General features: G+C 36.3%; 5 protein-coding genes across 8 annotated transcripts; all 5 read right to left on the reverse strand.

Moving 5' to 3' along the window:
• Window positions 1-16,194: 16,194 nt before the first annotated feature.
• Window positions 16,195-23,661, reverse strand: LOC145073034 (protein CYTOSOLIC ABA RECEPTOR KINASE 4-like). Its single transcript, XM_079019580.1, has 4 exons — window positions 23,459-23,661; window positions 23,087-23,343; window positions 16,570-16,696; window positions 16,195-16,469 (listed from the first exon to the last, which is right to left on the reverse strand). The coding sequence occupies exons 1-4, from the start codon at window positions 23,565-23,567 to the stop codon at window positions 16,195-16,197; spliced, it is 768 nt and encodes a 255-aa protein (XP_078875706.1). The 5' UTR covers window positions 23,568-23,661.
• A 22,082-nt stretch (window positions 23,662-45,743) lies between these two features.
• On the reverse strand, window positions 45,744-48,222 carry LOC145074480 (E3 ubiquitin-protein ligase SINAT2-like). 4 transcript variants are annotated; one of them, XM_079020848.1, is made up of 4 exons: window positions 48,145-48,222; window positions 46,778-47,083; window positions 46,324-46,701; window positions 45,744-46,209 (listed from the first exon to the last, which is right to left on the reverse strand). In XM_079020848.1, the coding sequence occupies exons 2-4, from the start codon at window positions 46,973-46,975 to the stop codon at window positions 45,889-45,891; spliced, it is 897 nt and encodes a 298-aa protein (XP_078876974.1). In that variant the 5' UTR covers window positions 46,976-47,083; window positions 48,145-48,222; the 3' UTR covers window positions 45,744-45,888. The 4 variants fall into 4 exon arrangements, with proteins under 4 accessions (XP_078876974.1, XP_078876973.1, XP_078876975.1 ...); XM_079020847.1 differs by lacking the exon at window positions 48,145-48,222 and adding an exon at window positions 48,003-48,138; XM_079020849.1 differs by lacking the exon at window positions 48,145-48,222 and adding an exon at window positions 47,829-47,867.
• Window positions 48,223-48,404: 182 nt separating this feature from the next.
• On the reverse strand, window positions 48,405-50,715 carry LOC145075491 (uncharacterized). Its single transcript, XM_079021723.1, has 7 exons — window positions 49,756-50,715; window positions 49,627-49,678; window positions 49,428-49,535; window positions 49,096-49,345; window positions 48,663-49,026; window positions 48,521-48,579; window positions 48,405-48,471 (listed from the first exon to the last, which is right to left on the reverse strand). Exons 1-7 carry the CDS (start codon window positions 50,713-50,715, stop codon window positions 48,405-48,407), a joined length of 1,860 nt encoding a protein of 619 aa, XP_078877849.1.
• A 13,213-nt stretch (window positions 50,716-63,928) lies between these two features.
• Window positions 63,929-65,020, reverse strand: LOC145072475 (gamma-secretase subunit). Its single transcript, XM_079018899.1, has 2 exons — window positions 64,663-65,020; window positions 63,929-64,230 (listed from the first exon to the last, which is right to left on the reverse strand). The coding sequence occupies exons 1-2, from the start codon at window positions 64,964-64,966 to the stop codon at window positions 64,070-64,072; spliced, it is 465 nt and encodes a 154-aa protein (XP_078875025.1). The 5' UTR covers window positions 64,967-65,020; the 3' UTR covers window positions 63,929-64,069.
• A 597-nt stretch (window positions 65,021-65,617) lies between these two features.
• GONST1 (golgi nucleotide sugar transporter 1) lies at window positions 65,618-68,818 on the reverse strand. The gene is made up of 9 exons (XM_079018898.1): window positions 68,295-68,818; window positions 67,483-67,711; window positions 67,257-67,396; window positions 67,054-67,183; window positions 66,871-66,969; window positions 66,629-66,783; window positions 66,427-66,543; window positions 66,201-66,298; window positions 65,618-65,916 (listed from the first exon to the last, which is right to left on the reverse strand). Exons 2-9 carry the CDS (start codon window positions 67,696-67,698, stop codon window positions 65,858-65,860), a joined length of 1,014 nt encoding a protein of 337 aa, XP_078875024.1. The 5' UTR covers window positions 67,699-67,711; window positions 68,295-68,818; the 3' UTR covers window positions 65,618-65,857.
• Window positions 68,819-72,089: the final 3,271 nt, after the last annotated feature.

A 72,089-nucleotide genomic window follows, 5' to 3' on the forward strand; every position in this document is an offset into this window, starting at 1 on the left:
ATAATGAATATGTAATATGTGTACGAGACATGTTTATGTGTATTTGTATGTATATTGTGTATATTTATGTATGTAATGTGTGGAAAAAATGGAAAAAAAATGTTGCTATAATGAATATGTAATGTATAGGATGTACATGTATTTGTATGCAACTTGCAAAGTACAATGTTATAATTGAAAAAAAAAAGTTCGTACATGTATTTGTATGCAACTTGGAAAATACAATGCTATAATTGAAATGAAGTAAAATAAAAAGTTTGTGTATTTTTTTGCAACTTGGAAAGTACAATGTTATAATTGAAAAATAAATAAATAAGTGTGTGTTTGTATGCAACTTGGAAAGTACAATGCTGTAATTGAAAAATAATAATAATAATAAAAAGTTGGTGTGTTTTTATGCAACTTTGAAAATACAATGCTACAATGGAAAAAATGAAAAAAAGATACTTTGTACTTTAGAAACTATTTTTTTCTTTTATTTTTTCATTATAGCATTCTACTTTCCAAATTACATATAAATACACAAACTTTTAATTTTTTTTCATTTTTTTTCCATTATAGCGTTGTACATTCCAAATTACAGATAAATACACAAACTTTTATTTTTTCATTTTTGTTTCCATTATAGCATTGTACTTTCCAAATTACAAATACGCAAACTTTTATTTTTTTCATTTTTTCCATTATAACATTGTACTTTCCAAAAATATTGTAAAGTACAATGATATAATAGGATAAAATATGATACTATAAATAAAAATATAAATTCAAAAGTACAATGCTCAAATAGAAAAAACAATATAATATCTAAATTACACTGTTATTAAATAACAAAAATATTGTAAAGTACAATGTTATAATAGGATAAAATATGATATTATAAAGTACAATGCTTAAATATAATAAATAATATAATATTTAAAGTACAATGCTATAGTAGAAGTGACAAAATAAATTCTTCCAAATTCTATTTGTTTGCGTGTTTTCTTTGTAATCATCATGAGCCAAGAAATACCCACCGGAAATTGATTTAGAAATTAATTTTGGGTTGTCCCTGATTTAGGACTGCTTTTTTAATACTTTATCTCATTTATGTTGTGAACATGTATTACATGATTGTTTGTTTAAAAAAGATTCGGATGTCATTTTCTCTTTGCTCCTCAAACATACATACATACTTGTGAGCTAAAGGGAAATGCTATCAAATTTTTCTTAAATATACAATCATGTAATACACGTTCACATATGAGATAAGGTATTCAAAAAGTAGGTTTAGAAGCCTACCTTTGTGAATACTTTATCCATTTTTGATTATTTGTTCATGTGCTCCCATGTTGGGGATACTTTTTGAATCATCGACTTTATGAATACTCTACTAGATTTTTGTTTCCCGTAGAGTAAACCTTAAACACTAAACTATTTTTCAGTTGCATCATGTATATTGATAAAAGTTGGACGACTAATCAACATCATCAATCTCTCGAGTTCTAGCTAGGATTATTGACGATGTTATGTGGGAGTTGAGAGAAAATGATACCAACCTCGATGAAGGAACCTGGAATATATGGGCTAGCGATGTCGATGATGATTTTAAATAGTTGTTAGAGGCAATCGAAACCAAGTTATTTCCTGGTTGTATGTTTTCTTTCCTTGATTTTTTAGCAAAGCCGATGCATATCAAGGTCAACAACAAATGGAGTGATAGTTCATTTGTTCAACTCCTTGAGTTGTTGCATTCAACATTTCCACAAGACAACAAGGTTCCCCGTTCATATTATCTAGCCAAAAAGAAACTGCAGAAGATAAGTTTGGGGTACAAGTCAATACATGTGTGCAAAAACAATTGTTTTCTCTTATGGAAGGAACACGATTCATTGCAAATTTGTCATGTCGTAAAGAGATTCGATGGATTGATAAAAACACCAAGGGTAAGAAGGTGGCTCATAAGGTGTTACGGTACTTTCCAGTGACCCCTAGACTACGAGGTTTTTAATGCTCAAGGTACACTTTCAAAAATATGATATGGCATAGTACCGGGAGATCAAAAGATGATGTGATGCGTCATCCCGTTTATGGGGAGTCTTAACATAAATTTGATGTAGATTACCCTGACTTCTCGAGTGCACCTCGTAACATACGCGTAGGGCTGGCAGTTGGTGGCTTTAATCCATTTGGTAACATGTGTAATCCACATAGTACGTGGTCAGTCGTACTCACCACATACAATCTGCCACCATGGCTTTGTATGAAAGAGTCATCATTCATGTTGGCCTTGTTGATTCTCGGCCCTAAAACACCTGGAAAGGACATAGATGTTTTCCTTAGGCCGTTAGTAGAAGAGCATAAGTTTTTTTGGCACTCAAGCGTACGTATTAAATACGCAGCGACAAACACATTCTTCATGATGAAAGTTATGTTGTTATGGACAATAAACGACTTTCCAGCTCGTAGTAGTTTATCAGGTTGGAGTGGACAAGGGTATAGAGCATGCCCGACTTGCAATGAAGACAATCCCTCGTACCATGTAGTTAATAAAGTTGTTTATGTTGGTCATCGTCGGTTCTTAGATGTTAATGATCCATTAAGGGTGAGTTTGAGATTTAACAAGCAACCTGAGACTAGACTCGCTCTGAGACACTTTACTGATGAATTCATACAAGAACAATTAGGTTGTCTACTACTTCGTAAACTGGGTAAACATCCTAAGACTCTCAAGGAAAACACGGATTGGTAAGGATTCGAGTTGAACTGGTCAAAACGTAGCATAAGAGTATTGGTCTTCTCTGTAGCTGAAGCACAACATAGATGTGATGAATGTCGAGAAAAATGTGGGTGAGAGTCTTTTGGGTACTTCTATGATGAATGATAAGAGTAAAGACACATCAAATGCATGTGAGGACTTGAGAAATCTGAATATCCAGCGTAATTAATGGTTGCCAAAAAAGGGTAACAAGTTCACTAGACCACATGCAGGCTACTCATTCAAGAAACCTGACCGTAAAATCTTTTGTCAATTTATAAGATGTGATATCCCCATTTTCACGGCCAGAAAAGACCGATTTGTTATTGCTTTGTTTGAAAATAAGAGTAACATTTTTAAAGAAAAGTGTTGCAGAATTTGTTCCTAAAAGATAAATGTGATAAAGATTTATCAAATCATTTCCGAAGAAATGCATTTCATTATAATAAAACCTGGGGATGTCATGTTCGATACAGATCAAAAGCATAAACAGAAAAACATATGCCTTACAACATTTATTTATATCTACTGGCCTATAATCCATAATCCCTCGTCAAGTCATCCAACAATGCTCTTATGCCACTACCTGTAATACAAGAAACTGAGTGGGTCAGGCTTGGGAGCCTGGTGAGCACATAGGATTTTCAACCCACAATAATAAGTTTATTAATTTCATCACACCAAACAAACCCGATTACCCATTCCCGTTATCCTCACTTTATGTCCCTAAAGCATCTAATATAAGGTAGTTAGCCTAAGGATTTTCATCAGGGTGACAACACTGCTTCGGGGGTTCCTCAGCAGTTTATGTCAAATAAGGCAACCATGAGGGAGATGGACTACTGCTGGCGAACAATAAGTTCAAATAAACACCTACATGTTGCGAGCATGCTAGCGTTCCACTGGACTGTCTACAATAGTCCGTGGTCGTCATCTATACTCCGCTAGATGATTGGATCATCGTAAACATCGAGGCCACTCATCATTTTGTCACACATCATCTATTTCATCTACCCATGTTATACCCAATATTTTTGTAGATATAAAATACGTATACAGTTTAAATCATTTAAGACATGTATAAAAATGTTCATCCAGCATAGATATCAAGTAAACAGATAATATGCACACATAGCACGTAATTTATATAAAATATTTCATATCTATGTGTAAGATTAAAGTGGCTATGCACTCACTTATTAAGGTGGTGATTCCGAACTCAAACAGCGCTTCGCTTCAATTAATTTATCCTCCTTCGACGAAACCTAGTGTCATTACCACTATGGGGCTTTCTTCTACCACTAAGAAGTTGCGACGCCGAAAAGCTCTTTTTCTTGGAGCCATCGAGTGCTATGGGGCTTTCTTCTAGCGCTAAGGGAGTTCCCTAGGGCTTAGGGGGGTTTTGGGTGGTTTAGAGAGAGAGAGAGAGAAAAGGATGAAGGTGTGAAGAAATGAGGGTGGAAAGGGTTCTATTTACAGGCTGAAATATGGCTCAAATTGGTGCCACATGTCACCATCTGGTGGCAAGACCTGGGGAGAAAGCAATCGCCCAGATTCAGCCACGTCACCCCTTCCGCAGCAGCACCCTGCCGACTTCTAAAACTCGTAACTTTCGCATACGAGCTTTGTTTTCAACGTTCTTTATATCCACACGTAGGTATTGACAAGATATACAACTCTCCTTTTGACTCCATCGGCTAATTCTTGACTAATTTTGAATTTAACAGTATGGGAAGATTACACTGTTAAATGACCGTGTGAAATTCATAACTTCTATATATGGACTCCGTTTTTGTCTGTCTTTTTATCCTTGAGCTCCTATTAATGAGATCTTCAATTCTAATTTAGGTAGCATTGGCCAAAAATCGATCAATCTAAAATTCGAATTTCGAGTTGTGCACTACTATGCCAAATCTTAGAAAAATCATAACTTCCTCATACGCAGTCGGATTTGGGCGTTCTTTTTATACATGCTCTCGGTTTAACATATACTACAACTTTCATTTAAATCTCTAAGGCTAAAAATTAGTTTATCAAAAATTCACTTTTTACGTTATGCGGTGCCGTGCTAGTTTAGCCGTAAAACTTCGACGGGTCATAACTTCTTCCTTATAACTCGGATTTCGGCGTTCTTTATATTTCCGGAATCCTTGTCACGACCACTAACACTTTATTCATAGATATTGGATTTATCTACACTTTTATTTTTGACGCTTATTGTCATTCTTAATATATTATATCTTTATAAACAAGTATATAAGCACATAAAATCACATAATTCACATAATATTGAAGTAATTCATTTTTATTACTTCAAAATGAGTTACAATGGTTGACATTGACTATTACATCATAATACTAATGCGTAGCCCAGAAACACGGGCATTACAATTCTCTCCCCTTTAGTATGATTCTGTCCTGGAATCATGCATCAGCAAACAGATGTGGATAGCGACTCATCATGTCACTCTCTGTTTCCCATGTGAGGTTCGACACATTCGTATGTTTCCATCGCACAAACACTAAGCCGACCATCTTGCGTCACAACTTCTTAGTCTTACTGTCAACAATCGCCTCGGGCTCTTTGATTAACCTCTTATTATCATCCATAACCTCTTATTATCATCCATCCTTAACTCTGAAATTGGAATTATGTCGGGAAATTCTCCCGTGAACTTCCTCAAATAACACACATGGAAAGTGTTATGGATACCATCTAGTTCTAGTGGTAGTTCTAGCTTGTAAGCTTGGTTCCCAATCCTTTGAAGAACTTTGAACGGTCCAATAAACCTTGGACTCAACTTTCATCTTTTCCCAAATCTTATAAGTCCCTTCCACGGTGAGACTTTAAGCAAAACCGAATCTCCAACTTCAAATTTCGTCGGTCGTCTTTTCTTGTCAACATAGCTCTTTTGATGATCTTGAGCTGCTAACATCCTTTCTCTAATTACCCTTAGCTTTTCAGCAGTCTGATGGACTATATCGGGGCCCAGAAGCTGCTTTTCTCCAGCTTCAAGCCAACAAGACGGCATATGACACTTCTGCCCATACAAAGCTTGATAAGGTGTCATCTTAATTCTCAAATGGAAACTATTATTGTGGAAAACTCTACCAGAGGTAAGTGCTCATCCCAGTTACCTTGGAATTCCAGGGTACATGCTCTTAGCATATCTTCTAGCAATTGAATCGTTCTCTCGCTCTGACCATCAGTCTGTGGATGGTAAGCTATACTTAAGAATAACTTCATACCAATTTCCTCTTGTAGACTCTTCCAAAACCTTGATGTGAAACGACTATCACAATCAGATATAATCGTTAAAGGAACACCGTGAAGTCTTACTACCTCCTTCACGTAAGCATTTGCAAGCCTATCCATAGACCATCTCTCATTGACTGCTATGAAGTGTGCACTCTTAGTGAACTGATCCACGACTACCCAAATCATGTCGTGACCGTTCTTCGTTCTGGGCAATTTAGTCACAAAATCCATGGTGATGTCTTCCCATTTACCCATGGGTATGGGTAAAGGTTCTAAACTCCCATACGGTTTCTGATGTTGTGCCTTAACTCTCACACATGTTACATACTCTGCCACATACTTTGCAACACCGAGCTTCATCGTCGGCCACCAGTAGTAGGGTTTCAAATCCCTATAGATTTTTGTGCTGCCGGGATGAATCGAGTACATGGTCTTGTGAGCTTCTTCCATTAGAAGATCTCTTATTCCTCCCATCTTAGGTACCCAAATCCTATCTTGGAATACCTTTAATCCTTGACTGTTTTTACCGAACACTAACGTTGTGCTCAAACGTTCTTCCTTTCGGTCATTTTTCTCTAAAGCTTCCTCTTGAGCTTTCTTAATGCATTCCACAATCATCGAGACAACTTCAATTTTCAACGCTCTTGTCCTTTTCCTTTCAAGGTTTACCTTTCAACTTAGAGCATCAGCGACAACATTTGCTTTACCGAGGTGGTAAAGTATCTCATAGTCGTAATCCTTGAGTAACTCTAGCCAGCGTCGTTGTCTCATGGTCAATTCCTTCTTATTAAAGAGGTATTGTAGACTCTTATGATCAGTGAACAGTTTTCACTTCGTGCCATAAAGATAGTGCCTCCATATCTTTAGGGCGAATACTATCGCTGCCAACTCCAGATCATGAGTGGGGTAGTTCTTTTCATGCTCTTTCAATTGTCTCGATGTATATGCTATCACCTATTCTCTTTGGGTTAGAACATAACCTAACCCAACTCCAGACGCATCGCTATAAACTACGAAGTCTTCAACTCCGTCGGGCAAAGAAAGAATTGGTGCTTCACACAACTTCTTCTTTAGCTTCTCGAATGCTTCTCCTCGTTCTTTGAGTAAATCAGAATGTCATTTATGAACACTATCCTGGATTTATCGAGTAATGGTTTACAAACCCTGTTCATCAAATCTATGAATGTTGTTGGAGCATTGGTTAGTCCAAACAACATAACCAAGAATTCACAGTGTCCATATCTCGTTTTGAATGTAGTATTCTCAATAACTTGCTCTCTCACCTTCAGTTGATGATAACTCGACCTAAGATTGATCTTCGAGAAATAGCTCGAACCTTGCAGCTGATCGAATAGGTCATCAATCCTTGGCAATGGATATTTGTTCTTCACCGTTCCCTTGTTCAACTCTCTATAGTCTATACACATCCTCATGCTTCCGTCTTTTTTCACGAATAACATCGGATCTCCCCAGGGTGATGAACTAGGTCTAATGAAAATGTTTTCCAACAACTCCCAAAGTTGTGTCATAAGCTCCTTCATCTCCATTGGTGCTAGTCGGTATGGTGCTTTCGCTATTGGTGCCATTCCTGGTAACAAGTCTATCCAAAATTCTACTTGTCTATCAGGTGGTAGTACAGAAAGATCTTCGGGAAAGACTTTCGGATAGTCACACACCACTGGTATATTTTGCATCTCCTTTTTCTCCTTCTTAGCATCGATCAAAAATGCCATGTATGATGTTCACGTAGTTCAAAACAACTCTTCATCTGGAGCTAGACTTTTAACTGAATTCTCACAATACTTTCAAAACAATGTTGATGTAGCTCAAAACAATGTTGATTGTGATGATGAGGACGATACGGAAGTACCTCTGCCAACTGGTAGAATTTATAATATTTCCGAGGAAGAGACTGATTACGATGATGTCACACCCCCGAACCAGACGGCGGAAACGTCCGAGGGCTCGCGTGACTTAAATTGAATATCATCACAATGAATATACATGAATCATAACATAAGCATCACCATGCATTAATATATTACAACTGGAATTGCTCACATCAAGTACTAGGGCTGTTAATCGGGTCAACCCGATCGGGTTTCGGGTTAATCGGGTCGGGTTAGTCGGGTTTTCACTAAAAATAATTTAACCCGACACCCGACCCTATTAAGGTATGGGTTGGGCGGTTTCGGGTTAATTGGGTCGGGTTAGTCGGGTTAATACACTAAACACTTAATTTAAACATTATATATATGTTTTTTCAAGAGTGCAATCTGATATAAACTCAAACCATTTTTTTACTCTTTTCTTAACATCAAGAATGCATACTAATTGAAATAAATTAAAAATAAAAGATCATGGACCTCATGGTTATTACAACATATGAGAAAGCATGCATACCACAATAGCTAAAAGAGTTCTTCCATTATAAATATTAAATAGATGAACTTTCAATCTCTTGTTAACGATCAACACCATGTAGTTTATTCATGTTTATAGTTAGTTTAAAGTAGAAATAACTATCAAAAAATCTTTACTTTCTCAGCCGCTCTAGTACTTTTGAGATTTTATATCTTTTTGGACTTCAACTTCGCCAATGGAAGTTACTTGACCCTCGTATGCTTCTAGAGTCACAAAAATTTACATTTTCAAAGGGTTTGTAGTCTTTTGTACTATTCAAGTAGAGAGTGGTGGAATATGTAAATGTTGTGAATTCCTAACCGAGTTATTCGGGTTGACTCGAAACCCGATTTTTTTGTAAAAATCAACCCTAAACCCGACCGTAACTACAAATCGGTTTTATCAGGTTAACCCGAATAACCCGATTTGGAATTCTAACCCTATTGAACCGACCCTAACTACCTTATGCATAATGATTTCAACACATGTATAATTGAAAAACTTTGTAATACCCATACAAGTGCACAATGTTGAACTTCCCCGGAAAACTCGATGTTTTCCGATAACGCATGACATACTTGTTTACGAGTTTCTATACCGCTACAACGAATGATTATTGTTTACTCTTCCTTGATTACTAGGGGGTGTTGGATTAATTTCGGGTCGTGATTCGTTATAATCATGCATTGATAATGACGAGTTATAACTACCGACTACGAACGATCCTTAGAGGCGTCGCCCGTTATCACTCACTTAATCCAAACAACCTTGATTACTATCGATTAACAACCTAAATATGTTTACTTTGATTACTCATAAGCCTAGCAAACGAGGAGAAGAGGAGTACAAAGTCCTGCTACTTCCGTGAGTTCACTTTAGGTTGTCGGGGATGCGAAAGACTCGTTGGCCCATCTCGCATTTGATTACTTTGACCTTGCTGGCAATACGATTGGATCACTAGGGCCCAATAGCACTTGAGAGTCATTGAAGGTCCCTTTATATGGAATTGGGTCATAGAAGGCCCAATAACATATAATCATTATCCCTTGGGCCCAAAGATCATGTTAATGGACTTGCAAGGTCCAACAAGCATGATTTGAAACTTTGAAGCCCAAGTGTCAAATGTTTACTTGTCTTAGGTATCGCATATCTACTGGAGAGTTCAATTTAACGATTGTTGTTTTGTATCGACTCGAGACCGATCAATTTGTTTATAACGATATTTGGAGTTATACGTGTATTTGTCTTTCGATTTTTGTAAGCCGTAGATTAGTATTTTTGACTCAATATTCTATAAATAAAATAATTGGTTTAAAAATAGTGGTTTGACCTCTTTTTATAAAATAACAAATGTAGTCCTTAATATAAAAGAAAAGTCATTTTAGGCCCTTAAAACATTTTCTTGACACTTTTGCATCATAGATTTGTCAAAAACGTATTTTTAACTCAAAACTTATTTTTTTGACAGTTTCAGCCCCTTTCAGAATGGTATTTTCCAGTTGAAGCCCAACTTTTTGCTATTTTTACAATTTTAGCCCAAAATCTAAAAACTTTACATTTTTTATCCTTTTTGGAAATGAAAATCATTTTTAACCCTTGAAATAGTTTTGTTACACTTTTCATCCCCATTTTTGAAGAGTTTACCATTTCAACCCTTTTAAATGTTATATTTTCGCAATTTTTGGGCTTATTGGGCCATAAGGCCCAAAATTTAGCCCATTAAGCTACTATTTACATTTTTAGTCCTTTGAAGATCATAATGTTCATAAAAACAATTATTGTAACTGTTTTGACTCTTTTGACCATTAAGAAACCGTGATTTGGCAACTTTTAACCCAACTTTTGTATATTTGACAATTTAAGCCCAAAAATGAGTTTTGTGGTGAAATATGTTTATCACAATCTTATAAGTTATTATTCTTGACTTTTTTAGTGTAAAATAAATTAGATCATGTTTGATTTCCTTCTTATTTCTTAGATCTTGAGATATCTTCCCTTTTTGTTACATATTCATCACAAAAACACATAAAATCACACATACATGCATAAAATCATACATAGCATACACATACACATAGATCTACACATTTTCTTGTATTCTCCCCCATAAAACATATAAAAACCGAAAAGAGAGGGGTATGAAGCTCACCTTGAGTTGTGGGTTCGGTTTTTGAAGAGAGAAATGAAGAAGATTCGATCCTAGCAAGCCTTCTTGGAAGATCTCGAACTTAGAGGCTTCTAAGACGGTGATCATGAGTTTGAATAGATTAGGAAGAGGTTTTTAATGAAATGAAGTTTTTAGATCATAGATTAAACATCAACTTACCTTATATGATGAATTTTGTGGAAAATCCTCCTTGAAAAGCTCTTAAATCTCAAAAGTTTTGAAGGAGAAGTGAGAAGATGTTCTTGAAGACTTGGAGAGAGATTTAAGTGTTTTGTGTGAGTGTGTTTTCCCTTGCTCTCGGCCGAGGATAGATAAGAGAGAGAAGAGAGAGTGTTGAAGTGACCATGCATGGGAACATGAGAAGAGTGCATGGATACCCCATGTATAATTGTGAAGTGGCACCAAAAGTCAACTCCTCCCCTTTCTTTTGTAGTTGGGCTGAGAGAGAGTAGGAAGAATAGAATGTTTGGGCCTTTTGTGTTTAAACCTAGATTTTGGAGCCAAGTTAATGATTTTCGGCCCATTGGCCCTTTTAGGGTAATTCACGGCCCAAAATTCATCAAAGTATGAGCTTTATGGCCCATTAGGGCTATTTAGTTTTGTTATGGCCCAATAAGGTCCATTAGTGTATTTTATTTCATTTTAGGCCCAATATGGCCCAAAATGTTAAAATAAATGAAAGTGGGTCCAAATTAGAGCCCATATAAGAGTTCTAAGCCCAAAGTAGTCAAATTGGAAGCTTATTGGTCCATTAGGCCCAATAAGGAAATCCTAGTCCAAAATGGACTTAAATCGGGATTTTTAGGGTTTCCAATCCTTTGTTGACTATTTGATGTGCTTGTATAAAGTTTTTGATGGAAGTTTTGTTGTTATTGAATAAGCATCATACATGCTTTCACATTGTTGGTTCACATTTGTTATCATTGTTCAATGTTTACAAGGCATCAAAATTCCTAGTTGTGACAGATGATGACGATTCTGATTATGATACTGATGAAGAAGACATTGAAGTATATGATGGAGATTCTGATTAAAAAAATCAAATGTTTTTTTCTAATAGAAATTTTATTTAAAGTCTAACGTTTATTTATATTGTTTGTCTATATTGTATATCTTATCATTTTGAAGGGTAACTAACTTTTATTCATATTGTATTTCTATATTGTACATCTTGTAATTTTATAGGCTACAAATGAGGTTTACTTGGGCGATACTCTTTGCCATGATGGCTAATGTTATAGGCCTTGGACATGAAGGTGATGGAGTCGGGGATCCACCACCTCCAGTAGACTTTGATCGCGGTCAGCACGAACAAGATGATAGCTATTTTTATTAATTTATTATAAGTTATCATGACTAATATTTTTAATTGTATTTTTTCAACCGAGCTTCCAAAAAAAAGGAGGATGCTTATCAAAAAACATCGAGATAGGAAAGTGGATACGGGCAAACAAGGGAAAGACCGTGGATTTGGATTTCAATAGGGAGATCACATATTCCCCTATCAGGAAACCTGCTAATTGGTTTACACATGAATTTGGAAGGTATATGTGGAACAACATCCCTTTCAGCATATCTGGTTAGGAAAATGTTTTCCACGCTTTAAGGAATGCAACAGTCGTGCATCTAAATTTAACTTGGATAATATTCTAAGTTTAGTTGTGATTATTATTTAATTAACTAATTTTTTGTATTTGTAGAATAAGTTTGATTTGGATAAGGTTAACTTGAATCCGGAGCGTGCTCAATTGTTGCGGAGCATTGATTCGAGTCTTGCAAAAATTTAATTACCGAGGCCGAAAAAGTAAAGCTCATTCTTATTTTAAGCTAACCAGGGGCCTGCAGATGGAATTAAACAACCCCCAAAGGTATGTCACATGAAAATTGGGTAAAGGCAATCGGACATTTTCAAACATCCGAATTTTTAAGGCGTTCGGCGTCAAACAAAGAAGTTTGTGCAAAACAACAAGTTGTAAACGGAGGGGGGTCGAGATTATATAGCAATGCATGTTTCAAAGAAGTAAGTTACGATATATTTAACTGTTTATTTAAATTATAATTAATCTAATTTTTTAATGTTAAATATGATATCACTCGAATCGAAGCATTTCGTATGGCTAATTCCATTCGACAAGGGGTATTTTATAGTCCTACAGTCGAGCAACAATACGTAAATAGTTAATTTGTATTTTCATATAAGTGTTTACATCATCAAAGGTATTTAGTAATCTATTTTTTATGATGTTTATCATTTTTTGAAAATACATAATGTTTTACTCCAGGAGATCAATCAACAAACCCAAGCTTCTTCTGCAGCAAGCGGTCTAACACCAAGTGATATAAGAAAATGTTTTAAAAGAATATTGGGTATTTGACGCGAACATATACGAGGCATTAAGCGTAAACCTCCTACGGTTGTGTCTATGTATGATCAGGAACAACCGATGACACAAGAACCACCACAATCACAGGTAATTGTTAGTTTAAGTTGAAAAGTATAATATTATAATGGAAAAACGAAAAAAAAAAAAAAAAAAGTAGTATGCTATAATGATATGTTGGTAATTGTTTGTTTAGTATATAGTACAATGCTATAATGGAAAGTAGAATGCTATAATGATATGTTGGTTATGGTTTGATATGTTGATATTTTGTAGTTTAGTAATTTTGGAAAGTACAATGCTATAATGGAAAAATGAAAAAAAGGTACAATGTTATAATACATATGTAATATTTTGTATCATGTAGTTTGGTTATAGTTTGATATGTTGGTATTTTATAGTTTGGTAATTTTTTGGAAAGTACACTGCTATAATGGAAAAATGAAAAAAAAAAAAAAAGTATAATGCTATAATGCATATGCAATATTGTGTATTATGTAGTTTGGTTATAATTTGATATGTTGGTATTGTGTAGTTTAGTAATTTTTTGGAAAGTACATTGCTATTATGGAAAAATGAAAAAAAGTACAATGCTATAATGTATATATTGTGTATGATGTATGTTTAAGTGTATTTCGAAAGTAGAATGCTATAATGATATGTTGGTTATAGTTAGTTATGTTGGCATTTTTTTTATTTTGGTAATTTTGGGAAAGTACAATGCTATTATGATATGTTGGTAATATATATTGTTTTCTTTGTAGTTGGAAATGCTGCAAACGATACTAAAGGACTCAGCCTGTTCTGCAACATTGGAAGAGTGGTTTCGCTCATTGCCACCACCAAATAATAATGAAGGACATGATAGGAGTGATGAGGACGAGTAACTATTTTTTCAGGATTTTATGAATTGTTTTGTTTGGAATAATATTTTGGATACGTTGCACTTTGTTTGGAAGAATATTTTGAATTGGTTGTGTATGGATCAATATTTTGGATTGGCTATGTATGGATTAATATTTTGGGTTAATATTTTTGTAAAGTTGTAGCAACTTTTATACATGTTATATTGTCTTTTATAATTTTAATGTCAAATAAACAAAAAAAATGAAAATTATTTTAGCGGCGACGCGTTTAGCGGCAGCCCAAACCTATTAGTGGCGACGGCACATTAGCGGCGACAGGTGGCTATCAGCGGCGACATAATAGTATTAGCGGCGACCAGACACGCATTTGTGACGAAGCATTAGCGGCGACCTTTTTGCAGCAACATGTCACCGGTAATACCTTTTGCGACGACAATCCCTATCTTTCGTGGCGACACCTGTCGCCGCTAATACCTTCGTTTCTTGTAGTGATTATCACCCCTAATTTACTCTCACATAAATAAAGGAGTATGCATAAGAAGTTCTGCCATATATTTTTGTTTTTCAAGTAAAATGTGTGTTGGTTGCCATTACATTTGTTTTTCAATGCTTATTTCTATTCTACATCTTGATTACATTAATTAATTCATATACATCACATATACAGGCTCTCAAGCTGAGTAGCATTACTTCATGCATCAATTAGCACCCCCAAGGTTTCACATATGCCAGGCTGACTATAGTATCCATCAACATCGGATGCTGTCAACAAAGAAAAAAACAATATTTTTAATCCTAATTAAAGAATCTAGATAAACTCCTTTAGTACTTATAACTTACCAGTGTTAGTTTTTTTTTTTTTTTTTTTTGGACCATTGTCATACTTTGGTTTTGGTATAAATATGGGATTCAAATGAACACATCTGGTCCTTCATGCCTTGTTGCTATGCTAATTAGCCTGAGACTCTGTGCGTGCTGTTGATGTTCTAGCATTGACAAGAGGCCGCAAAGCCTTCACAACAATTGTCATATTTGGCCGGAAATCTGCCTCATATTGGATACAAAGTGCCGCCACTGCTGCCAACTGAGTACCAAGATAACCAAAATTAGTGTACTTACTATCTTCAGGATTCAGTATGAGGGGGGCATTCACGTCTTTTGCACAGACAGTTTACTATATTCATTCATGTCATCTGTAACAAACAAGCAATCCTATGTGTGACACTAATCACATTCCAATCATGATTCAGGTAACTGTAGAATGCATTATCTTCTATATGAGAAAGCATATATTAATATATACACTCACAGACTTAAAAGTTTTAATTTCAAGAAGGAGAATAATATGGGTTAGACCTTGGCAACAGCTTTGGGAGGGTAATCATCATTTAATTTTGGATCAACACATTGCTTTACTTTATCCTCACTCAATCTTGGAGTTGCCTGTTGCGATATTTAACCACATTATAAACAATATGAGCATGCGTGCATATAAATTCTTTGATGTATGGCAAGGAATTCCAAGAAAATATCAATGTACAATTTGGTTTAATAAAAATGTTTGGTTATTTGTTAAAGATACTTCAACAAAGACAAAAGTAAAGGAATCTCATAAATTATTAAGTTGGTAGATAAGTGATATCCTATATGAGAAAATTAAAAACACTTGTTCTTTAATGGCCAAACCATTATACTTTTTTTTGACATTTTAGAATAAATAAAAACAAACAAATATTTTTCTCGGTTGTCGGGTTTTGGAAAATGGCAAAATAGAGAAAAACACACATACTTTCACAATTTTATAATTTAGTCACTAAACTATTATCTTTTTTATAATTGTTATAATAATAGTTTAGCAACCAAACCGAAAAATGATGAAAATACATTGTGTTTGTATACTTTGCCTTAATGTCAAAACATGATACAAGGAAAATTGTTTTTTTCAGTGGTCAAAATAATATAAATGATGTATCGTTATAGAAAATAGCCAAATGGGTAAATCGATAATTAAAATGGTGAAAATAAAAAAGATTTTCCCTCTCACATAAAGGAAATTATAACATTTTTATGTGAAAGAGACGCTTAGAAGGATCACTAGCAACAAGACACACCCAAGTGACAAGACTTTGTTCTCCTTTGGGCAATGTATGATCCACCGGTTTCCTTCCGGTTAAAAGTTCTAAAAGAACAACCCCAAAACTATAAACATCACTCTTTTGACTTATTTGCCCGGTCATCGCATACCTACATCAAAACCATTGATAATATTAACAACCCAATGCCATCATCATCTCTTTGTTTGACAAAAAAAAAATGCTAAAATGTATATGAAAACCTTATTCTTTTAAAATGCATATGGAAAATGAAAGCAAGACTACTCACTCTGGAGCATGGTAGCCAAAAGTTCCCAAAACTCTTGTGGAGTGCAAGTGAGCTGCAGTGTCAGAAGGATTGCTCAAGTTGAAATCGGCTATTTTGGATAGAAAATCATCAAATACAAGAATATTGCTTGAGCGAATATCACGATGAATGATAGGAGGTTGAACTTTTTCATGCAAATACTCTAAACCTCTTGCTGCTCCATAAGCAATTTTAACTCTTTGGATCCAAGTGAGAGGGGGACCCGGTGCAGCCCCTTGTACACTCTTTCTACCTATCAACCCGGAAAAAAAAATGGATCGCGAAATTTGAAAATGGAAGTAAAAGGTGAAAAGGGTATATATGGAAAGTTTATTTTTGTTTTGTGTACGTACCATGTAATATATCATGCAAAGAACCCATGGTTGCATACTGATATACCAAGATTCGGTTGTTATCCTCCAAGCAATAACCAAGCAACTCGACAAAACATTCGTTTTTAAGTCTTGAAGCTATCGATAACTGTATACATCAGCAAATATATGAATATGAATCTCTCTTGTCTTCTTTTTTGTTTTCTTTTTACCAAGATTAATGTATGAGTCATATTCATACTATAGATACCATGGACCATATCACTACTCATTCGAAATATAGTTAGCACTTAGCATTAGAGCATATGGTAGCTTTTCCTAAAGCTTTTTCCTATTTGGAAAACAAATTCGAATGTTTTTAACCATTTATGCTTTTTTAGAGGTCCCTCCAACCACTTATAAAATTCTAAATGGTCATTGTACTTATGTATCGTGTGTAGTTTGCACATACATTTAATAACATTTCATCTAAATTCCTATTTATAGTAACATGTTAAATCTTTATAATATTTTGATTAATTAGTTAATCAATTTTAGTAAATACACAAAGTAAAAATGAATATAATTTTTAGAAAATTATATCATTGGATTTAATTAAAAACAATCAAAATGACACAAATATCAAATATTGAAAAACATTGCAAATATACTATTAGATCTATTTTTTTAAAATATACCGTATTTTAGTCTTTTTATTTATTTAAATGCTAATGTCAAGTGATATCTCTTTCTTAAAAGCGTGACATTTGCTTAAAGAAAACAACAAACTAGATAAAGATGCTTTAAAAAAAAAAGTTTATTATCACAGTAACCCAACAATATTACATATATTGGTTTAAATGGTCTCTTGTGATTTTTTTTTTTTTTTTGCATTTGAAGAGTACAAACTTTTGTTTTACCAATTTATTCGTACATTTACCCATTTTTGAAGGTTACACTGCCTTGTCATCTGTCAACTACGCAAGTAAGTCAATAATGACTCGGTAGTGAGTCGAGTCATCGTTGGCACGTAACCCAAGAGTTATTACACCCATTTAGTCAACTGCAACAACCTCTCTCTCTATCTCTCTCTCTCACACACACACACACATATTGATGCTTGCCTGGTTCCTCTCCGTTCGTCACCTCCATTTCATGAGGTGAGTTGTATTATGTCCATGCATTTCGATTATCAGCCCGAATATTCGTATCGATTTATTGGAAGAAAAACCCTCGAAACTCATAAAGCACATGTACTAGAGATTCTTTGAGTTGTACATAACTTGTTTTATTATATATAGTGATCAAAGATTAATTTCAAATATGGAGATATATGAAGCTTCCTTCTTCAAGATATTAACCAACGACTCCGATGACTACCCTTGTGAACCCATACATACATACATACATATATATATATATATATATATATATATATATATATATATATAAAACACCATTTTTGTTGTTTCTCATCACATAGATCTTTAGTTATTCATCATATTTTGCAACCATTGCCCCCTGCTTTTGCCGAGAAGTATTTGGAAAAGGACAACAACAAGAGAGCAACAATTGTTCTCAAGAACAAATCTGTTGTTGAATGGAGTATCAAATATGTAAATTTAAAGACATATACTACTTCATGGATAGATGGGTCAAGTTCATTAAAGAAAATCGTCTTCAAATATGTGACTTGCTTGTCTTTTCACTTCTCTCTCCTCCTCCAAATTCAATCGTTCAGGTCATTTTCTATGCACCAAATGGATGCTTCAAACATCCAGTTTGTTCTTTAGGTAATTTACGAACCCACAATTTGATTGACCCCTTTGGAAATCAAATCCATTTCCTTTAATACTTTTTCAATTTGTGAACACAGATTTGCCATTTAAAGTGATGAAAGAATAGAGCTCAAGAAACAAATCTCTTGTATTAATTAAATCTTTCAAATCAAACAAACCCTTTTACTATGTGACGATGAAACTTTCACACATTCGAGGTTAAGGTGAGTGGGAAGCAATGTAGATCTGTCCGGTACGAGAGGCATCAAGTTTTATAGTAATTCATTTGGAGGAAGTGACGAAAGCGGTGGTTCATCCTTTTCTAGTAGAGACGGTGACGGTGATGTATTCATCTTCTTTAATAGGGGTTCTCAACACAACTCCATTGGTCTGCATAATTCTATCTTCGATTTCGATTTCCCGTATCACCACGTCATCGTCAACTGCATTGTTACACAAAATCTTATCGTTTTCGTCAGAGCTTAAACCCATTAATCTTAGGAAAGTATATTTTCGTTGAAGAACACTTGTAGGAGCGTTGGTCCATATATCATATTGGAAATCATTTGGTTCCGAGTCGAATGAGCTAATCTTCCATGTACCCTCGAAGAGCTTTACAAAGGAATAACAAATTTAACTGGTTCGATAGCTTAAAATCCTAAACCAGATCTGGAATCTTTTTTCTTAAACATGGTGGACGATTCTGGTGGCAGATGATGGTGGATTGGTGGCGGTGTTGGAACAAAGGGTAAATGGAATAATAGAGGCAGTCACCAGTGGAAGGAAACGGGGGATCAGGGCTTTCCGGTGGTGTGGGGATGAGAGAGAGCAAGAGAGAGATCTTAATTGATAAGGGTCCTGTCTGATGAGTGGCATTTTTTAACTTTAAACCTGTAAATTAGGAAGGGGTTCACCAGGTGACCCCTTTAGTTTTTTTAGAAGGACTTTTTAAACCCTAAAAACATGAATTTGTACCCTTCAAAGGCCAAAAAAAAAGTCATGAGGGGCCATTTAAATTAATATACGAATGATTGTTGGTCTACAGTGATAATAACCCTTAAAAAATATCTAAGATAGATGATGATAAATCAATGAGTAAATTACACGAATGGTCCCTGTGGTTTAGGCTACTTTGTTCGTTTGGTCCTAACTTATCTTTTTAACTCGGATGGTCTCTATAGTATGTTTTTATTGCGCGTTTAGTCTCTACCAAACATAAAAAGACTATATTGCCCTTTATTATTTCTTTTTATTAAAAAATGTTTAACCACCCCTAAAGCTCACTTTATTTTCTATACGTTTCTCTTCCCTAAAATGAACGACCTCCCTCTTCTCTAAACTCAGTCCTAAATCGATCAAAAATCGTCGGCAATATTGTTGCATGAATCGAAATCTTTTACCGCCAACAACCATGTTGCAGGTATCGAAGATATAGTTCAACGATGATCAAGCCATATTCAAATGACTCTAATTCCTTGGATGACTCCGTCAGGTCATCATCGATCTCCATTGATTACCAATGGTGGTGGAAGCATGAAATCTGCTACCGCCAACAACCATGTTGCAGGTATCGAAGATATAGTTCAACGATGATCAAGCCATATTCAAATGACTCTAATTCCTTGGATAACTCCGCCATTTCATCATCAATCTCCATTGATTACCAATGGTGGTGGAAGCGTGAAATCTGCTGCCGACAACCATGTTATAGGTATCGAAGATATAGTTCAACGATGATCAAGCCATATTCAAATAACTCTAATTCCTTGGATGACTCTGCCAGGTCATCATCGATCTCCATTGATTACCAATGGTGGTGGAAGCATGGACACACCTAACCTTTATCTACGACCTCCAAAGATACAAGTGGGCAATTTTGAAAAAAGAGTTCATCTAGGTTTCCCCTTTATGACCCATGTATGCGTACAAAAGTGAATGAGAATGGTAATGGAAAGGAGTCTATTGTTGAGGATAGTGATAGAGATGTCAATGACTCCAACAAATCTCATTCTGTTTTCTCTCTTATCTAACGTCTGCCATCGTCCTTCACCATAACTAGTGATGAAGGCAACTTCACTAATCTGACCTCTGTAACATGCTATTGCACCCTCACCAAGGCTTTTGGTTTTGATCTTCAAATCGACCTTCTACACCTTTTGTAACCTCTGCATCTTTATTCACTAACAATGACACCGTCTCTACTACTCGAGCTTCAGTGATGAACCTGTCAGATCCATATTTATTTTCCTAGTTTTGACCACAAATCATATCAGAAATATATTCAAACCAAATGTGTGTTTTTTATTCTAGTTTGATTAGATTGAATGTCCGGCTTTAATGAACCGATTCTAGTTTAGATTTTAGTTTTAATTTCTATTTTGGATTTGATATCCAATTTTGATTTTAGATCTAATTTTTGGTTTGAATGGATTCGACGTGGTTTTTGTTTTCCGATGGCGTTTTACTCTAAAAAGAAAGAAACCCGGATGAAAGAGTAGTGAGGATAAATGGATTGTGTGTAATTTCTAGATTAATAATAAATTAAAAAAGAAATACACAAATAATAAAACTGATTAAAAATGAAAGTAATAAGGGCATAATAGTCTTTTTAGGTCAGATAGGGACCAAGTGTGCACCAAAAACAAACAGTAAGGACCTTCAGAGTTAAAAAAAAATAAGTTAGAAACCAAGCGTGCAAATTAGACTAAACTACAGGAACCATTCATGTAATTTACTCTAAATCAGTTAAGTTTTAAAAGAATTTTTTATGAAAATGTTAATCTAGTAGAGAAGGGTTTTAATAATAGCTAGGTTGTTAAATAAAGGTTAGTGAAACCTGATGTGACAAATTAATAAATCTTTCAAAGATTAATCATTGGAAATTGGAAGTGAAATTGGAATTGATATGACTGTTGGGTTAATTGGATATTAAAGCAAGGGCATTTTAGGAAAGTTCCATATTTAAGTTTTATTTTATTGTTTTAGAGTTTGATAAGGTTTCTATTTTATTGAGTTCATCTTTTAGATTTAGAGTTTGAATAGGATACTATCTTAATTAGTATAAATAGTTGTTTTTGTTTGTTTTGTTAATGCAATTCCAGTGCTTCTATTCGGTTTAACTTTGTTAGCAAGAAACTTGTTCTCTTTTTTTCTGTTTCATTTAGTTTTGTTTCTTCCAAACACAAGAAGGAATTTGTTTAGTTTATTACTTACACTTGGTATCAGAGCGGTTTCGTTGAAAGGGGTTTGATTCGATGTTAATTACAATCAACCCCGGTTTCTTTTAATCGGGCTTGTGAGAGACTAACCAGAGGCGCGAAATAAACGGACGGGAAGACGTCAAAGCAGGTTGTTTTGATTTAGTTCGTTTTGCGGGTGACGGAAGACGGTAAAGGTGGTCGTGACCTTGTCTTGTTGTCTGGTGGAAGAGTGCCCTCGGAACATGTTTGATTAAAGAAGTCGGGGTTAAGGAGAAAAGGATGTCGTTGGTTAAAGAAGGAGGTTCGATGACGTATCAAGTTCCGGTTTTGACTCCAACGAATTATTTGGTATGGGCAGTCAAAGTCAAGTCGATTATGGATGCACACGGCATATGGGAGACGGTCGAACCAAAGGCGTTAGGTGAACCATCGGATCAAAAGAAGTTAAAACAAGTTCTTGCCTTTTTGTTTCAAGCGATACCCGAAGACATGGTGTTGCAAATGGCAAGTTACACCGAACCAACGAAAGTGTGGGATGGGCTGAAAACACGGTATTTGGGAGTGGATCGGGTGAGAACGGCTCGACTTGCAACGTTAAAGAGAGAGCTTGGAAGTTTGTGCATGAAGGAGGGTGAAACGGTCAATGATTTTGTGACAAAATTATCCGATTTAGCTTCAAAAGCAAAGAGTCTTGGATATGAGCTTGAAGAAGGTGATTTGGTAAAAAGGTTAGTAGGTTTAATCCCTAAGTCGTTTCTTCAAATCGTAGCTTCAATAGAGCAATGTTTTGAGTTGGATTCAATGTTATTCGATGAAGCGGTTGGCAGATTGAAGGCATATGAGGAGCGTATAAGAGGAACCGAGAAAGTGGAGGACATTCAAGGTGGGTTATTGTTGGCTATTGAGGAAAAATCACATGTTTGTAAGTATTGTGGCAATGGACATTCAAATCGGGATGACTTTGGATGTGACCGGGGAAGAGGTCGGGGGTCCGGGAGAAATCGAGATGGTAATGAACGTGTCCTGGATAAAAGTCACATTAGATGTTACAAATGTGGTGAGCTTGGTCACTATAAAAACGAGTGTCCTAAATGGGAAAAAGAAGAAGTGGGTCTAATTGAAGAGGAATCGGCATTGTTTTGAACAACGAGTGGCTCGTATGACAAATCCGATTAAGGGGGTGATTGTTGGGTTAATCGGATATTAAAGCAAGGGCATTTTAGGAAAGTTCCATATTTAAGTTTTATTTTATTGTTTTAGAGTTTGATAAGGTTTCTATTTTATTGAGTTCATCTTTTAGATTTAGAGTTTGGTAGAATACTATCTTAATTAGTATAAATAGTTGTAGTCGTTTGTTTTGTTAATGCAATTTCAGTGCTTCTATTTAGTTTAACTTTGTTAACAATAAACTTATTCCTTTTTTTCTGTTTGATTTAGTTTTGTTTCTTCCAAACACAAGAAGGAGTTTGTTTAGTTTATTACTTACATGACATGACAGATTACATGGTCTGTGAAATCAGAGTCAAGCACTGATGATAAAACACATTGAAAAAAATGATATGACATGAAATGAAAGATTACCTGGTCTGTGAAATCAGAGTCAAGCTCTGATGATGAGCTGGCATCGAGCTTCTTTACTACTACTTCTTGGCCGTCGCTTAGCTTTCCATGGAAAACCTGACAGTAAGCACCTTCTCCAATCAAAGCCCTGGAACCAAAATTATCAGTCATTTTATTGAGCTCATCCAACGACAATGTTGGTGTTTCAATGGGTAGGATTTTCGGAGGAGCCCCACTTCTTCCTGCTCCACTAGCCCTTGGCTCTCCTCTTGTACTTCCTACAACAACCATCATAATTCATAATTATGCATAATCTTTTCACCTTTTCACGTTAAACCCTATAAAAAGGTACATATTTTGTTCCCATAATGTAATGTAAGAAAAGGAAATTACCTCCTCCTACTCTTCCAGAAGGGGGTCCTCGAGGTGGTGCTGCATTGTTATTACTTGCAGGTGAATCGTGAACGGTGTCCTCTTTGGCACCTCCACAGCAAGTGAACATTTAAACTGTGGGCATAATAATCCAACAATATGTATATGCTCTCTCTCTATATTTTCAGCCAACAAGATTCTCGTCTCTATGATTTTACACAAAAGAATTCCTGCATAATGGAGAAAGATTGTAAAATAGTTGCATGAAAATGGAAAAACCTAGTGACGATGGAAAATGACTAAAATTTATGCTCCCATAACCAATTAAGCAGAGAAACGCAATATACGTGAAACTCCGAAATGCATATAAAAAATTACCTCGTAATCATAAATCCATGTCAACAACCAAACAAATTAATGATATCCAAAGAAGCATAAATATTGAATCGGTGTTAAAGGGGGGAAGAAGAAGAAAAAACTAGGGGTTCGATTTGACGTAAAATGTTTGTGATTCTTTCTACCTGACGAGAAAGTAAGAAAATCAACCTGTTTCGAAGGAAATCGGTTTCTGCTCCCAGGGCTTCCATTAACCACACTTTGTACCATTTGCATAGATCTACGTATTTTACCCTCTTTTATCGTTTTTAATCCAATCATCCTCCTTGGAGATATATTTCTAAGGATTTGTGTTCCTTTTTGGACCTTTTGGTTATGAATCAAATACCAGTTTTAGATTATCTGCAAAATTATTGCTAAAAATTTACATGCTTATCCTTCTTTTATATATTATTACATTATATTTTGAGCAATATACAAAAATAAATGCTATACACCATACGTTAGTCTTAATAAATTGTACATTTATATTTTGAATAACTTTTTTACATTTTGTTGAAAAATAATCAAAAACTAAATCATATTAATTTCAACATAAAAAATAAATAATCAGATCACACATATCACACTCAACTTTCGCAGACACAAATCATAATCGAGCGTGGCCATGACTGAGGTCGAGCCCAAAACGAGCCAACACCGAGACCGAAACCAAGGTGGACACAAGAAAAGCTTAGTGTGCAGAGATGCCTCCAACAAGCGATAAATTTGTAATTTTACCATAAACTTTATTCACAATTACAATTTTAGTCCATTTTTTTAAAATTTCCCGTAAACATCCTTAAATTTAGTTTTTATTTAACTGTTGTTCCCGACTCAAAATAAAATGAGCTTTGTATATTTTCTAGAATTTATAACTAGTAATTAGCAAGGTTGTAAAAAACGTTCGACGTTAGCTAGTCGGTGGACTGGGGTTAAGGGATTAATCGAAAGATTAAGCGGGAACCACAAATTGCTAATTAGTTCAAGTTTCAAAAATTAAATATGACTAATATTAAAGTTCTTAACTAACACTAATATCATAGCAAAATAGGTTAATATGAATAATACAACACTAATCATTCATCAAATAATTTATATTGAGATAGAACTTTTTTCAGATTGATAAAATTTCATCGTTTGCTACTGTTTGTTCATTTTATAGGCAGAGATTAATCGCTAGGCACCTTCTAGTCAGTCGGGTACCACCTAGGATTAATCAGAAATTAATCGAGACCTAGTCGGGATTTTTACAACATTGGTAATTAGTAATAGTATATCATGAACCATTTGACTTGACCAAACAAAAAAAAAGTATTGTATTTGAATATCTTTGTGCCCCCAACCTATCTAAATCCCAGATCTGTCACTAGACTAATCCAAGGGAGCCAAAGGCCAAGGTCGATCCCAAGGGGATCCAAGGCTAAGGTCAAGACCGTGCCTAACTTAGAAGGAGTCACTATTGATCATTTTATGTTTTTTTTTTTTTTGAATTCTCGTTTCAGTATAAAAAGCTATGTTTAACATACGTTAACCAACACAAATTTCAATATTAAAGAGCCTCATTCTCCTTATGGAGAGCGGAGATCAAACAATACCAACTACCTCTAAGGTGTAACATCCCGATGATGAGGTATTTTCAGTTTTAACCTGATGTATGAAGAAATATTGCATTCTAACCCTTGTACATGAGAAAGATTGCATAAATGGTCCAAAGTGGCATTTTTGTGATTTTTGCCAAAGACTTAGTACGTTAGGCGTACGTTGTGTACGTTGGGCGTACTTGGGCAGACCTTTGTACGTTGGGCATACACCATGTACGTAGGGCGTACGTGAAGGATCGTCAAACCCAAATTTTTAGGGATTGGTCCATATATAAACATCATTAACTCCTCATTTCTCATTCACTCTTCAGTCTTCACTTTCCATTTCGTCCATCTAGAACCATAATCCTCCTTGAGAGTGTTCTTGAGATTTTGTGGGTACTTTTGGTGGTTTAAAAGGAAGGAGAAGAAGAGAGGACCACCTTAGAAGAATGAGGCACCTTAGATCCAGAATCTCATCACCGTTTGGAATCATTTTAAGTTAAAAAGATTTGAACTTGATGATGATTTGTTTAATATCTTATTAGCCTTGAAGTTGTGAACATTTTGGTCCCATTAGCTTGGCAGTATGAGTATGGGTTACTCTAAGTCATTTGAGCCATCCTTTTAGACATCTCAAAGTGTTGTGAAGCATAAAAATATGATCTTGAGAGTTGCATGTAACCCATTCATGTGTTAGATGGTCTTATTGGGTTAAGAACTTAGGGTTTTGGACATTTAGCACTTTATAGCCATGCAAAGTCATAAAGTTGGGAACTTTATGACTTAGGACATCATTTTTGGCTTGGATATGAGTTTTGGACATAAGGGATTAATGTAATAAGCTCTAAATGGAGTTTTGGGATTGGGCTGCATACGTTGGGCGCATATGGTGGTACGTTAAGCATACACGGTCAGCGCCCCATTTTTTGTCAACATCAAAGCACATTGGGTGTACTCTCTTGGTACACAGGATGTACTCCACCGGGAAGGAATATTGACTTTTGGACCTTGACCGTTGACTTTGACTTTGATCAGGGTTGACCAAGTTTGACATAAGGGTATTTTGGGTATTTTGAGCTATAGTTAAGCCTTGGTCTCTATCTGTTGAATGTGTGACTTGTAGACCTGGTATTCGGAGCAGTGTATTGTTCGGCTATTCGTCAGACTGAGAGGTGAGTTTTCCTCACTGTATCTATAACATCCCAAAAATTTCAGCAAATTTAAACTTTTCAAAACAACCTATTTATTAACAAAGTGTTTACAAAAACATTGATTCCCAAAATATGATCTAAAATCAGAGTCTCCCAAGATACAATCTATTGTAATACCAATGACGTGTACGGTCATGCCTTCGCCTTGCCACGAATCATCCGAAGAACCTGAAACCATAACAAAACTATAAGCACAAAGCATAATGAGTTCCCCCAAAATACCAACACACAGACAAATAGCATATATACAAAAAAAAAACAACATGAATACAGAGCCTTTAGTCTGTCTGGACCGCCTCACTGGGCCTTCAGTTCTGGACCGCTCACAGAACCTTCAACATGTCTGGTATGCCTCACCGGGCCTTCAGCCTTTCTGGACCACTCACAGAACCTTCAGCATGTCTGGACCGACTCACCGGCCTTCAGCCTGTCCGGACCGTTCTCCGGGCATTTGGCCTGACTGGTACGCCCCATTGGCCTACAGCCTATCTGGGCCACCCTGGGTCTGTTAGCCTTCAGCACTAAGCAGGACCGCCTCAACCCAACTATACACACAAACCATGTCGACATATACATAACAGATAAGCATACATATAACATACTAATATAAATATCACCGTGTTTGTTGAATTGCAGCACAAAGCAGTACAGTTTCAACCCAGCCACACTACATCAACACATGCGACCGGTAAACATATAACCAAAACAGATAACAGGTAGATCTAACAGATCACCACAGTACTCAATCATACGATAAAACAGGATAACAATCCAAAGGACCGACCTTGGTGCCTTCGACCCGTAAGTACAGTGAGGAAAACTCACCTCAACAGTTAAGCCCACGAATAATCTCTAACTGTAGATCCTCTAGAAACCTCGCACTATCAAACAAACAACACCCAATTAACAATTGAGTTTCAAACCAAGTCAATTAATCCATAAATGTTCTAACTAATCAGGTGTAACACCCGGTTCCAGGTATGGTATTATCTTTGAGTATGTATGGTAATCTTCTTTGGAAACCACGACGTAGCGAGGAGTTTTGGGCTGCGGGATTTAATGAACCACCACGACGTGGTAGTGGCTGTTGGGGAAAACCCTAAAGTTTAAGGGATGAGCCCTATTTAAAGATCCTTAGCCCCCTTCTAGCCTCCTCCCATCAACCTCCATCTCTCAAAAATCGTCCCTTGCAAACCCTAGAGCCATTTTGTGATTTTTAGCCTTAAAAGTGTGAGTTTTTGGTATTTGTGAAGGAAAACGTGGTGGAAGACCTCATTGGGAGTTCAAGGCAAAGACGATCTAGGATTTCACCTTCCTCTAGCATCTCAAGGAGGTATAAAGTCTTCATCTTGATGATTTTATGATTAGATCTATGGATTTTTTCCTTTCTTTCCCTAGTTCTTGTTACCTTGGGTTGTTGAACTTCATAAAGCTTGCAACTTTAGGAGTCTCCAGGCCATTTGGAGCATTTGGATCTAGTATAGAATTGAGTTTGAGGTTCATACATGAAATCTTGGCCTTTTTGCCCTATTTTGACCTAATAAGAGTTCAATACATGCATTGGACATGCACGTCTGAAAAGCACCGACTTTTATGGTGTTAGAGACTCTCTTGTAGCTTTTGGTCAAGTAACCCCATGGATTGGACTATTATTGGTGAAGCCATGAAGTGTTTTAGACTTTAAAAGTCGAGATCTATGCATTTGGAGGGTTCTATTGGATAAAGTTGGAAACTTTATCCATACAGACCCTATTTTGGACCAGATCTGAGTTAGACACCTTTTGGAATCAAATGAGGTGGCTAAATGCAGTAAGCTGGTGAAAACCTTATAACCACGACGTAGCAAGGCCACCACGACGTGGTGACGGGATGGTTCATGACTGTTTTTTCGTATCCAGCACCACAACATGGTACAAGGGTACCACGACGTGGCAGTCAAGCCGAGCTGACATTTCTTGCCCCTTTGACCTTTTAGCTAAGTTTGACCTTAAAGGTACTTTGGGTATTTTTGGATTTTGATAAAAATTGGTCACTCGGTGGTTGTAGGAATTAAGTAGAGAGCTGAGATTCAGAGTTAGGCCTTGTTAGATATGTGCAGCTTGTGAGGTGAGTTTTCCTCACTGTACTTATGGGTCGAAGGCACCAAGGCCGACCCTTGGATTGTTATCCTGGTTTATAGTATGATTGATTTTTGTGGTGATTTATTAGATCTGTATCCTGGTAGATAGGATGATGTTATTCTTAGTGATCTGTTAGATCTGCCTATTATCTGTTCTAGCTATATGTATACCATTCGCGTGTGTTGATGTAGTGTGGTCGGGTTGAGACTATACTGATTTATGTTGCCACTCAAGAAACCCGATGATATTTATATTGGTATTTTATATGTATGCTTATCTGTTATGTATATGTCGACATGGTAGGTGTGTATGGTTGGGTTGAGGCGGTCCTGCTTAGTGTTAAAGGCCAACAGACCTAGGGCAACCTGGATAGGTTGTAGGCCAGTGGGGCGTACCAATCAAGCCGAAGGCCCGGAGAACGGTCTAGATAGGTTGAAGGCCCAGTGAGGTGGTCCATACATGCTGAAGGTTCTAAGAGCGGTCCCGACAGGTTAAAGGCCCAGTGGGGTGGTCCAGACAGGATGAAGGTTGAGTATGCATGTTGTTTGTTATATATGTGTTATTTGTTTGTGTGTTGGTATTTTAGGGAACTCAATAAGCTTCGTGCTTACAGTTTTGGTTTATGGTTTCAGGCACTTCAATGGACCGTGGCAAGGTGAAGGCGTGACCGTACACATCCTCATGTTTTTGGGACTTATGATTTCTGGGAAACTCTGATAATAAAAATGTTTTGAAAACTACGTTGTAAATGATTTCGAATTTTAAATAATGTTTTAGAAACAATGGTTTATGTAAATACCTCTTTAGTGAATGGGTTGTTTTGAAAAGCTAAAAATTTGTTGAGATTTTTAGGATGTTTTATCAGGCCCACTAATAGCCCAAGCCTATTGGGCCCACTAAGTCTCAACAATACAAGCCCAATAAATAAATACAACTTTAATGAAAGTCCTCAGCCCAACCAATTAAGCCCAAAACTCAACCAAAGCCCAAAATCAAATCCCCAAGTCCAATGATCCAAAAATCCCAATTCCCATCTGATCAGACGTACGCACAGCATACATGGCTTGTACGTACGACGTACATCAGTGGTCCAAAAACGGGCATCATAGCCGGAACGTACGGCGTTCCCTAATGGTACGCACGACTTTCCCGGCGGCCACCTAAAATTCATTCATATGACTTAATCCTTTAAGCCAAACATCTAACACCTCAGAATAGCTAAATATAAGTGACTTGATCCATAAAGTCGAAGGCTTTAAGCCTTTGCATGGCTTAATGAATCCCAACACCAAAGATGAACTCCAAAGGTCAAATTCACCCCAAAATGTCTTAAAAACTTCTTAATACCTTAAGACCTCCATCTAAACTTCTAGATCTGAATCAAAGGGACTTATTAAGTCATAAAGTTCCTGAATTTATGACTTAGCATGACTTAATAGGACCTAAATCAAAACCCTAAGTCCCAAGCTTCACTAAAAGATTACCAAATCATGCATGGAAGGTTTATACTCATCAAGATCCAAACTTTATGGCTCCATATCCCCAACAAGGACCAAATATAAAGCTACAAGGTTCTGGAGTAACTTCTACTCACAAGAACCACCTCAAAGGGACCAAAACCATAACAAAATACCACTTAGCTAGATCTACCTGAAAGAGTTATCAAGGTTGAGACTTTATACCTCCAGAAAATAGATCTAGGTGCACAAGGCCTAGATACAAAAGCTCTAAATCAAACAATGACTCTTCAAGAAGTTCCTTCTTTCTCCACAAGCGCCAAAATACACAAAAATCACTTTGAAGCTCAAGAATCACTCAAATGGAGGCTAGGGTTTCGTTCTTAGGGTTATATAAGATGGATGTTGAAGGAAATGAGGATTGGAGGTGACTTAAGGTCTTTAAATGGGGTTCAAGACCTTAAATTAGGGTTTTCATCTGGCCTACGAACGCCCTATGTGCCTAACGAACGCTCAGTGTTCTCCAAAAGTGTATGCATCCATTTCACCCATGAACTCCATGTGTTCCCTCCTAGTACGCCCCGCATACTCGGCTTGGTCCAAAACCCTTCTAACTTCAAATGATCATAACTTTTATATCCCTTATCCATTTTCAACGTTCTTTTTATCCACGGAAAGGTAACGAGACCCCCTACACTCCTATCAACTTACTTTTTCCTGAAAACCAATCGAAATCAAATCCAAAATTCATAAAAGTCCTTAACCAATGCCATTACCGATACCCTTGGGCTCTAAAGCACAAACCGAACCCTTTCATCACATAACCAATATTACCCACATCCAAATGGGCCTAAAGCTTTCTTCCCAAAGGCCCTAAGCCTTATGATAACTGATGATCGGGCCACGACCCTGAATAATGAAGCAATTCGAAACCGAGTGTTACAGTACCGTGGGTCAAAGGCACCATTTTCGGCCCACTAGTTTATGTATCTTGGTTATAGGATAATGATATACTGGTATTTGGCTAAGTAGTAGACCTACATGATTATCTCTATTTGATGGGTTTGTTTTTAAGTTTATCTGTTTCATATGTCGATATATTGGGTTGGGTTGGGGTTGTACTACTTTGTACGGTAGCCGACAAACCCGGAGCAATCCAGACATAAGATATGGGCCCTAAGCGTAATCCAGCCTTATGTTGTGGGCTTGAGAGTAATCCAAATATGATCTGAGGTCCCGATAGGCATGCCAGACTCATACTGTGGGCTCAGGGGTAATCTAGATTTATGAAGAGGACCTTCTAGAGGTATTCCAGACATACGATGTGGACCCAGTATATGCTATTATATGTATGTGTGTGTTGGTACTTTAGGGGAACTCAGTAAGCTTTTTCTTACAGTTTTAGTTTATGGTTTCAGGTACTTTAGAGGATCGTGGGAAAGCGAAGGCGTAATCGTACACAACTTCCTATTTTATGTCACTCGGTCTTGGGAAAACTCTGATTTGAAATAATGCTTTTGAAACAATGACAACTTTTGTAAACAATGTTGATTAATGGCTGATTTTGAAATTTTTTAATTTACTGTGATTTTTTAGTGTTACAAGTTGGTATCAGAGCCTTGGTTTGAGAGAATTGGATGAACATTTGTGTGAATCCAGACTCAAACTAGGGAACTGCAAAAAGTTTTTAAATGGTTTTCAAAATAAGTAATGAAGGATGTGCTATGTACGATCAACCGGAGCAAGAAAGTATACCCCAATTTACCACACTATTATTTGATATTATGTTTGTATTAGATCAGCATGCTAGTTGTAGGATAGGGATCTTCAGGAATTGCATGATAGAATTGCCTGATGTATAATGCCTTATTTCCTATAGGGTTTTCTTGCTTATTGTTGTAGGACACTTTTGGGTGTGAATTAACTATTAATTGAATACGTTAAGTCACATGCTGCACTGGTTAAATAATTTTAGAATAAGGGATTTGGTTCTATTGTGTAGATCTTGTCTGAGTCCAACCGTTGTACGGTTGAATCTTTTGATCTAAGATTATTTAAGTTATGTAGCATGTGATTATATTCATACAGTAGTTAAATGACACCAATGGGGTCGTTTGGAAATTGATGGGGTGTGGATCCTAGGATAACCTAGGGAGTATGTAATGCTCATGTTGCACTTTTTAGCAAGTGTTGGAAGAACCATTATGAGTGGTTTTGGATGTAGCAGGCTAGTTTTGGAATGATTAGTCACTCTCGAGAGAGCGAGGATAGGATGTATGTGTATCTTAGTTGTTGAAATTGTTTTAGGTGGTTGCAATGATCCTTGAAACAAATACGGTAGGTATGGAAGTTAGTATGGGCCCATACTACTAAAAATACAGGACCAGTACGCATAGCAAGGAAGTCACAAACCCCGAGGGGTAGTCTCATCAAGTGATTGTAGCAATATTTGTTGTGGCATTTATGATGCTCTTGATTCATTTGCAATATGGAGTTTGCGAGGGGATGTGGTTCGGAATCTCGAGCTGATGGCCAGGATAGGCCGAGGTTGACTATTGATTAGATTTGGGAAATGATTACCATTAAGGTTTCGCAGATATTGCAGGAAGAATTGTCTGGTATCGTGGATCAGATCACTGGCAAGTTAATTGCCAAGTTCGAGGAATGAACTGCAGCTTTGCAGACTGCAAGAGGTGCTGTTGAGAGGACTCCTGGGGGAGATATTGATGAGGGGACACGACTAGGAAATGGGAGGAGGGCTCTTTCAATGAAGGACGAGTAGACCGAGGATGCTAACTTGGGTACTGGAAGCCAAGGGAGCTATGATATCTAAGGGAAGTATGGGGGAACCCACAGGTTTTCTTGTCACAAGTTTAAATGATATAAGTGTGGAGAGAGAGAGAGAGGGGGGGCATGTCTTTCGTGACTGCAAGAAGAAGCAGATGTGTTTCCACTGTCACTAGTCGGGTCATATCAAACCTGACTATCCTACTTGGTTAGTGGATGGAGTGTAAGGCCATATGTCCGTCGTCCTGCGGGAGGTCAAGGTTGAAGCGCAAGAAATCACAGGTATGAAATTCTAATCCTTGATTTAAATTTTGAATGGATAGCCATTTGTATAGTAGATTGTTAGAATCATTATGCTAGCATCTATAGGCCGTAATGGTTCATGGTTGTGTCTTGGGAATCTTTGGGGTGCCTATCTGATTGATTTGATTCCTATCCCCATGGGGCGTATGCGTTATAGTAGGGATGGATTGGTTGAGCAGATTTGGTGTGATGATAGACTGTTTATCTATGGAGAACTGATTATCTATGGAGAAGGGTACCAGGATGCGGTCAGGTTTTTGTTCGGCGGCCGAGGCTCGGTAGTAAATTCAGCATGGTTATATGAGCTATCTTGCCTATTGTAATGCTCCAAAAATCACAATAAATTTAAAATTTTCAAAACCAACCATGAATCAATATTGTTTACAAAAAGAGTTTTTGTTTCAAAAGCATTATTTCAAATCAAAGTTTTTCCCAATACTCGAAGACATAAAAACAGGAAGTTGAGTACGATTACGCCTTCGCCTTCCCACGATCCATGGAAGTACCTGAAACCATAAACTAAAACTATAAGTCAATGCTTAGGGAGCTCCCCCAAAGTACCAGCATACCATAACAAACAAGCATACAATATGAACAACCAACCTGACTGGACTGCCTCGCATGGCCTACAACCTATCTGGACTGCTCTACGAGCCTTCGACATGACTGGACCACCTTGCAAGGCTTATAGCCTATCCAAACCGCTCCACAGGACGTCGGCCTGACTGGACCGCCTCATATGGCCTACAGCCTATCTGGTCATCCCCGGGTGTCTTGGCCTACATCACAAAGCAGGACCGCCTCAACCCAACACAACATGTCGACATATGCAACAAATAAACATAACCACGGAACCACCAAATACAGACAATCATAAAGATCTACTAAATAGCTACAACTATCATATCACTATCCGGATAAATAACCTAGTAGGTCGGCATTGGTGCCTTCGGCCCACGAGTACAGTGAGGAAAACTCACCTTACAATCTAAATGCACACTGAATAAATCTCAGTTCAGAAAATAAGCTCAACGATCACCAAACCAAAACCAATGACCTAATCTCAATTAATTAGCTCAAAATACCTAAAATACCCCTAGGTCAATTTGGTCAAAGGTCAATTTCAATGATTCAACTTGGTCCACTTAGCTGAGTACGTGGGGCGTACTCAACTCCTACATTGGGCGTACTCAAACTTTGATCGGAGTCGGGTGGTTGACCTCATATGCGCGGCCTACACATGACGTACACACAGACTTCCTTTTTCTTTATTAAGAGCCTAATGCATTAAGCTCTCACGTCCCAATTTCATATCCAAGGCCAAAATACCACTAAGAGTCATAAAGTTTCCAACTTTATGACTTTGCGGGCCCATTAAGGGCTTAATACATAAAATCCCAACTTCTTAACACCTTAAAACCTTCTAAAGCATGCATGAGGAAAAACCAAGCATCGAGACCACATTTTTATGACTCAAGACCCCTCATTAGGTCTGAAAGTACAACTTATTCGACTAAGAGCATGTCATGCTCAAGAATCATCATAGTTGGGACCAAAAATGCCCTAAATGAAGAAATATCTAGATCTAGAAGATAAGATGATCAAGCTATGAGCTTTTTACCTCCTGGAGGTTACTAGAAAGGAGAGAACCCCATATCCAAGTTGCTTCCAAGCTCCAAAGTCTTCCCACCACATTCTTCTTCTTCAAGAATAGCAACAAAACACAAAGATGAGCTCAAGATGCACTCTTCTCACTTAGGGTTAGCTAGAGGGACGTGTTCTCAGATGGAGGCAGATGAGGGAATGAGAGATGAGATGAAAATGATGATTATATATGGACCAAACCATAAAAATTAGGGTTTGAGGAATTATCGCGTACACCCTGTGTACGCGGTACGCCTAGCATACTAAGGTTCGCCCCAGTACGCCCAGTGTACTAACTCTTTAGAGAAAATCACCAAAATGCCACTATGGGCCATTTAAGCAATCTTTCTCACGCATAAGGGTCGAAATGAAATATTCTGTAACACCCATCAAATTTAAACCAAATTTTAAACTTTTCAAAACATTTGAATCCGAGAGTTATCACAAATTTGTTTTCAAAATAGTCTTTATCAGAGTTTCCCATAAATCTAAACAAAATGTGAGGAGCTGTACGATCACGCCTTTGCCTTACCGCGATCCCCTAATGTACCTGAAACAATAAACTGAAACTGTAAGCCCGAAAGCTTAGTGAGTTTCCCCCAAAATACCCATACTCAGACAACACAAATATAACCATAAACAGCATACTATGGGTCCAATCAACCATCGGGTTGGAATAACCCAGGCCTTCAACCTTCCGGCTGGAATGCCAATATACTATGGGTCCAATCATCCTCGGGATGGAATACCCCAGGCCCTCAACCTTTCGGTTGGAATGCCAATCTACTATGAGTCCAGTTATCCCCGGGATGGAATACTCCAGGCCCTCAACCAACAGGTTGGAATTCCCAGGTCTATTGGCTTTCGCACAAAGTAGATAAGCCTCAACCAATAAACAAACATGTGCACATGTAACAGATAATCACATAACAGTCTATAGACAACAAACTGATATACCACATAACATATAATATTATCCTGCTCTCTAGGATATCTAACCAACAGGTCATACCACATATCACATACTATCATCCTACCCTCTAGGATACCGATCTAATAGATGATACTAGCATAAAATAACCAATAACAATTCAAAGGGTCGGCCTTGGTGCCTTAGACCTTTGAGTATAGTGAGGTAAACTCACCTGAATAGTAGTGCCAAAATGCTGAACTTCTAACCGCTGCCTCACAGGAAATCCCGAGCTGACACGCCATAATAAATACTAGGTTATTACTCGACATTACTCCCTTGAATAAGTGTCCATATTATTCATAAAGTCCATTCCTTTTTGTTGGGCCAAGGCCCAACACCAAGTCCTTATCTTGATGGTCCAACACTAAAGTCCTTTATTGGCCCAATTTACTAAATTGGGCCCAACCTCCTTATTGGACCTATCTCCATGATCCACTAACATAACCTGGCCCAAAATATGCTTTTTGCAGAGTCCAACAAGGCCTAAATCTATTTAGCCCACAAACCCTAAGCCCAAATGACAAGAGCCCAATTAGAGAGCGTATGCGGGGCGTACCTCCCTGGTTAGTGGTTACGCTAGGCGTAATGCCGTTCTACGCTGACTGTCATCGGGATAGCTGACCCCGTACGCTGGGCGTACAGAACTTACGTTGGGCGTACGTGGGATTTTACTAAAATCTTAATAAGTTCTTAATGGCTTAAGCACTTAAGCCCATATCCCAAATCCATCGATCAAATACACCTTGGGACCATAAAGTTTAGGACTTTATCACTTTGGACGTCCAGGAAGTCCTTAACTCATTGTCTTAACCCATTAAGACCTTCTTACTTCATGCATTGGACAAATCTAGCCTTTGGGAACTGATTTTTATCACTTAGGACCTCTCCTAAGGTCTGAAACGACAACTTATTTCGTCTAAACATCACATGCATCTTCTTGGGACTCTTGGGACCATAAGACCTCCATAAAGTTAAATGTCTAGATCTATAAACAAGCAAGCACAAAGTTTTAATCTTTTTACCTTCTGGAGCTTTAATGGCACAACACAACTTTAGATATACAGCCTTGCTCTCCTCTTCTAGCTCCTTGAAGTATTGTCTTCACTTCCAAGGTCCAAAATGCACACTAGCTCACACTTCTTCACACACTCTAGGGTTTGGGACGTTTTCTGAGGTATGGAGGCTGAGGATGAGCAAAGGAATGAGCCATAAAGGTGATTATATAGTCCTCAACCCCAAATATTAGGGTTTTCATCGGACATAAGTACGCCCAGCGTACATGAGTGTACGCCCAACGTACTAGGGCGCGCCTAGTACGCTTAGCGTACCCTTATGTGCGCTCAGCGTACTACTTCCAGTCCCAAAGATGCAACTTTAGTCCTTATACTTATTGTGACCCATCACAACCAACTCTAGGGACCAACAATGATAACTAATAAAAAGAAGAAGGGCTTTCAAGATATACCTGCAAGATTCGGGACGTTACATATTCCTTCATGTATAGAATTAAAATAAAAAATAACTTATCATTGGGATGTTACACCTATGTGATTGACACTCAGTATGGGAAGCAGACTTTAGTTTCATATGTGTCGGTCGTTAGGGAGTTTGCTGATGTGATTTCGGAGGAGTTACCTTGTGTGCCTCTCAAGAGGCAGGTTGAGTTCAGGATTTATTTAGTCCCAGGTGCGGCTCCGACTGCAAAAGCACCATACCGATTAGCACCACCGTATATGCAGGAGTTGTTCTCTTAGCTTCAGGATTTGTTAGGCAAGTAGTTCATCAGGTCGAGTAGTTCGTCGTGGGGAGCACCGATTTTTTTCGTCGATAAGAAGGATGGTTCACACTGGATGTGCATTGATTACCGGGAGTTGAACAAGTTGACAATGAAGAACCGTTATCCCCTTCCGCAGATTGATGACCTCTTTGATCAGTTGCAGGGCATGTCTTGGTTCTCCAAGATCGACTTAAGGTCAGGGTATCATCAGATGAGAGTCGGAGAGGGGGATGTGGAGGAGACTGCATTCCAAACTCATTATGGTTATTACGAGTTCGTGGTGATGCCATTTGGGCTTACCAATGCACCTGCAACTTTCATGGATTTGATGAACTGGGTATGCACGTCGATGCTTGATCGATCAGTTACTGTCTTTATTGATGATATCTTGGTGTATTCCAAGACCAGGGAGCAGCATGAGGAGCACCTTCGAGAGCTTTTAGGAGTGTTGAGGTGAGAACAGATGTACACCAAGCTCTCGAAGTGTGAGTTTTGGTTATGAGAGGTCCAGTTCCTGGGGCACCTTGTTAACCAAAACGGGATTTTGGTCAATTCGGCCAAGATTAAGGTCGTGATGCAGTGGAGGTTCTGAAGTCTCCCACAAAGATCAGGAGTTTCTTGGGTTTAGCGGGATATTATCGTAGATTTATCCAAGACTTTTCCAAGATTGTTGTACCCCTCACTCGTCTGACGAGCATTTCCGATGGGGCCCTGAGTAGCAGATGGCGTTTGAGACACTGCAACAAAGGTTATGCGAGGCCCCAGTGTTGACCCTTCTAGAGGGTGTTGAGGATTCTATTGTATTTTGTGATGTATCCATCAGAGGTTTGGGGGTGGTTCTTATGCATAGGGGGCGAGTGATTGCATATGCTTCTCGGCGGATGAAGCCGCATGAGGCACGATATCATACTCATGATCTGGATTTGGGAGCAGTAGTGTTTGCCCTCAAGATGGCGGCGCAACTTGTATAGGGTCCGATGTACTATCTACACAGATCACAAGAGTTTGCGATATCTTATGGACCAGTCAAACCTAAACATGAGACAACACAAGTGGCTTGACGTGGTCAAGGATTATGACAACGAGATCCTTTACCATATAAGCAAAGTGAATGTGGTGGGGGATGCTTTAAGCCGTAATTCGGGTGGATCTTCAGTTTGGGGTATGTGTATGAGGATGTCTATTGATTCTCCACTTTGGATTTCATCAAGCAAGCACATGCAGAAGGCGTCAAGAAGGAGAAATGGAAACAGGAGAGGATCAGGGGCGAGATTAATAGATTTGTCACCGATAGTCGGGGATTGTTAACCTGGTGTGGTTGGGTATGAGTTATGGTTTCTGGTGCGATCAGACAGATAGTTTTGGAGAAGGCACATAAGTCTCGCTATTCGATACACCTGGGAGCCACAAAGATGTATTGGGATTTGAGACTAAGTTACTGGTGGCTGTGTATGAAGAGGGAGATAGTATGGTACGTTGACAGGTGATTGACATGTATGATGGTCAAGGTTGAGCATCAGAGGTCGCATGGAAAGTTGCAGCCTTTGGAAGTTCCCATGTGGAAGTGGGAGTAGATCACCATGGATTTTATCACCAAGCTACCGAAGACTTCTAACTTTTTTGATGCTATCTAGGTCATTATGGATCAATTGAACAAGTGTGCCCACTTTTTGGCCATACGGGAGAGCTCCTCGGCCAAGAAGTTGGTCGTTGTGTATGTTCAAGAGATTGTTGCTCGTCATGGGGTTTCGGTCTCCATTATATCAGATCGAGATGTTCGGTTTACTTCCTGATTCTGGCATAAGTTCCACGAGGAACTAGGTACGAGGCTACATTTCAGCACTGCTTATCATCCCCATACCAACGGCCAGAGTGAGCGGACCATCTAGACACTTAAGGATATGTTACAGGCTTGTGTCATAGATTTTGGTGGGAGTTAGGATTCCTACATACCTCTTATAGAGTTTTCTTACAACAACAGCTATCACTCCAGCATTGGTGCACCCTCTTCCAGATTTTGTATGATCAGAGATACCTTACCCTAATTTTTTGAGGAGAGGTTGGTCACAGAGTCATGGGCAGGACTGAGGTAGTCCTCCAGACTATAGAGATCAGCCAGAGAGTGCAGACAGCTCAGATTCGGCATAAGAGTTATGTCGATCGGCGTCGATCAGAGTTGGAGTTCCAGGTCAGCGATATGGTGTTACTGAAGGTCTCACCCTGGAAAGGTGTGATACACTTTAGGAAGAAGGGGATTTTCGGTCCCCGATATATTGGACCGTTCCGTGTGATCGTCGGGTTAGGAAGGGTGGCCTACCGGTTGGATTTGTCGAGTGAGCTCAGCCAGATCCACGACACTTTCCATGTTTCGCAGTTGCAGAAGTGCGTGTTGGACGACAAGGCAGTGGTCCCTTTGGATGATATTCAGGTTGATGAGCGCCTAAATTATATTTAGAGGTAGGTAGAAGTGGTGGAGAGAAATATGAAGGTCTTACACAACAAGGATATACCTTTGTTAAAGGTTTAGTGGCAACATCGGAGAGGCTTTGAGTGGACCTAGGAGCCGGAGACGGAGATACAGGAGCATTATCCTAAGTTATTTGCAGCATCGGACTTCGAGGACGAAGTATAGTTCAAGTGGGGGAGAATTGTAACATCCTAATGATGAGGTATTTTCAATTTTAACCCGATGTATGAAGGAATATTGCATTTTTACACTTGTGCATGAGAAAGATTGCATAAATGGCTCATAGTGGTATTTTGATGATTTTGGCCAAAGACTTAGTATGTTGGGTGTACGTTGTGTATGTTGGGCATACTTGGGCGGACCTTAGTAAGTTAGGCGTACACCGCATACGTAGGGCGTACGTGAAGGATCCTCAAACCCTAATTTTTAGGGTTTGGTCGATATATAAACATCATTAACTCCTAATTTCTCATTCACTCTTCAACCTCCACTTGCCATTTCGTCCATCTAGAACCCTAATCCTCCTTGTGAGTGTTCTTGATATTTTGTGGGTCTTTTTGGTGATTTAGAAGGAACGAGAAAAAAGAGAGGACCGGCTTCGAAGAGTGAGGCACCTTAGATCCAGAATCTCGTCGCCATTTGGCATCATTTTAAAGTAAAAAAGCTCTAAACTTGATAATGATTTGTTTAAGATCTTCTTAGCCTTGAAGCTGTGAACATTTTGGGCCTGTTAGCTTAGCATTATGACTATGGGTTACTCTAAGTCATTTGAGTCATCCTTTTAGACATTTCAGAGTATTGTGATGCATAAAAATATGATCTTGAGTACTGTATGCAACCCATGCATGTGTTATATGGTCTTATTGGGTTAAGAACTTAGGGTTTTGACATTTAGCACTTTATAGCCATGCAAAGTCATAAAGTTGGAAACTTAATGACTTAGGACATCATTTTGAGCTTGGATCTGAGTTTTAGACATAAGGGATTAATGGAATAAGCTCTAGATGGAGTTTTGGGATTGGGTTGCATACGTTGGGCACACATGGTAGTATGATGCGCGTACGCGGTCAGTGCCCCGTTTTTGGTCAACATCAGAGTACGTTGGGCGTACTCTCTTGGTACGCATGGCGTACTCCGTTGTGAAGGAATATTGACTTTTGGACCTTGACCATTGACTTTGACTTTGACTTTTGTAAACACTTTTGATTAATGGTTGATTTTGAAAATTCTAAATTTATTGTAATTTTTTAGTGTTACATAAGGACTTTCCTCCTAGCTATAAAATCATATGACTACTTAAGGTAATGTTCTAGTGCACATACTTTTTTACTGCATTGTCTTGACCATTCATGTTCGGGCTAAAACTCTTATGTCTATATAGCATCAGGGACTTCAAACACATAGAGGAAACTTCATACAATGAGAAAGTTCACCAACACTCCACAAGCTTCTTTATTGCAAAAAAACATGCAAACAAAACAAATCAATTATATTTCACAAGGTTCAACCAAGGGAATATTATAGGCCTCTAGTACGTAGTGCAGACATCAAGGTTTTAGCACCATCCATGTGTGATAAATCATAGTGTTTTAAGGAATAAGATAAATCATTGTTTGAAGTTTATGAAGTTAATAACTACATGTGAGTGATGAAAATAAAAACCACCTCACCAAGAAAAAGAGGGGGCCACCAAACATAGTTCTAAAGAAATTTTGGCAATCCGATATGCAGGGCAGTCGAGCGATTTTAAAGACCCTATGCAATTTAACAAAAAAGAAATAGGCCCTAAAAGACATAAAAATTTAAGAAAAACAATTATACTCTATTGAAAAATACATAAACTAAAATTTCACTCAAAATAGTACACAAAAATATTTGTTCTAATTGATTCTAAAACTCGAGTAGTAAAGCTTTAAAAGGTCTGTCCTCTAAAACCTGTAAAAAAATCATAAACGGACCATAAAGAAAAAAACCATAATGTTATACTACATTATCAGTATTCAGTAGAGAGAAAATCGTATTTGCTTCTAATAAATAAATAAATAGAAATCAGAATATAGTAATTTACCTTCTGATTTTTAAACTTCAAACAACTCAAGAATTAGAATCTTCAAAACCTAGAAGTTGGATTGACAAATTTTTGATTCTGATATCAAGAAAATAGGAATCATAATAAATTAATGAAAGGGAAAAACATATTTACTTAAAATTTTGAGATGAGATTTGTGAGAATATACCATTGTTTTCAAATCTTGATTTCTTCTTATTAAAAAAAATCTGAATTCAACAAAAAAGAAACTTAAATTACTGCCATATAATCTCTAAACAATATCATATATGTATCATATAGATAAAAAAGAAGCGTATAATTGCCTTTAGATTTGTGTCCCTATTCCCTGAGACCCAAATTCTGATTTTCAACACCTCCGATCAACGATGGAAGGCTTTTGGTTTCAGTCTAATTTTGAAGATTTATAACGATTTAAAAAAAAAAGAAAGAAACAAGAACTTAATGCTTCTTAAATTTGTCTCATGTTGTCCGAAAATTGAAGGGTTTCATATGAATGATTTTCCAGATATTATGCAAAGAATGAAAGGAGACTCTTACCAAGGAGCTCGAAGTTGATTCGCTATTTAGTTGGCATCATTGATTTGTTCTCGTACCCTAAACTGTAATCAATGTTTGCGATATTGAAGGAACCTAAGAATCATTTTTCCCCAAAACTTTTAGATCCTTCGTCATGATTCCCGCTTGCGTCGTTCATTTCCTTCATTGATGCATCACTTAATACTATTTCGGCTAAAAAATGATCCTAGGCTAAAAAAAATTTGGGCCCCTCGATTTCAATGACCATGTTCATAATCATACTTTGAAATCCTCTTGGGTCGGCCCTACCGATACGGTACTATCAAAGGGGAAGTGGGACCTAATTGTCCACATCTGCAATAGCACAATTACAGAAGAAAGTTACATTCCTCCCAAGAATAGATAAGATGAACTATCTTCATCCTTGGAATGGCGGATGATGTCCACGTCCACCCAAATATATATAGATAGTGGAAGCTATCAGAAGTAATTCTCGGGCCCTATTTCCAGCATTTCCCAAAGTTATAAAAACATAGCTCATGCCTCTTAACACAAATACACCATTACTCCCCAATTCACTGTGGAAGATTATAAATGAAAGGTCATGAAGATTGTAGATGTTAAGTTTGTTGTGGTTCCAGCATTTCACTATATACTATCATCCTTGGGCGAACTAGAATAAAAGTTTTCAAAGCCATCTACATGGAGTGGTTAAATTCACCACACCTAATAGAATAAGCATTATCATATGTGTTCCTGTAGACATCCCAAATTACAACGATATAATTGACCTAGATGAGACGAACCAAGGTCGGAAGCATCACATGGATACCATATAGGAAGAGGAAGAGGTTATTTAATAAGAAATATCATGATCAAACAACTAATTAAGATAGGATCGCTGCCCCTAGTACTTGAGAGAGAAAGAACTTTGAAGGCTCCTACGTAGGGATGGAAATGGGGCGGGTTTGGGGCAGGGTTGACCATCCTTGTCCCTATCCCCGAGTGTCTAACCTCGCCCATCCCCATCCTCATCCTCGACAAATGCCGGGAATCAAATCCCCTCCCCTTTGTATTTTGGGCTTTTCCCCAGCCCATCCCCAATCTACTCTAATAAATGAAATTTTTTTTACCACATGTCACACATTCATTGATTTGGCCACATGTCATTTTGTGGTTATTTTCAATTAATGTTTTTCCACATGGCATTTTGTGGTTTTTTTCATTTTATTAAATTTCATATAATATTTAAATATAATAATTACAATAAATGTAATAATAAATGCATATCAATTTCAATAATTGATTTTGCTTCTAATTTCAACATTTCTAATGAAAACTTCATTAGTTTCTTTTCTTTATTTATCTAAATTATTTGTTTAAATTTAGTAGATAAAATATCACTTTAATTTTAATAATTCATAATTTTTTTAATTTTTCTTATAAATTCAAACTTTTTCAAATGTTCAGAATTTTCATATTTTTTTTAAATGAACTCATGTAATACATGGGTCTTACACCTAGTCTATCAACATAATAAACTTGACTTACACACACACACACAAAAAAAAAAGTTTAATAAGTGATCAAAACCATATGCCATAATCAGATTCTATTTACATCAATCATTAAGTTTAACAAGCATCAAAACGAAAAGTGACGATTTGGTATACAAACCTATGAACAAAGTGACGATTGATGAACTCTTGGAATTAGGAACATAATTTGGTATATAAACTCTATCTTTATTAGTATAATATAGATCAATTCATTTTTAGTGGACTTAATTCAAATTCAATAAATGATCGATATATATATATATATATATATATATATATATATATATATATATATATATATATATATATATAGTCATCAAAGCGGGGGTGGGACGGGTTGGGGATTGTTATACCCGGCCCCGGCCCTATCCCCGGTTTTAACATAATGGGAATCCCCGACCCCATACCCGGTACCCATTTTGGCGGGGAATACCGGTCCCCAATTGGGGCGGGTCAACCGGGTTCCCCACCGGGTCGGATGAAAATTTCTATCCCTACTCCTACGGAATAATATGGACATCTTTGAATGGAATGCATGTCATGGAAGGAATATTCAGAAAGTTATCATAGGATAAACTCAACCTCACCCTAGAGATCAATCCCACAAAGCAAAATAGAGTAGGGATATTGATGGAGCCTACCTTCCCTATATACAGTCATGGTTAAGAAAAAGTGGAGGGTCCTAGCATATGCGTGGACTATGGAGACCTTAACAAGGATTGTATTAAAGACTACTAAACAATGTCAGAAATTAACCAAAAGTTGTGGTTTCTAGAAGGGTTATGGTGGAAGATCTTCCTTGATCCATATAAAGAATATCATCAAATCCATATAGCTAAAACCCACGAGGACAACACATCCTTCCACACTAATCTAAGCACCTTTTCATGAAAATCGCATCAACAATGCAGGAGCTATCTATCGATATATGGTACACAATTAGGTGTTTAAACACCATATAAGGAAAAACATTGAGATCTATAAGGACAACATGGTAATAAAAAAACATAGGGGATGATACGTTCGTTACTGACATTAAGGAGACATATTCAACATATTAAGATGAGATGAAGTCAATATTGGATTTAATGGTTAGAGAACAAGGAATCTTTGCAAACAACAACCCCCCCTTTTTTTTTTTTGCTAAAGCTCTCCAAAAGAAAACCGTTTACATAATCCCCAAAACAATACATATATGTATTTAACATGCATTTGATTAAAACCATGAGTGAAACCATTTGTCAATGTGACAATTTTACTTTATTTGTGTCCCATAAAAAAAAGGTAGAATGAGGTGATATAAGGACTCGCTCTCTCTTTATATTTGTTTTGTTCAAAATAAACACCCTCTCATCCTTATCATCAAAAATAGCCTTACAAAGTTTGCCCAGTCTATAGTCGGATCCCATCCCATATAACAAACATAGCCAAAAAACAAACTACCAACACAACACAACATGTAAAGACAAGATATATCTTACTTTAACCCCATGAATCTTACATAATAACAACTCACATACGCCATAATATAACACAAGCATAATCACATAAATGCCCTCACATTTGAGAACCGAATGTTTCACAAAAAGTGGATTCTTTTAGTTTTTACTGCTCTTTCCATATACGTCCTATAACACGTAACTTGAGTTCTTTCCTGTTTCCACCTGAGAAAAAAAGCGCGAGTTTCCTGGGAATGATTAAACCATCTTGACTGTCGCGAATTTTCTGGTGACTGTCGCGAATACTCCGCGGGACCCCTTGCCATGTTAATTTACGTCCATACCCTCCTACTTCAAGTGAGTAGCTGAAATTTTTGGCTTCATTGTCCTCACCAATGAACCTTAAGAATGATATGTAGACAGGAGCCATTCCCAGTTGAAATGCTTCAAAGTGCAAACAGAATTGTCTTCCATAACAATTAAACACCTACACGTTTCATTATATATTTATTTAGTTAAAACTTTTTTCATTATGGAATCTTACTTTTCATTTCTTCTTATTACAATGAACAGACATATAAAATATAGGCTAGCAACTTACAGTTAGCATCCATGTTGCATTTTCAACTTCATGTGGATTGGATTTGACATATCGATGATTGAATGTGCATCCATCATGCATGTCCACATTGTGATCATTTTTCAAATGTGCAACAAGATTTGAAATGTCACCTGTGACCGAGCATTTGGATCCAGCATAAGGACAATTGTAAGGGCGAAATCGGCAATTTTGCTCGTGCTTCAGTTTGCTATAATAAGGGAAAATATCATGGCATCCATGGCGACATGGAAGCTCCAAAGATTCTGCTACTTTCTCCAAAGCCAAACACCTTATGTTTCCAAGCTCAGAATGACATGATGGACAACAATTATGAACTTTTGATTTGCAGTTTGAGCACAAAGTATGGCCATTTGGACACTACATGATCAAAAAGTTAGCATTTTTTTTTTAATCTTTAACAAATCAAGAAGTAAAAAAAATATATATAACAAACCTGATGAATTGGAGGATACATTAACTTTGTGCACATGGGGCATTCAAGAAGCTCATACACCACATTAGTTGAAGGCATTGTATGCTTTTCGTTTGCTCTACTTGTTTTTGTGATGTTTATGCTTTTATCTGATACATCATGCCTCAAAATTTTAGGATGAGACTCAATAACCTCTTTGCAAACACCACCTCGAGTCATTCTATATCAATGAATTTTAGTGCAAATGGTTGTTGTAGTACTTAAAGCATGATGAAAAACCGGAAGTTTTTGCTCTCTTTAAAGTTTAACCACTGTTGTTAGCAACATCTGTCAAATATAACACATAAAGGGAAGTTTTAGAACATCTAGTTATGATGGAATCTAAACGTACATCATATCATGTGACAAAAGACCCTTTAACACTAAAGAAAAGGGTGATGTGATTAAGTTGGAAAAGAAATAAGTCAATAACTAGCAGAAAAACGATAGCCCAACAACTATTAATATCAAAAGATGAAACCTAACGGAAACAACAGGCAGAAAATTGATAGCTCAACAATAGTTTTATCCAAACATGAAACCAATCAGCATCTAACCACCAAATATTCTGCATTTGGCAAGACACCAAGAAAGTAGGCAAAAATGAAAGGAATCTGATTCTTTCCATGAACAAAGTCACAGATTCACGAATTTGAGATCAATCAGGTTCCATAAGAGGAACACAAAGACATGAATTTCCTTTTAGAATCAGTAAAAATCTGCAAAACAAACCCTGAATGGACCTGCTTTTGAGTTTTGAGAGACGCTTATCCAGTTGAGTAGCGAATTTGCTTTTAAATAAACATCAAATGAACCCTAAACAAAGAAAGAATCTAAAAATTTTGTAATCTGGTTTCGAAATTAAAGAATTGGGATTTTCTTTTTCCGACTACCGGATCAAATGCCCATCTGAATGATCAAGCATAAATGGTAAGGCAGTGAACCGACACTAAATACCCTTTTCACAATGCTAATAATTATAATAAATTAGAAAATAATATCCGTTTGAGTTTTGACATTCGCAATTTCATACCCAATCTCAAATCCCATAACTTTATGACCTTTTATCTGCCTTCGAGATACCGACGATCAATTCCACAAAAACCCAATACGAAAAAAGAAATTAAATAGCTAAACGATGGAAAATACAATTAGAAACAAGGAACCCAGAATCAAAAACACGAAACGAGCGAAAAGAGGGAGATACCAGTTGCGATTATCAAGCACATTGTCCGAACGTATAATCTAATGAACCAGTAAAATCAAGATTTTGATGGAAAGTAAAGGGAACAAAATGAGCAAGAGATGGAAGAAAAAACAAAGTCATGTCCGGAAACGACGCATATTACCCGCATACAGTAGAAAGTTCAGAGGCAAGAGTCACCATTTTGTTTTCCTGTCTCCATCTATCAAATCTTTAAAATACGAGCCCTAATATATAAAATCATAATTTTCTTTTAGGTATTTTGTACGTGGCAATTAATATTCTATAGACAAAATTGCAAAAATAGACCCTGTGGTTGGCAAATTTATACGATTTTGGTCCAAAACAAAACCTTGGTGCACCACCGGTCCAAAATTGGATCTTTCTATTGTTTTTTTTGTTCCCTCACATTAACTCCCATCCATTTGTGATGTTAGCTGCAATAAAGTCGAGGGTATTTTCGTCTTTCCACCTATAGGGACCTTTTTTGCAACCTTATTCAAAATAAAAGCATGAACTACCTCACTCTTCCATCTTCAACCTTCATGAGCTTCATATTCTTCCCACTTTGTGTTCGCAACTTCTTAAACATCAACAATTTAAATGGTGATGTGTTTCTATTGTAGGGTTGCGGTGGTTCGCACCTCCTGGACATCAACAAACCCTGGTCGGAGGTTTCTTTCCGGACATTAACAAACTTTCTGGTAAGTTTTCAGGTTCACTTGCACCATGTTTATGTTTCTGATTATCATACTTTTCATATGCACTTCTCTTTCTCGTGGTCTTCAGTTTCCCAGGTTGAATGTGATGTGGTGGTGGTGTTAATTTCATTGGACAGGTACTTTTTGGCCACATGGATCTACCCTTTATAGGGTCCACATTATAAGAGTAAGCTTCCTTCCAAGTTTGAAGCCGATACACTTTGTTGACATAAGTGTAAAGCTCCCTAACTTTGTCTCCACTATCAGCCATGTCATGTATTGTAGTTATGGCATGTCTGCATGGAATCCCATTCAACTCCCACCTTCTGTATGTATATGACATATTTGTCATGTCAACCACATGCTAGTCATGTCAAGGACCATAAACTTCATACTTTGTAGTCCCATTCCCTCTAGCCCAATAGTGGACTGAAGCTTCCATGTTTATCTCAAGTAACTTTGATGTTGTTGGAGTGAGTGGACATGGAGCTTTGGACATCACTTTCATCACATTGTAGATCCTCTTCATAAGGTATTGCCTGATGTACTCAAGACAACTTATGATGGGCTTATCACTACCATGAATAAGCTTACTGTTGAATACCTCAAACAAATTGTTGAGCAATATATTTGATCCTGCTCTACCTGTATTAAACAAGTACATTATATTAAATAAGTAAAATACAATGAGCACTAGTAAACCAAAACCTAAGGTAGGCAATATAACCCGAAAAGTGGCTTGTGGCCCAATGGTGAGGGGAGATTCTCTTCAACCACTCAAAAGCATCCTTATCAAACTTGCTAAGTTCATTCATGCAGTGTTCAAATTCCGGTACTGTGGTTGTTGTTTCATAGTGTCATAAGTGATATTTATACTCTTTTGTTTTCTATTTTTTTCCTCATGTTCTCATTAATATGTCTTAGACAGAACTGATGCTCAACTTGTGGGTACAGTTGTGCAATAGCAGGTAAGAGTCCCTGTAAAAGATTATCCCACATAATTAGTCTAACATTCATATACAAATGAACTATTAGTTATAAAAAAAAAATAGTACCTTTTGTCTATCACTCATGAAAGTAAAGTTAGAATTTGAATACAACTCTAAGTCATCTCCTAAGCATTCTAGAAACCATTTCCAGCTACTCAAATTTTCAGTCTCAACAATGGCATACGCCAGTGGGTATATGCCATTGTTTGAATCCAATCCAACTGCAGTGAGTACTTGGCCTGGAAATGGTTCGTTCATAAAAGCAACATCTAGTCCAAGAATATCTCTTAACACTGTTTTAAACCCTTTCTTTAATGCCCCTAAGCAAACATATACACTCTTAAACTGCCTTGTTTCTCTAGCACCGTTAGGCTCATTAACAACCTCAAGTTTCACAGTTGTATCCACATTAGTTGTTTGTAGTTCCATAAAACAACATCTTAACACCTCGTATTGCTTTGTGTAGTCACCAGTCACTTGCTTTGTAGTTGTTGCTTTTTCCCTCTGTAATTTGTGTATGGACACACCAACTTGAAGCCTCTTCTGAACTTCATCTTGAATGCTTCGAATGGGTACTGTAGGGTTAGACTTGACCATGTCTAAGATTTTTGTGGATATATACTTCGCAGTGCAAGCCCTAAGTTTTCTAGTTTGAACACAAGTATGTTTGTCCAGTAAAGTTTTCACATACCAATAATCACTATCTTTTGACCTTGAAGTCTGCATTGACCAAGAGCAAATCACTTTATTACCCTTACCTACCCCACTTGCATTTACATTAGGTACATTACCTTTACACACAACCCTAAGCCTCATTTTGTTGTTTTTCTTGAAGCCAAGATTCCTTCTAGTTTCAATGGCAAGTTTGCAGACTTGGTCCTTAATTTCCTTTTTACTTTTATACTTTTGACCCACTTGAAAAGTAACTGCATGAACTTCACCAAGAGAGCACTTCTTCTCCTTTACCAAATGTTTTAATATTGCTTTCCTCTTCTCATCATCGGTATCTTCGCTAAGGAGTCTCATTCATCATTATCAATTACTTCAACATATTTAATATCAACATCTTTATTAATACCCTCAACACCTTTTCCTCTGTCAACATACTCAACATCCAGATCAACATTCATATAGAAATCACTCATGTCCACCTCAACATCACTTACATAATTTTCTTCATCTTCAAGAAAGTCACTATCTTCCCCACTCCCTTCACTACCCCCTTCACCAAGTCCTTCATAAACTCCCTCACATTTAAATTGAACTTCATCAAGTCCCGCACCAACTCCCATACTCTGATCATTACATTCATTAAAAGTATATTGCTTAAAGAAAGGATCAAAGTCTTCAAATTGAAATGGTTGGTCATAAAAGGTATCATACACTTTTGTATTTACTTCTTGATCACCAAGAGTTGCACCTTGATCATGAACTTATGTATCTTGATCACCAATAGTTGCACCTTGATCATGAACTTTTGTATCTTGATCACCAATAGTTGCACCTTCATTACCAATTTCAACATGTGGATCTTGATCACCAACAGTTGTAGTGTGTTCCAAGTTGAAACACAATTTCTTACTACATGATTGACTCCCTTCAACTAACTGCAATCTCCTATTCTTATTGTATTATGGTGTTTCATGCCTTACTAAATACAATTCAAGATTTGGGACCTCTTCCTGGTTTTGGTTTATTGGATGCAAATTAACCACTGTTGAATTTGATTTTGGTAAGGGCACATCATCTGCTATTTCCTAAATTATGACCCTAGGTTTAACTCTTGGAGACATAAAGTATGTAAGTAAATTAGTTTCATTATGTTCAGTGTATACCTTGATGATCTTATGATGTCCAATGTAGTGTGCAAGACTAAGTACATCAAAATCATTACCTAGAGCTCGAAGACCAAACTCCAAATCTTCATTTGGGAGTTGATAGTGGTAGTAAATGACTGGTGGTACCTCATAACCAAGCTTTAGCATCACCTCGTCCAACTCATGCACGGAGAACTCATCCATGTCTACAAGGTGCACATGGTATAATTTTCCTTCAATGTAGCTTATCCCTGGGAATTTTATGAACCTCCCTCCATGATGGAGCTTAATAGTGAACATCGTGGGATATCCTTCTATAACAAATCATGAACCAAACCAAAAAAAACATTACTTTATATTGATTGTAAAAGCTTTTTATTGTTTCAAATAAATATATAAGAAACAGAGTACGTTACCATAAATCCGGATTGCATCAAAACAGTGATTTCTTGGCCTGATTTTCCATATTTGGAGCATACTCGTGGATTCGAACTTACGATTGAAGTTGATGATCAAATGCACGAGTTTAAGGAACGATTAGGGTTTTTTGATCAAGAAAGTGGGTTTAGTGGGTAGAGAGTGAAGGTTCGTTAACTCTAACTAAGTATATCCTTCAATATGGCGGTAATCGATGACATAGAGGTAGAAAGATGAAAATACCCTCGTCTATATTGCATGTAACGGAACATATGGACGGAAATTAGTGTGAGGGACCAATAACAATAGAAAGATCCAATTTTGGACCAGTGGTGCACCAAGGTTTCGTTTTGGACCAACATCGCATAAATTTGCCAACCACATGGACCATTTATGCAATTTTGTCTATTCCATATTTAAATTGGTTTGAAAAGATAGACAAAATTGTAAAAATGGTCCTTGTGGTTTTCAAAAATATATGACTTTAGTCCAAAAAAGTTTGGTGGTGCATCGGTGGTCCAATTTTGGCTACCTTGCGTGGTTTTGGTCCCTATGGTTTGCATTTTTTATGATTTTGGTCCATATCCTACTTGAAATGACGAATATGCTCTTCACTAATACTTTTTTAGTTTCTTTTAATAATTTTCTTACTATTTTAATTAAGAAAATGAAAAAGGAATATCACACCCCACCTCCTTTCTCTATTTCTCACCTTCTTTCTCTTTTCCCTATTTTCGATTAACATCTCTCTCCATCTCACACTTTCTTCATTGTTGCCGACCACCACCACTTGTCAGACCACTGCCGCCTGTCGGACACCACCACCACCATTACTAGATCATCACCACTATCTATTGGATCTGCCTTGGAAAGTCCAAAAAACCCACCTCTCTCTCTCTCTCTCTCTCTCTCTCTAGTAATCCAAGGTTACCACCGGCAATCCATAGCAATCAATTTTGGAGAATCCTTAAATTTTAGCCAAGCTTTGAGGTGTGTAAACTGTCTGTGATTTATGTCTTCATATTGATGCATGGCTACAACAACTAGATCGATATCGCCTTCGTATCCGTTGTTTATAACAGAGTTATAAATTTCGGCGAACTTGCGACATTTTACCCTCATATAGCGATACTTGGAACATATTTCATCAAGATTACAACTTGGACCACCCATTAAATCGTGGAAAACGTTTCGAACTCTTCCCCAAAAATCTCTAGACACACCACTACTTATGTCTTCCGAAACTGACATTCATGCTACTGCAAACTTCTCTTCTTCCTCTTCCGTCCAATTCTGCATTTTGGGAGTCAGGGTTTTTAAAAGATCAAGAAACACAAATGTGCGATTGTGAGAAAAGAATTGTGTGAGATAGAAGAAGGTGTATTGTGGTATTTATATATTAGGTTTATAATGATTTTTTATTTAGGTAAAAAAAAAGGAAGCCCTAAACTGGCCGTTAGAAGCATTAAATCGCAATTCAATTTCATTGGCCGTTGCTCTCCGTTGTATACACCATGAACGGCCACGAAGAATCAAATACGGAGAACCACGGAACCTCGGGGTGGTGTGCACGGTGGTTTTCCGTGGCCACGTATACCACGGACTCATGATTCGTGTTTTGTATACAGTTTGGTCTCATAGGTGAGAGAGTTAATCTCAAATAGTTCATGTTCATGTCAAACGTTATAGTTTACTTCATCTAGGTCCATAACAATTCGTGTTTTCTAAAACCTCACTGATAGCAGTCATGGAAGCAAAACACGGTGGCTATGGTTTTGCTAGAGTTTGGCGTCGTGAATGGGAAGGGAGAGGGAGAGGATCTTAATTGGAGAGTGAAAGAGAAAAGAGAATTGGGAAAATATATTACAACTCTTATGCCAATTACAAAGTGTATTTTCTCGTAATGTTGTCAATTCTCATTAAGGAGTATAAATACACAACAAGTATAATTACATGGCTGGATATATTTATACATAAAAGCTACTACATGGGCCTAATACGTTACAATGATATACATAAGCTGATATATACTAGTCGATGGCTAAAAATTAACTTTTAATTTGAAAAGTTTGAAAGATAAAGAAAAAGTCACACATTTCAATTTGGATTTAGGTAGCAATTGGCATGTGACTTACGATATGATGATATCTTATTTGTTTATTACATCTGTTTGGAGATATTGATAATTTCTATTTATGTAGATTTTGGTGTGTCTATTTGGATAACGATGTCTGAAATAAAAGGTCAAATAGAAAGTGACAGTGGAATCTTTTTAACTAAAGTTTATTTGGCCAACGTTGAAATTCAGAAAATGTTTTCACTCGCAGATTTTGTTTAAATATTTATTAAATAGTAATTTTATTCAATATTATTTGCATATAAATTGTTAAAATGAACTTTGTTTGTTTGTTATTTATAATAGTTATTTAACATATAAAACAGAAACTAATTGTCCATTTAGTAAAGCACTCCTTTATAAAGCCCACATTTCAATTTATATCCATTTTCTATAAGAAATATACATTATGAATCAAAAAATTACATAACAATGTGTGTAAAAAAATGAAATGGAGATCGTTTTCTTTTTAGCCAAAACAATATAAAGGAGAGTCGAAGTTCTCACAAATACGAATTTGTCGATATATAAAACGTCAAGAATGGAGTTCGTATGAAGAAATTATGAATTTTGCAAAGTCTATTATTGTGTAACCCTCATAGACTATAAATTAAAAATAGAATGCTTATTGGCTATTGGGATCTAAAGAAAAGTTGTAGTACTCGTCAAACGGAATCGGGGATATAAGAAGGTTGAAAATAGAGTTCGTATGCAAGAGTTGTGGTTTTTCGAAAATCATGAATTTTTACCCGATAATGGTGACGTGGCACGATCTAAGCCTGACACATGGCACGAGCTTAGCCTGACATGTGGCACCTCAAATGGACGGAGACGACGCCACGACGTGGTGTGCCCTCCTTCGCAACCTATAAATAGTGTCGATTTCTTGCTTATTTCTCACTCATTTCACCCCAAATCCTTTGGAAACCTTCCCGCACCTCGAGCCCTGATAATCTTGAGATCCTAGCTACTTTAGCAAGGCTTTGAAGCATTAGTGAGCCCGACAAAAAGAAGTTTTCAGAGTCGGAGTTCTACTCATAAATTTTCGAACTTTTGCCAAAATTCATAGTTGTTATTATGAACCTATAAATAAGATTTATCAGTGATTCCAATCATAATACTGATTGATCTACTTACCGGAGTGATGTCTAGGTTAGATGTAGTGAGGTGTTTAAAGTAAATTTTCCAAATAATATACTATGTATACCAAACGGATCCTACCTTCAATATAATCTTACCTGGTCATTCCTTATCAACTAGAACTTGAAGTATTCATTGAGATTATTGAGGAATCTAAATTATTGTTATTATAGTTTCGAAAAAAAATATAAAACAAAGACAAAGACTGAGTGATATTTATATCCAAGTCTTTTGAAAGGAAAAGCAAAGCTATTAGGGGAAGCGCTAACCAAACCACCAATCATCCACCTTTAACAAGTGAGTGCATAGTTATTTTCATCTTACACATAGATACAAAGTATTTATTGCTTAATTGATACGTGTGTTTATTATCATATATGTGCTATATAAAATAACTTGACTGATTTTATGTGCACCTGAATCATATGTTGATACAGTATTGATCCACTTTAAATATCATACTTAAATCATACGTAGTATTAGGTAGAGAAAGGTCGTGAAAGATAAAATAATGGTGTGAGGTCATGACCATTATAGTACTATTGTATTGATGAACAAGTCATCTAGTAGAGTATAGATGACGACAACAAACTATTCTAGACAGTCCAATGGAACACTGGCAAACTCGCAAATTGTAGGTGCTAATGAACTATGCGTTCATTCGATGTACTCTATCCCCCTCATGGTTGCCTTATACTCGTTGCTTATAGTGATCCTTTAGGATATGTCCCTTAATTGTTTGGTGTGATATATATATATATATATATATATATATATATATATATATATATATAGAGAGAGAGAGAGAGAGAGCTAGGTTCAAATGTTTCTAGCAACTATTGTGTGCATGAATGCACCAATAGGAATTTAGGAAAAAAATAAATCATTTAAGGGTATTATAGTAATCTTTGCATAGTTAATTATGGTAGATCAACAACAATTCTTTATATCACGCAAGAAGCAAAGATAAATTTAAAACATTAGCCCTAAATTGAAATCACCATCGTTCCGCTTCTGCTTCTTCTTCTACGTGTGTGGTCTCAATGATTTTTATCTGTTCAATTTTCATCAACAACAATATCAACAATATCAGTAGTCATACCAACCACAAACAAAGAATCAAGATTCGTTTTTTGAATCCGGGTTTCATAAAGCGGTATCGATGCATTCTCAATCTGTTGCGGCTCATATTCAAAACTAGAATCAAGAAACTGAAAGATTCATTAGTTTACAGGTAACCTATCTTGGATTATTCACCAGTTTTTCTATAATTTGGGTGTATTCTCAAGAATTTTAATGACCTCTGTTCTCGTACGTCGTTCATCGAATCATCATTCATAAAGGTTTTAATTTTATATATTTAATGAATTTATTGCTTAAACTCTTTTTGGAATTTCTGATTATGTATGAACTAAGCATAGTTTTTTCTTTTTTTAGTTCTAAACCCGTTCTTGATTTATTTCTTAAGCCCTTTTTGGCCTTTTCTACAGATCTATACATTATGGGGTACAATGTACGTACTTTATGGCTTTCTTGATTGCATATTGTATTTGCATTTAAATTCTTTTGTGGTATTGAACACAATTGTATGGTTGGGGAAAATAGAACGAAAGCTATTGGATTTAATGACTTTATTAGTTTTGTATGCTGAATATGAGTTCTTATGTTTAGGAGGTGGAATATGGGTTCTTATGTTTAGGAGTGAATTCTTGAATATATCACAAACAACCCCACCAGACTCTTTATATTAATATTTATATACTTAGAATCAATAGAACTTTTAATACTAGACTAGACTTAGATTAAATATGCTTTGTTTCTACATAGTCAAATCGATGAAAAAAGGACCTGGGGTTATTATTTCTTACTAATTCCTATTTTTGACATTAAGTTTAATCAAAATGTTATGTAAATTCGTGTGTATGTTCAACACTAATGCAATGAACAATCAAAACATGGCCACTGTTACATTTTTTACAAGTCAATGATGATCAATTTCTAGAAAATAAATAACTTGATGGTGGAGTTACAACTTTTTATCTTATCACTCAATTGTGAAAGACATTGTAATTTCAATTATTTCCACGTGATATTTGTATAATAGGTTTTATTGCTTTTTTGTAGGTATTCTATGTGAAACTAACTTATTGCTTTTTTTTGTAATTTCAATCATTCTTACCGATGCTATTCTTATAGAATGTCATTTTCGTAAGAATTTGCAATATTCTTTTAGAATAAAGAAGGCTTTAGTTTGAGAAAGGCTACTATTCTTTCAAAATGAAGAAGTTAAATATTCTTCACATGTAATCCTGCAAATTGATCAGACCTAGACAACCAAAAAAAGACAGGGAAGCTTTAATTTTATTCTTTTACAATGATTGTTCTCTAAGAATGAACTTGAAATTTATTCTTTAATTTTTTTTTCATATCAGAAGTCAGACACATGTTCATTCTATGAGAATATAAATATTACATAAAACATGTGTTACTAGTAATTCTGACAGAATATATTTATATATGCTTTAGAATGTTTATGCATATAGAAGAAAAGACTATGATTTAAGTGCATTATGTAATGTATTCTGTTAGAATTTATTTATATAAATACATTCTGTTAGAATGTCTTTGAGAATGTTTGTTAACAACAAGTATATTTGTTTAACTGGTAATACTAACGACTAATGTATCTTATTCTTTCAGAATTGCATGGAGAAGGAATTCAATATTGATCGTACAAGAGAAATATTTAGAATCGAGTTCAACAACAAGTATATATGTGAAGATCAAGTTGATTATATGAACGATTGAAGAGGATCAAGTGTATTTATTCAATAATTGTATATTCAAGAATGCTATTGTTTAAGAATTTTATTCATTTTTTATGATATTCTGTTAGAATATGTATAACTATATTAAAATGTATAAGAATATTAGTTTGTAAGAATATGTATAAATTTGTATTTAATTTTAGATGTACATTAAGAATAAAATCATAGACCCAAGTTGGATGTATATGAATAATATCTTATTCTTAAATCAGGTCAATTATCAAATATAACTGCATTGAAATTGTATTATGCAAGAATAAAACCAAAAATATATTTATTAGTTTATGGTTGGCATTCTATCATTCTGACAGAATAAAATCATATTTTTAAATTTGAATTAATTTAAGATATTCAGATTTTTAAAAATAAAGGAATTAATTATCCCTTAATGAAACATCCCAAAAATACGACCCAAAAATTTCATTTTTAATATAACAAAAAATCATAGAACTGAGTATCACATAATAAAACCATACGTTGCGTATCTCAAAACCATACTAAAATACTGTGAGAGAAACTGTGACACAACTGTATCAAAACATATCTAAGAAACTGAATCAACTCCCAGGACAAAAACTGAAGCGGTGGTGTGTGCGATGTCATCATCTCGAGCTCTTCCCTTTACTTGCGGAAGTACCTGAAACCAAAACTGAAACCGTAAGCACGAAGCTTAGTGAGCTCCCCCAAACTACCACATACCACACAACAACAAATAAAGCACATACTAGGCCTTGCCCACTGCATCAGACCGAAGTCCGGAACTAGCTGCATCGGACCGAAGTCCATAACTGACTGCATCGGACCGAAGTCCGGAACTAGCTGCATCGGACCGAAGTCCGGAACTGACTGGGACCTTGTCCCCTGCATCGGACCGGAGTCCGGAACTAGCTGCATCGGACCGAAATCCGGAACTGTCTGAACATAGCATAACATAAACACGTATTTGCTAACATAACACATATATTGCATCGGACTGAAGTCCGGAACACATAACACAAAACATGCTTGAATCACAAAGACATCAAGCACTCTAACTACTGCATCGGACCGAAGTCCGGAACTACTGCTAACTAAACGGGCCGGCATTGTGGTTGTAGACCCGTTCCTACTGGAAGGAAACTCACCTCGTGAACTGGCTGTTGAGTGTATGGCTCTGGAAGCTATCTGTTGCTGCTCCGGTATCTCCCCGGCTACAATTCCATAAACACACTCAATCAAATACTAATCAATGTATTGGGGTAAAATGACTCTTTTACCCCTGGTCAAAGTCAACTCTTCCGGTTAAAGTCAACCTACAGTTGACCTGACTCGCCGAGTTGGGCCGCCAACTCGCCAAGTCCCTATTCTCACTTCTCAACCCTACTCGCTGCTACTCGTCGAGTATGGCATCAACTCGACGAGTTCCTTTTCGATTCTAAAACTCAGGCTATCTGCATCCGACTCGCCGAGTCGTATGAACAACTCGACGAGTTGTTCTTGAGCTAAGAAGATTGCCTTGGACTCGCCGAGTTGTATGAACAACTCGTCGAGTCCCTCCATTACTGAGTCTGACCTCCAACTCACTGAGTCCACTCTAATACTCACTGGTCCCCATTCGGCATCACTCAAAAGGGGAAAAATCGGGGACTCGCGACTCGACTCGCCGAGTCGCATGCATACAGCTACTCTAAACTCGATTCTGCTTGAATCCAGCGCATAAAACTTATAGATCTGGGTTCCCTTAGCTCGATTAACACGTAAAGATTCTATCTTTACGTGCCCATATGCACCCATGAAGATTAAAAGGCTCAAAAAGCACAATAAAGGCTAGATCTAGGGTTCTCAAGCAAGGAAACTTCGAAAAGGCACTAGATCAGGGCTATAACACTCCTAAATGAACAGATCTAGGGATATCTCGACCCAACAAGGCATCCATACAATTATAAAGCTTGAAAAATACATTAAACTAGCCTTAGAGGTGTTCTAATGGAGGTTTTAAGCACAAAACAGGATAATTCCGATACATACCTCAATGAACTCTGACTTTGGCCTTGGATCTTTGCTCTACACTTCCTCTTTTTGGTCCTTTCTTCTTTTTCTTCTTCAATCCTTCAAGAATCCACACAAAAACACTTAGATCATATAAGGGATGGTTTAGGGTTTCTCGCAAGCTCTCTGAGGGTGAAGGAGGCGAGTTTAGGGGCACATAACATTGCTTAAATAGTGAGCAAATCCGGGGATTTAGGGTTTCTTCCTGGCAGGCGGACTCGCCGAGTCCCGAATATGGACTCGCCGAGTCGCTGACTTACACGTGCTCGAAATCCCGTCCCTACTCGACGAGTCGGGCTATAGACTCGCCGAGTCCCTCTTGAAAACTTCAAAATAAATATCATGGAAGCAACATACCAGAGACGGGTCGTTACACTTAAATTCCGGAAATTTCCTTTTTTAATATAGGTAAATTGACCAAAATACCCTTATGCTGAAAATCATGTGATTATATGGTGTATGTTACCCTATTGTAATATCATAGACTCTCAGATCATAACTTTGATTCTATTTTATCCGATGGTCTAGATCTGTGCATTCTGACACACAATAATTAGTAGAAACAAAATAACCTAAGCATATATATATATATATATATATATATATATATATATATATATATATAAGATTTTAATTGTATTATTGTGGGTTGAAAACCTTATGTGCTCACCATGCTTCCAAATCTGACTCACTTAGTTTCTTTGTATCACAGGTAGTGGTACGAAGGCACATAGATAATGATATTTATATCTATTGAGAGATTTAAGTAGTTTATAGCAAGGTTGTGAAAATCGTTCGGCGGTAACTCGGCGGTCGACTGACATTAAGCGATTAATCGGACTCGGCGGGGATTAATCGGGGACCCTAAATTCTTAATAAAATTATTTAAAAATTAATATATCTAAAAAATATAAGTATTTCAAAATTTAAAATTTTGAAAATTTGAAAATTTGAAAATTTTAGTATAATATCTTAAAATTGTAAAGCTTACAAATTTGAAAATTAAAAATTTTGGTGTAATATTTGAAAATTAACAATTTTGATTTTTTAAATATTTCCCGCCTATGACCGCAAAGGGCAGCCTAGCCCGTGTTTGACCGATTTTGATCAATTTCAGCCAAACACCCTAATCGTAATCGGTTAAAGGTTGCCAAACAATTAATCGTCGATTAATCAGCCACCAAGGCCGATTTTTGCAACACTAGTTTATAATCATTAGTATAATAAACAGTTCTAAAACCTGTAACGACTCGTTTATGCTTATGTTTCTATATCAGTGTTGCCATCCAAAGTTTTTAATATTAATGAAAAGACGTTTCTTGGAAAATGTTTTGGATTTCATTTTACAATAAAAAAATATGGTTTGGGACGAATTTCGCACCAATATATTCTTTTAAAAAATACTTTGCTTTAAGTAATCATAAAGAAAAAGTTTTTTTTTCGGGCCATGAAATTATGGATGTCACATGTCAAATCCAGAGTTGGATACTTGTCTTTGGATGATTGGAACAAATGAGATTTATGTGGTGTTTGTTTTTGTCCGCAGATCTTTCTAACCTCTTCTGTCTGCATGGCGCAGACCGCGCGCAAACATCAGCTTTTGCAGACTGTTTGTTTTTTTGAAGTCTGCAGATCTAAAAATGTTTGCACGCCATCTTCTTGACGCAGATGTGGACCTGAGTCTTCTAACATATTTAGATATCTTCTAACCTAAAAAAACACATATACTTTATTATTATTTTTTTAGTTTTTTTGAATTTATATTTATTCCAACTTTATTGGAGATAAACAATTTGAAGAAAAAAACAGTTACAATAATTTAAAAAAAAAAGTTCGACGACACAGGCATGATATTTTTGACAAATTTATAAATAAAATTTTATTATAATAATGGTCGTTGAAGTTGTTTATATATATATATATATATATATATATATATATATATATATATATATATATATATATATTAAAATTTTATAAAACATTATTTAATAAAACATCGTTAATTTCTTAAAAAAATATCTATGAGACGTTTTTAATCGATTTAATTGAAAAAATCGAAGTCTATTTCCATTCATTTATATATCAAATTCTTTGATTTCTAATTACAATGTTTAGGCATAACTTTACGACCAAAATTGTTGGTTTTTATTAAATATATACGTTACTTTATACCATTTTTAGTTTCACTTTTTGTACAATAATACATAAAAATTGAGTTAAATTTGTTAATTATTTATAACAAAGTCATAAATATACTAAAAAATCACTTTGTAGTTTAAAAAAATCAGTTTATTTAGATTTTAGTTTATTTTAATACCCTGCAGATGTTAAAAAAAACAAACATTCTTCTTTTTTCAGACTGCAGACGTTTGGTCCACCTCTTCTATTGCAGAGGTCTACAGATGTGATCCGCAGACTACAAACATTTTACATCAGAAAAAACAAACACCAACTTAGTTAACAAAAGGATATTTGGAAGTTGTCAAGGGCTTCATTGTCCATGGTTATCCCATATATTTTTATGATAGCCTCATTGCACCATGTTGAACGAACAACGTCAAATTGGAAACTCATCATCAACTTCAACTCTACTGGGTTGGTGATGGTAAAGAATGTTGTGGAATTATATCTTTTTTCAGGGACTTTCGGTAGCTGGCCTGGCATGGATACCTTGAGTAGGATCTTTGGTTGTCTTAGGATGACGTAAGCAAAATGCAAACACCTTAACTCATCATTACTTAGATATCTCTCTTTCATCTTGGTTTGATAAAAATTTAAACACGAACAGCTTGGAACTTTGAAACTATTATATGAGCACACCATCTAACAAAAAAGTAACAAGTCCAAACCATAACATTTTTTAAACGGTCATTCGGCAAGACTGATTTTCGAAGATATATTTCAAAATTGCTGAAAAAAATATACTTTCATGAGTATCGATCCGATTCCTATGAGTTTTTACACTTGTGTTGTGTGAAATTTGTACAAGTTCTTTGTTACACTTTTTTTTTGTTTGTATGGTTTCCCCAAAATGTGTTATACGGTATTTTTAACTCCTATATATCATTTGTATCCGCAAAATAATAGTTTAACAGTTTCAGAACAAAATATAAATAAGTTTCAAACATATTCTTCTATTATGAGTTTCAAAATTGTTATTTTATATGAGTTTTGACCTTGTTCTTTATTATAAAGATTCTTTAGTAGGTATCGTGTTAGAAATATGTTATATAGGTTTTAAAAGTTATATAACTCCAAAATAATAGTAGTTAATATATATATATATATATATATATATATATATATATATATATATATATAGAGAGAGAGAGAGAGAGAGAGAGAGGGAGATAAGTTCATTGAGAAAATAAAAAAGATTGAGAATAGGAAAATCATTCTCAATGAACTTACCATTAGCCGGTTAAAAAGTAGTTAGAGAGTAACTTATGAGTGTGTGTATATCGCCTTTTAAAAAATTAGATTTCCTGATAAATAAGAGGGAAATATAACGACCATTAGCAAGGTATTCGCAGATATGAATAGTGTTACTCAATAGATGTGACAGTTAGTTGTTATAATACGAATCCACTCAAAAATCAAAAATCAAATCGTTAGGCTTTAGGATCATTGGACATGCTCTTAGGGATGAAGTCACAAATTATTTAACATATACTTTCATTTCTCTTGCTTAGGTTTTAGTTTTTTTACATATTTATTGATTACGTTTTGATAAAAAAAAATAACCAGTCATCAACTTTTCGGTTAAATATAGCAATACTAAATACCTTGCAAGTGAATAATAGTATAATACACTTTATAAATGATTTAGTTGTATTGTATTAAGTATTAACCAAATATGTTGATGACATGACTAAAAAATTCAAGCTATATGTATTTAAGTGACTTCTGAGACTACTTGAAGTTGAATAATACAGAATTCAGAATATCTCTTGGAGTTTCAAACAACATGAGTTATGAGTCTAGTGTTTTTCCAATTCCCATTCCAGACTTTACAATTCCAATTCCAATCACTAAATCCAACCTGTCAAACCATATCTGTCAGCAACATTATACATTACCAGTTCATCCCATGTATGCCCGAAAAGACGTTCACCTCCAATGGTGAAGGTGAGGGCCCACGAAGCTAGCATGGCTGTAAATATCGTCACTCCTATTGCTGATCCTACCACATCTACACAATCAACAAAACTAGTTTTTACTTTCTAACATAAACTTCAAATCTTCTAACCATTCAATTTCCCAGTAAACATGGAGGTATGTATTCATGAAAATATACTTCATTTTTTACCCTAGAAAAGCACAAAACCGATAAATTGCTCCATCTGTCCCAAAGAAAGAGCTGAATTTTGATGTTTTTGATGTCAAATCTAGTTAGCATTCAGTAGCAAAACCAATTGCAGATGAAGTTTTTCTTAAGATACTTTTTCAAATTCAAAATGTAAATCTGGAATAGAGACAGTTGGCCTGACAATTTTGTGCCATTGCAGACGATGTTGATAAATCAAAATGAGGAGCGAGATTCAATTTATTGTAACGAGAATAAATCAAAATGCGGTTATAGTATACGAGGATTTCCCCCAAATTGAGAATGAAATCGACTTACAGGGGCGGATTCGGGGGAAAGAGCGAGAGTTACGAAGAACCGGCCAGAAGTAGTAGCAATTAACGGCCCATAGCATTGGTAGTAAAATGAATCCAAATCCGAAAAACTTACGAGCGTAACCAACGGAATCTTGCTCCGACAACCCCAATGGTCCGTCGATCGTCGGCCACTCAGCTCGCAATGATGAAGCAGTACTGATAGGGTTACGGTTACCGTTCCGATCGTCCCCGCGAATGGGATCGGTACGAGGAGTTATCAGTACGGCTGCTTCCGACGGAGTCACTTCCTCCGATGACCTTTCCATTCTCTCTCTCTCTCTCTCTCTCTCTCTCTCTCTACGCCGTGTACAGAAGAAGAAAAAGAGGTAGAAGAGTTTGACATATACCCCCCTGATCTTATCATTTTGTTTAAAAGGCCTTCATAAATGTCAGTGTCTACAAATAAAGTCCTAATCTTATGATTATTTTTTCATAGAAGGTCTTCATGAAACTCTGTAGTTCCAAATAGACCCTAATCTTTACCATTTTCTAACAACTTTTAAAGTATAGATATTCTTTGTTATGTTGTTTTCATGTGTAAATTCCGTGAATTTATGCCCTCAAATTGCATACATATATGTTTGTGACACTATCAAATCGCAACAGTTAAGTTCGAAAATTCGTAGAGTTGAATATATGGAATTACACATAATAGATGAAATCCATGTCATATTTTATGAATTTTACATGTTATAACATGATTATAACAAGAAATTCACACGGCATTACTTGAAAATCCACATCTAATAGCATGGAATTCATGGGAATTGCCATTTCACGACATATGTTGAAATTCACATGACATTCAGGATTACACATAAGATGTTGAATGTAATTTGAAATTCATGTGCCATAAGATGTTGAATTTACTTTAATGTTGATCAACTATGTACTTTTAATAATAGAAGACGCTAAAATAAGTATTCAATTTTGCTTCGTATATTTAGCACCCTAGATTTGTACAAAAAAAAAAAGCCGCAACTTTTTGTTTTTTCACAAACATCATCAGTATTGAGTATTGTTTTAGAGTACAAAAATGCCTACAACAACATATCCACCCTTAAATAAAAACAATAATGACACACACTTAAAACAATTAAATAGCCCTATTTGTTTCCATTTCTCCAAACCAATGTATACTTTAAACCCTTTGTTTTTCAAGATTGAGTTCTATCCTTAATCTTTGCTCTCGCAAACAACACTCCTGCAACCAAACCTAAAACCAAAACAAAAATTGAATTTAATAATATAATATCACAAGTAACAATTTTAAATATAGATTATTATCATACAAATAATAAACAAAACATGAAAAAGTTGAAAGTTGAAAAAACCAATTTTCACTACTGAAACTTTAACACCACATTTCGTGTTGATGAATAGAACACCACCAACCATATTTGGTGTTAGTTATACTATATTACCATTCACCAACACCACAGTTGATGTAAAAATTTGGTTATAATATGAATTTTATTTTAAAAGGAAAAAATGGCTAACCGAATAAAATGCTGGCAGAATTCTCAACGCTAGTAGGGACATGAAATAAAACTATGCCAGCAACCGAGAGCGGAATCTTATTTAGTGACCCTACGAGACTGCAAATAACAAAAAAAAATTAAAATAATTTTTTCATCTTAAAACCATGTAATGCCCAACAGGTTTGTACTGCATCTGGCACAACAGGCACTGGGACTGATGTCAATAGGACAAAAACTGCAATTACCTGTATGTAGTGGCCCCCGTTTGGTGAAGAAACCACATGGAAGTGAAGCTAATAGCTAACCCAAGAAATCCACTAAACGTCATCACCACCCAGAATGTCGGCATCCTCAAAAGGGGTCTGCAAATTACCAAAAAATATTTACGAATCCAAAAAAAAAAAAAAAAGATTAAAAATATACATGGTGTAATAAAAATAAACTTACGTGGTATAAAGATAATCCACCTCATTGAATACAAAAATAAGCACAAGCCCTAAAGGCAACGACAGTGTGTTGTTGAGTAACACCATTGAAAACTCATTCAACTGTCCAGATTTTGTCACTTGCTTAGCTGTATCCATCACTCTCCGAAGTGTTAACTACACAAAAATAAAAAAAATCATCTTTCTGTTACACATGACATGACACAACAGGTTGTACTGCATCTGTATCTGGCGTGCACTTACAGAATATGATGCTGTCAGAAAACAATTAATAATCTGCCATGTGTACCCAACAGCATTAAAAGCCAGATCCGTTATCCCTCCAGATATTGCTGATATTATCTACACACACACACAAAAAAATATATATATATCATTTTGATTAAAAATTTAATATTATAAAAATAATTAGAGGAATAAACATACCATCAAGAAAAGTGCAGCCCAGACTCTATTGTCATGGTGCTTATTAAACAAATACATTTCACCAACTGCAGTTATCACATTGGTGAAATTCTTCAACACAGTAACCATGGCAACATTAATGTACCTTAAACTGCAAACAATATTATAATTCATTTGAATTATTATTATTATCAAGATAATAAAAAAATGATATAATTTGATACCTAAACATGCTTGTGACTAACATCCCAACGAATATAAAATTCACAGGCAACCAGATTTTTATCAATCTCCATGTAAGTGGTTCTGTTGATATTACACCAAGTATGCTCAAACTAGAGACTATAAGTACAGATACAAAGTTCTGAACATGAAAACAAAAAGGACTTGTTAGAGAAATAAGAGAAGATGAAGGACTAATGATGTAAATAAATTGTAATAATATTGAACCTGGTAGAGCATTAAGGATATTCCAGCATTGAAATCATAGCTGGAGAGGACGTATTTGTTAACAAGTATCATGCTACATGATGAAAGACAATATGCAAATCCAGATAATAAGGCTTGATTGTTGACTTTTATTCTACTACTCTTTTGACTTCTTTCTTTTTCTTTATCAAATTTTCCATTCTCCACATCAGCCTCATCATCACCAACATTTTTCATTGTAAGAGTTGATCTGTATGAATATAAAATATCATAAAAGAACAAAATGTTGAGAATATAAATGCTGATACTTCTTGGCCCAAAAGACAAAAACTTTAAAAACCTTCAAATTTAAGAGAAGAAAGGCTAAAAATAAACAAAACCAACAACAACTACCAGTCTACAACACACTATCTTTTTCTAGTAAAAAATGTCTAGAAATGTTAACCTTAAAATTGATAACCAATTGTTTTGTTTCAATTTCAAATAAGGTAATTATAACATTTTAACTATATAAAAGAGCATTATTGAGCTATGCTGACAAATCTTATTTAGTGCTATAACGAACTCCCAAGCTCAAAAGTATACCATTTACAAATAAGATCACATAATTTACAGACGAAAGGTCTAAAAGAAGGAGAAAGACATCTACTCAGGTACTCAACAATCCAAACAAACAATCTAACTTTGCGAATCTAAAAATAAGATGTTATTGCTCAGATATCCACGAAATTAGAGTAACCTCAACCTAAAATCAACCGAATATGATAACAAATACACGGGATCATTAATGAAAGAAACCAAGATTTAAGAAGGTGAAGTGATTGGCTGTTTACCTGATTGAATTTTGCAGAAGATCAAGATTAACACACAGATAATCGAGAGATAAGAGACAAGATGCAGTTTTTGCAGAAGTTTACGAAGCGATAATGGCTGATGAGGAGTGATGCATTAGGCAATAGGTATAGAGAATGAATTATTTCGTGTCTTCATCGTCGTCCCTGATCTCTTCAAATGTTTGGTGCTTCCTAATCATATCTCACTAAATCACTAAACCGTAAGAAAGGTAAAGGATTGATGCCCGCCACCCCTTTGATGCACCGGAGAGAAGAAAAAATGAAAACCGCGCCTCTTCTTGAAGTTGCCGTCTCAGGAGAAGTCAACGATCCTTGTGATGACCGGCGGTATGGCGGAGTTGATGAGGTCAAAGTGGTCTCCGGCGGCCGAGGGTGGTGGCTATTCCTAAATGGTGTCGCCTGTATTTAGGAAAGAAATGAGACCAACATGCGATGCGATTATTGAGTGGAAGGAAAGAGGGATTTATGAAGAACGAAAAATCAGGGATTGGGGATTTAAACTGCGAGTTGAATTTCATGATAGGGACAAGTTGAACCAACGCATAACATATGTTTTGATGCTTCGCTTCCGTTATATTTTATTATCTCCAACTTTATATTTTATTAAGGGAGCTTTAATGATTAAGTTATATATATGATTAACTCAAGTTTTATCAAAAGATATAATTTTGAATATGATAAAGTAGAGGCATATTATGATTGAGTTGGTTTGACTGAATTAGATATAATCTTGAAACCTAAACAAATCAAAAACTTAAAATTTGAATAGGATACTCAACCTTTTATCAAACTCAATAAAAAATATATCAAACAACCCTTGACTATATGTTAACCATATGTTTTCAAACTTATTTTGCATTTATATTCAAACTAGAACTCCATGAAGATTAATGAAAATATAATATAATAATTTAAATTTCATAAAATTATACTAAAAACAAATCTAATAGCTTCAAAAAGTATATATATATATATATATATATATATATATATATATATATATATATATATATATATATATATAAAATGCGAGTTTCAGTCAAAGTTTGAGTTGGTCAACACTTTGACTCTGAGATATTATCATGTTATTGTGGAGTTTCATCAAACACACTTCTTTAGGCATTGCTCCACTATTGAGGAGTTGGGGGTGTATCCATTTGATCACGAGTCGCTCCCCTTTGTTGCGATTTAGATTTATTCTTGAAACTATTAGAATTGATTGTAAATTTAAGATTCATCTACTTGTAAATTATAAGGAATGCTCAATAGTTTTACTTGGGTAGGTACTTAAGTTTTTTCATTTAAATGTTAATCATCAAAAAATTCATAGTAATAACGGGTAAACAAGTAACAAACTGCATCGGAATCTCTTTTTAGATGGAAAAACTAATTATTTTAATAACAACATTCATAAATCTTATGGTCATCACATTATTATATATAACTTGTTGAACTTTAATGAGGAGCTCCACAACCCACAAAAACATAATAATAATAATAATAATAATAATAATAATAATAATAATAATAATAATAAAACATTATCGAAGAAATGTGTTTTATTTAAAAAATTTGGAATGTCATTGTCAATACAGAAACATAAACATAAACGGAGACTTACAATGTCTCAATAATCTAACAATCTATATCTCCTTGAATCTGTCATGTATGTAACTTTGTATTGCTTCCTGTGATACAAAGAAACTAAGTGAGTTAGGTTGGGAAACCTGGTAAGATACGTAGGGTTTTCAACCCACAATATTGTAATCTTTAATTATATATTCTTCTGCATTTAAATAACTCAATTACCTCATTCTCGTTATCCTCACTTTCTAATCATAATATGATGATCTCGAGAGATCTTTCCTAAAGGATCTCTGAAGGCAGTATGATAACTGTTGTGATGTGTCTTCGAGCTTAACACCGTATGTGGTGGTTTCGCATGAGTTAAGCTTGAGAATCACAGCAAACAAAGAGACGAGGTTAGTCGTCGTCCGGGAGGGGGTCCCGGAACGAGACTCCAACGATCTAGTCAGTAGTTGTATGAGAGAATTAGGGTTCAGTTTGATACATATATATATAGGGGGGATCCCTCCTTATAGAGAAGAAGGGCTTCCTTTATACTTGTCGTCGTCGGAGCATGTCACCGACAATACTTTTTGTCTTGTCTAGACTGCCAGGACGTAGAGGCGCCCCATTGGCGGGTTGTGCACCACTAACGGTTACCTGTTATTGGTGTAGAACCACCTAAGAGCAGCGCTCTGAGCGTTCCACTTGCTACTCTAGGGAGTGGTTGGTGTTGTTTTGGCTTGTTATGGACGGAAGCCAATTGTTCTGAGTTGGACCTTGGCGCTAGAACGCCAGGGCAGAAGTATGAGGTCGCAAGGGTGAGGTCCCGGCCTGGCTCTTAAGCTAAGTAGCGACCATTAGCTAGGTCGTCCTTTGTATAACTGTCCCGTTATCTTTGACGTATTCCTAAAGGGATTCAATAACAAGTCCCCTAGGCTAGTAAACGTCAGTGTTAGCCTTGGGTAGTTGAGTTGTTCTAACTTAGACCAAGGTACGCGTCCGGACGAGATGGTTTTGACGTCTACTGATGTAACAAAGTTGACTGCGCAAATGGTTTCATCACTGTAACCTTTCGAATTTCCTGCCTTTCATTTAAAGCTTCCTTCATCAGAGATAGTTTCTTTTCTTCGCTCTTCTATTCTTTGAACGATTCTCTTTCTTATTTGCTTCTTTCTTTTCCTTTCTTTGTGACGGATAATGGCAGCTCCGGATACTTGGATTGTGTCCTCTCCAAGCTAGTTTGCAAGTCTGCAGGAGCGATTTGGTCTCCTTTCGGAGCATGAGATGGAGTACCCTCTAAAAGGGGCTATTATAACTTGTCCGCCGGAAGGAAAGTACGGAGTCCCCGTACCAATCTTTGAAGCGGGGCTCCAGCTGCCAACGACCGATTTCTTCGATGACATTATGCGCCATTACGGCTTCTCCATCAACGATCTGACTCCCAACGTTGTCAACAAGATAGTCGGCTTTGAGATTGTGTGTCGAGCTTTGGGTGTGCTTCCCCAATTCTAGGCTTTTAAGTATTTCTTCAACTCATCGACCCAGTCTGGCGTGCACACATTCTCTCAACAGTGGGGCATCCACATATTCATCGTAAATCAGAAGACCCCCAAAAATAATTGGCAAGATAAATGGTTATGGGTGAACCGTTATTTGGTCGGCTATGGCTATCCCCGTAAGATCAACTTTACTGATCGGATATATGTCCTACGGGGAGCCAGAGAAATTGTGGCCAACACGTTGAAGACCATTTCTTTTACTGGGGAGGACTGGGAAGACTATATGCTAGATGTCATCAGTATAAGCGTCGCCTGGAGGGCGCGTGGAGCGATGCCTCGGTTCTTAGTTAAGAAGGACAGTGAGTGGCTCTCCTCCCCCCCCCCTTTTTTTGCTTTTGGTTTCTTTAGTGTGTATTTCTTTATGTATTTAGGCCGATGATATTGCCAATTTCCCTAATTATGTTATTTTGTGTTTCGATTGCAGGTCACTAGAGGGTTATCCCTTTCGAGATGGTCTTGAGGGGTCGGTTCCAAGGCAATTGTCAGCATCGGGAAGTGCCTTTAGTGGAGGTACTTCCTCCACCGGTCAGCGTTGATCGTGTCTTAGGGTGGAGGATGGCAAACAGATGATTAGGGAGCAGATTGCCACTAGAAAGTTCATACCTGGTGAATCGAGTGCCCTTCTAGAACACAGTCAGACGGTGCA

Source organism: Lactuca serriola, chromosome 9 (genome assembly GCF_051521515.1).
Source record: "Lactuca serriola cultivar US96UC23 chromosome 9, Lser_US96UC23_V15, whole genome shotgun sequence".
In the NCBI taxonomy this organism is placed as follows: domain Eukaryota; kingdom Viridiplantae; phylum Streptophyta; class Magnoliopsida; order Asterales; family Asteraceae; genus Lactuca; species Lactuca serriola.

Excerpts from the sequence above, each read along its gene's own strand:
- LOC145074480 (XM_079020848.1), bottom strand. The coding sequence starts at position 46,975 with ATGACTCGAGGTGGTGTTTGCAAAGAGGTTATTGAGTCTCATCCTAAA. Across the intron at positions 46,702-46,777 it reads TGTATCCTCCAATTCATCAG|TGTCCAAATGGCCATACTTT; the intron begins GTTTGTTATATA and ends TTGATCATGTAG. Across the intron at positions 46,210-46,323 it reads ATGCAACATGGATGCTAACT|GTGTTTAATTGTTATGGAAG; the intron begins GTAAGTTGCTAG and ends TGAAACGTGTAG.
- LOC145072475 (XM_079018899.1), bottom strand. The coding sequence starts at position 64,966 with ATGGAAAGGTCATCGGAGGAAGTGACTCCGTCGGAAGCAGCCGTACTG. Across the intron at positions 64,231-64,662 it reads TTTCCCCCGAATCCGCCCCT|ATGTGGTAGGATCAGCAATA; the intron begins GTAAGTCGATTT and ends TTGATTGTGTAG.
- LOC145075491 (XM_079021723.1), bottom strand. The coding sequence starts at position 50,715 with ATGAGACTCCTTAGCGAAGATACCGATGATGAGAAGAGGAAAGCAATA. Across the intron at positions 49,346-49,427 it reads GGCCACAAGCCACTTTTCGG|GTAGAGCAGGATCAAATATA; the intron begins GTTATATTGCCT and ends TGTTTAATACAG. Across the intron at positions 49,027-49,095 it reads AGAGGGAATGGGACTACAAA|AAGGTGGGAGTTGAATGGGA; the intron begins GTATGAAGTTTA and ends ATATACATACAG.
- GONST1 (XM_079018898.1), bottom strand. The coding sequence starts at position 67,698 with ATGAAAAATGTTGGTGATGATGAGGCTGATGTGGAGAATGGAAAATTT. Across the intron at positions 66,544-66,628 it reads GTGGATTATCTTTATACCAC|ACCCCTTTTGAGGATGCCGA; the intron begins GTAAGTTTATTT and ends GGTAATTTGCAG. Across the intron at positions 66,299-66,426 it reads ACGGGGGCCACTACATACAG|TCTCGTAGGGTCACTAAATA; the intron begins GTAATTGCAGTT and ends TGTTATTTGCAG.
- LOC145073034 (XM_079019580.1), bottom strand. The coding sequence starts at position 23,567 with ATGTTCACTTGCTGTGGAGGTGCCAAAGAGGACACCGTTCACGATTCA. Across the intron at positions 23,344-23,458 it reads TTCTGGAAGAGTAGGAGGAG|GAAGTACAAGAGGAGAGCCA; the intron begins GTAATTTCCTTT and ends TGGTTGTTGTAG. Across the intron at positions 16,470-16,569 it reads TTTGCATGATATATTACATG|GTAGAAAGAGTGTACAAGGG; the intron begins GTACGTACACAA and ends CCGGGTTGATAG.